General features: G+C 35.2%; 2 protein-coding genes, 1 long non-coding RNA gene and 1 other non-coding gene across 4 annotated transcripts; 2 read left to right on the top strand and 2 right to left on the bottom strand.

Annotated features, from left to right (window-relative positions):
* The first annotated feature begins 37,868 nt into the window (after positions 1 to 37,868).
* Positions 37,869 to 37,940, top strand: Trnaq-uug. The gene has a single exon. It is a non-coding gene; the product is annotated as a tRNA-Gln (tRNA).
* An 11,148-nt stretch (positions 37,941 to 49,088) lies between these two features.
* Positions 49,089 to 49,596, bottom strand: LOC115232113. Its single transcript, XR_003883581.2, has 3 exons — positions 49,422 to 49,596; positions 49,252 to 49,389; positions 49,089 to 49,221 (listed from the first exon to the last, which is right to left on the bottom strand). It is a non-coding gene; the product is annotated as an uncharacterized LOC115232113 (long non-coding RNA).
* Positions 49,597 to 50,363: 767 nt separating this feature from the next.
* LOC115232102 (SCAN domain-containing protein 3-like) lies at positions 50,364 to 50,780 on the top strand. The gene has a single exon (XM_029801967.1). It carries the CDS (start codon positions 50,364 to 50,366, stop codon positions 50,778 to 50,780), a length of 417 nt encoding a protein of 138 aa, XP_029657827.1.
* A 10,072-nt stretch (positions 50,781 to 60,852) lies between these two features.
* LOC115232101 (complement component 1 Q subcomponent-binding protein, mitochondrial-like) lies at positions 60,853 to 63,541 on the bottom strand. Its single transcript, XM_029801966.1, has 3 exons — positions 63,357 to 63,541; positions 61,314 to 61,677; positions 60,853 to 61,270 (listed from the first exon to the last, which is right to left on the bottom strand). The coding sequence occupies exons 1-3, from the start codon at positions 63,539 to 63,541 to the stop codon at positions 60,899 to 60,901; spliced, it is 921 nt and encodes a 306-aa protein (XP_029657826.1). The 3' UTR covers positions 60,853 to 60,898.
* Between the last annotated feature and the right edge of the window lie 8,548 nt (positions 63,542 to 72,089).

Here is a 72,089-nt window from a genome sequence, read left to right as displayed (position 1 = left end):
AAAGTCCCCAAACGAAAATCCCAAACCACAAGAAATGCTGGTGGATGTCTGTCAGATCATAATCGACAAGGATTTTCAAGAAGTACAGACCAGTGTTAAAATCCTGGCTGAGAAATCTCCCATTGCCTTATATTTGACCGTCAAGTCTGATTTTACTGATATTTCTGTGCTCTGGTTGGCCACAGAGTCGGTTGTGTTTGTTTACGACTGTGCCTTTCTCGATATCCATGAGGTTTTAGTCCAATTGGAGCCAATATTTGAGAATCCTGACATTGTTAAGGTTTAATATCAGTTTTTAAAACTCAGATAATCCACGACTCGAGAATGCTGTCCTACTTCCTGTCACTACACAAATTCCCACTTCCAGTGAATTTGTTGGATACTTGTGTTAGTATTAGTAAAGAATTAGTATTAGTTGGGGACAATTGTGTTTGTTAGAAACAAGAATAAGAATAAATGGCCCAACCGGCTGGGGACTTTGACTGACTGTTTGGAGGAATTTGGGGTACGATATCCGTGGAATGTATTGGTGGGTTATATTGGATAGGCTGCCAAGCATTCGAGGTCAGAGGAAGGGATCAGGCCTTTTCCAAAGAGATATTTGGATTCAATTCGGTGGAGGATTTTGTCTTTGTTTGCATTGAGGAATAAACTTGGTGATGATTTGGATGGATATTCGTCAGCTGCGTCGATATTTCAGTCATATTTCCTTGATTGTCGCACATCTCATGAGTTTATCCGCAAAAATGTGTTTTTCTTTTGTTTATTTTTAGGAGGAGAATCCGAATTTTGTTTTGAAGTTGTTAGCAAACAGTACTCTCTAGTTTTTTGATTTATTCATATTTGTACTTATTTCTTTTTACGATTGATTTGGTTTAGAAATTTGATTTTAAGTTGTTTTAGTTTAGTTAAAACGGCAATTTGTTAAATTAGATCAGTCATAGATTCCATGTTGACAAAACTAAAAATGAAAGCAACTAATTTATAAATGTTATATAAGTAGATCCATTTAATCGTATATTAATTCCACATGTGATGCCGTTTATTTTCATAACAAGTTGTTCCAAAACTGTATTATTGCTAGTTCACTAGTAAGCAGATCGTATCTTTTCTACCACCACTTGTTTGATTAATTGGTGACAAGTTATCCCATTATCGATCAGAATTATGCTTCAGTAACAATATATTCGGTTTATTATATAGGACTTTTGTTTCGTATTTCTTAGTATATTTATACGTATTTCGACCATCTTATTGGCATCACCGATTGAACAGAATGGGTTTTGAGGCTCTTTGATTTCTTTATTTTATATTGCTGGGAGAAATCTCACCACGTTAGTATGGCCTGATAATCACTATTCACTATTTGGGCATATTTTGTTGCTAGTGATGAACAATCTTTTTTTGGAGTTGCAATAATTCTATTTTGTTTCACAGTTTTTATAAAAATATTTCGACAAAACATAACATTCTGTCAGTCCCAGGTGAATTGTTTTTTTACATAAGCCAAAGCAGATTCGAATATATCAATTAATGTAATCAGGACAGTTAAGAACTATTGACCTTTCTCGTCTTATAGCGGTTGGTACTTGTGCATTTTATCTATGACGAAAAAAGCCCATAAATAAATTAATGATCTTTTTTGAATATTAGATCCAAAATTGAAAAAATAAACAATGCTGAATTCGTAAATATTATTATTATTTTTTTGAAATCAAATTTTGAATTTTTTACCGGCTTGTAATGGGAAAATATTAAAAACTGAAGGACTAAGAGCTTCCCAGCTCTGAAATCGAGTTTGTTGCCTTTCTTCAGGTGGCTAGAATCTTCCCGAAAGAAATGCTCTAAAAGACATTCGATAGAATACTCCGGGAGAATACAACATAGCTATGCTATGGATAATGGATTTGGACGGTCGTGAGTTCGATTCCGAAGGAGGCCAGTTTTCATCCTGGGGCAAATTCTCGTTATCGTTCCCCTGCCCGTGAGGCAACGAGTACTTCTGGCACGACACAGTTGGAAATGGGGATCTCTTACCTTCCGGGCTTAGCGTGGCGTTACGGGGTCCACCATGTCAGTTGGAAATTCCTTCGGATATGGCAACGCTCAGGAGGCACTTAATGCCTACCGAAAAAGGACTCTTAGCTTCTCAGACCCTGGGACATCGTCGTCTCAGGCCGATCTTGCGGGAAGGATTGAACCTTTCAGAAGGATCTCCCTCGTTTGGATCGGCGATCACGGGAATAACTATAATTAACTGGCTTTGCCCGTGTTTGGTCTTTAAATAATAAATAAAAAAATAATAAATAAAAACATGGATGTGTGATAAAAGCGAGTGTCGAAGTTCTGTTAGAAACGGGATAATAATAGATTAATTCATTTTTATATCCTCCGGCGCGTTTCCGTTTTTTGCCTATGGCATTCTATATTGTCACAGACCTAGGATGTTACCGAGCCTAGGTGATTACACTTTCTCGAGGCAGTCGAACTCTTCTAAGAAGCGTCTATTGCTGTCCGGGGCAAGCTGAGCGGTTACTGGTCTCGATCGATAAACAGGTCGGTCACTTGAAATCTTCTCCGGAAAGACCGGATAGATTTCTCAATGACTTGCCGTATCTCCGGGGACCTGGTCTCCGCCCAGCTTGGGACGGGGCCTCGCGGGTCAAGCCTGTAAGCTAGCTTCAGCGCGTAGCTTCGGATTTTTTCGCATTTCCTATTAATTTTCTTGAGATCTTTCGAGTAGTACCATGCTTCCATCCCGTACAGCAAACTGGGTAGGATGGTTGCGTGGAACACGAAGAGGAAAGTCCTTGGATCCAGATGCATGCTTCTTAAGAGGCGGAGAGCCGCGATGGCTTTCGCTCTCTTTTTCTTGACATGCAGACAATAACCCGAGTTAGCGTCAATTGGTGACTTTTTCGAGTTGATTTGCAAGTATGCGGATTTATCCATTGCTAACGAGAGCTGCTTGCTGGCGCACCACTCCTTTATCACCTCAATGTAGGTGGAAATCCTTTTTTCTGAAATCATTCCGTCCTTTGAAATGTCAAGGATGAGGACGTCATCTGCATATAAAAGCAAATTTGTCTGGGGGTCGGGGGCAAAGGGAAACTGCTCATTACCAAATTGAAGAGATGTGGACTGAGGCAGGACCCTTGCGGACCCCCTGAGGAGTTTGATGTTCCTGGAGCGATAGCCAGATTCGGAAAAGAAAGAGCAACGGTTTGAGAGAAAGCATTGTAGCCAGAGGAAGACTTTTTCCGGTGGCTTAGAGTTGGATCCTTTCCAGCAGATCTCGGTGCCAAACCCTGTCGAAAGCCTTTGAAATGTCTAAGCATACAAGAGATAGAATTTCTTTAAATTTTGTTGCTCTCAAGACTGAGGACTGCACCGTCAGGAAACAGTCGCTGCGTCCCGAGCGGAAACCCCATTGCTTCGTAGGCAGAACGTTCTTCTCTTCGGCCAGGAAATCGAGGCGCTTTGCCATGAGATGGGTGGAATCAGGCTTATTGGACGGTAGCTGCAAGCTCGATTCGTCGGCTTTCCAGGTTTCTTGATCATCCGGACCTCGGAAATTTTCCATGCTTTTGGGACATGACCCCATCTCAAACTCGCTGAGAACAGTCGCCCCAGGAACATGTGTAGCTCCTCGGAACCCTCCTTGAAAAGGCGCATAGGGAGCTTGTCAGAAGTTTGGATTTTTGTGGTTAAGGTTTTTACAGGCCTTCTCTCATTTTCTGGCGGCGTCCAGCTTTGCACAGATATTTATTTTTTACTGATTTCAGAGATCATCTCCTTGAGTGTGGCCCGGTCAAAGAGGTCCATACAGCGTCTGAGTTTATTTCTCAAGCGCTTTCTCTCCAAGACAAGGGTCGTCACTTTTGCACATAGATTGGTCCTCGCCACATATCCAGCACGTAGCTTGATTGCGTAGGAGGTGAGGTAGTTGTGCATAAATTTGATTAATCTATCGCTCGCAGAGTCGATATCAAGGACAGAGTCGTAGCAAACCTTGTTATTGGTGTCCCGTAGGAAGGCATCTAAGGAGTTTCTATAGTGCACCCAGTTGATTTTCGAGAGTGAGTGTCCTTGCCTTTCAATTCCAGCGTGAATTTTGACTTTCATTGGCAGGTGGTCGTTCCCGATATCATCAAGGACTGTGAGCTCGTTCATAAGGTTAGTAACAGTGTGGGTGCAGATACTTAAGCATAAGTTGTCCGGTCCGTTAGGCGAATGGTGGTTCGGAATTCTGCCAATAAGATTTCAAGCATAATTTTTTTCAGGGCTAACATTATTCCCGAGGAGATTACATACTTCTTTATTGCTTTGATCACCTCTCTAGTCCTGGTCACAATGTCAATCATCAACGTCGCGGAGTCTATCGGCTCGAATCATCTCACTTTGATGTGCTATCTTTATTTTACTGGTAGAAATAAGTTTTGTTCGCTATATTTTGTGCTACAAAAGTTTTTGCTGAGTCGCTTTATTACTTTCCTGCTGACCATTACAGAGAGATCAGGTGGAAAGATCTCTGAGGGTGTCCCTACTTAATTGTAAAGACTGGAATACTAAAAATACTTTGATATGGTCACACTCCTAAGGAGATTTCAAAAAACAGAGTCCTCTACTTTCGATCTAACTTTCTAAAGAATATCAAGTTGTGGCTGTTCCTGAGGTCCTATGTGAAGGTTGGGTGTCCAATCGAAATGTCTTGAAGTGTGAACCGGTAGGATCAATCCAGATAATCATAAGTTATTCATTTTACACTTTTTTGAGACTTTTTTGTGCATTAAGCACCATATTTATGGACTTGGAAGGACTAAGGGAGACTTGAGATTCTACTGGAACAGGGCACTGTTATATCTCACTGAGCCTATTTTATTCCATTGGACTAAGCCAGTTTACAATTAAAATTGTAATTTTTAAGGGTTTTTGGAGTAGTGAATTTACAAGATTTTAGTATTTACTATCATTTTTCACGTAGCCTAAGGATTGAGACTTTACTGATACAACATCCTTTAGAAAATATCATTTTTAACTAAAATAACGCTAAACCCTTCTATAATAAATTATTTTCGTTTTTGATTGAATGTCAAAAGATCAAAAAATCATTAACGTGGTAAATAACAAGAATTTTTTTCGTACATCTCAAGCTGAGAAATGAAGGAATCAGACGGACTAAACATAAATCATTAATAACTCACTCAATAGTAGGTCTGGCCTGTTCAACTAATTTATGGGCCTCTAAAAATGTGAGTTTTTTGTATTTCATAATAAAGGCAATGACTACAGTTGCACTTCTGGAAACACCATATTCACTGTGAATGTATATTCGAAAGTACCAATGAACAAGGACGGATTCTCCTCTGAATATTATTCCACTTATAAATTCATAGCAGTTATCAAATTGTTTTAATAGATTGGTGCATTGGTCGCAGATTATGAATTTGTTTTGAATGCCTTCGTGCTGTATTGGTCGGTATGTATTGAGGGTGAGAACTCCTTTTATGCCTTTTTCTTGCAAAAATGATTTGTTGGATGCTTCAAAGACTCCTCCTAAATATAGTCCCGGAATGATCAGACTCATCACCAGAAAAGATATTATCTTATTAATAATTGAGATAATTAAAAATTCAGATATTAATTAATTAAACTTTTCCTTCTGATTGCTACATTCTCTATTCGATAAGTGATTCAGCAAGTCCGCCTTTTTCTCCTCGAGGTAATGACAGGAACTGGCGATGCTGAAGAGACACTTATTTGGTGATAAATCTTTTGTCCAGTTCAATCGTTCTTTCCAAGTTCAACTCTTTTTTTATAAAAAACAATCATGTTTTTAAGTGTTTTCTTTATTATGCTTTCGTTCTCTCATTGATGTTAGGCAAACGTGCATATGGTAGGAATTTTTGAGTGATTGACCTTTTTTGTCATTTGAACAATTACATCCTCACTATTCGAGACAAGTTTCAAATCATCAATGAAGAGAAAGTGATTTTTCAAAAATAAAGTGCCCTGATTTCCTTGCCTTATAGAGACCTTCTGAAGTTATGAAATAATAAACGGCTCAAAAAGCCTAATAAAAGGATAAATAACATGGGGGACAACTATCCCACTGCAAGATTCCTTTCTCGATGCGTACATCTCGAATGTACTTGCAATTTAGCCTTAGCTTGACTCTCCATCTGTGACCATCGACTCAACAAACTTGACAATTCATACAGGTAGATCAGACTTTTCCAAATTCTGTATCCGAAAATCTTAATTTACTGAATGAAACGCTTTTTTAACGTCGATCAATGCAGCATAGAGTTTGTAGCCATTCGCTTTGTTTAACTCTTTGTTCACTAATGGTTGTTCTTTTTCCCCTGGCACAGCTCCCTTGTTACCAGTTGATTTTCATAGAGAAGGCCGGAAGCTTCCACAAAATCGCCAACCTTGGCATTTACACATTTAGTCATCAGTTTATAGAGAACCGGCATACATGCTATAAGCCGTAACTCTTTTGGGGAAACCGGATTTTCACACTTCGGAATAAGATGTAACACCCCTGTCTAGAACCACTCTCCTGGAGTGGTTTCTCCATTTATGACATTAAGCATCTGTTTGAATATTGATTCATGAAGTGATGTGAACTTTTTCAGAAAGAAATTATACACACCATCCCAGCCTGGGATCTTCCAATTTGGGAAATATTTAAAGATATTATGAAATAAACATTTCGAAACTTGGACTGTTACGCCTTCTACTCCAGTCTTCCTCTTCTCAATCTCCACAATTTGACAACTCAACTGTTTTTAACGCCACATATTCTCCCAATATGTTCCACATTCTTCACTATCTACTTGGATAAGGTTTTCACTCTTCCCTCCCTTCAATCCTCTGTAAAAGGCTTTCAGATTAAGCTCAAATTTTTGATTATCTAGTCCAAATCTTTTTCTTGTCTTTTGCGTAGATAACCTCTTTTGAATCATGATACAGTAAAACCTCTCGAATCCGCCGATTTTTTGGTCGGTCCCAAAATCGGCGGATTCGAGAGGCAATTTAAATAAAATTTTATAGTTGAAACATGAACTTACAATATAGATTAAATATTTCTTTTTATATACAAATGACTGAATACACAAATTATTTATATTCAAATTATCAGAAATTTTATAACATTTCCTCAATTCGCATAATATTTTAGAGATCATCTATCTATTGCAAGTCTTATTGGAATGGTGTAGGTAACATATTTTCCAATGTTGAAATTTTTAGAACATCTTGGACTTTTGAATCTTTCTATCATTACAGGCCTTCTTTTATCGGAAACCAGAACAATTTGCGCATAATAGTAAAGAAAATCGATCCTTCGATAACTTTATTCCAGGCCTTGATTTAGTGCACACATGTTTAGAAGAAATCGCCTTGTAAAAAACACCACTTTCATCTGAATTATGGACATTGTCCAATCCATATTGTTCAGTTTTTAAACTGATTGTTTCATTTAAACTGATTGGAAATTTGAGGTGCAGAAACAAATGGGTTGTCAGAAATATAACGTAGTATAGAAATTTTTTCGTTGATAGAAAGTCTAACACAGGGCTGGCCAACCCAAGGCCCGCGGGCCGCATGCGGCCCGCGATGGAGTTTGGTGCGGCCCGCGAGAGAAATTTTGTATGTAGTTAACCTATAAATACATTCAAGATAAATTTTTCTTAAGTTTAATAAATAAAGATAAATTTTATAAGTTTAATAATTTTAAAGTTTATCTATTTTTGTAGCTGTTATCAATATGAAGAAAAGGAAAATTTTTGAAGAAAACAGGCAATTCAGCAATCATTGGGAAAAGATTACTTTTTTATAATGCATAATTCAAGCCAACATGTTTAATTTGCAAGGAGAAAGTATCGGTGGTGAAAGAGTACAATGTAAGAAGACATTATGAAACAAAGCATTCCGAATACGCGAAATTTAGTAAGGAATTGAAAACAAGGAAACTGGATTCGCTTAAATCTGAATTGAGAAATCAGCAAAGACTATTAAATTCATCGATACACTCTTCTTCTGATACTGTTAAAGCAAGCTACTCTGTTGCAATGATAATTTCAAAGAGAATGAAATCATTTCGGATGGAGAATTCGTAAAAGAGTGTTTGGATGCTGTCGTGAAAGACATTTTGCCAGATAAAACTAAAAAGTTTTCAAACATTAGCTTGTCACGTCAAACCATATGTCGCAGGGTTAATGACATTTCAAATGAAATTGTGGTGACTTTGCGTGATCAAATAAAATTTTCAAAAGTTATTCTTTGGCCTTTGACGAATGCACGGATATATCAGACACGTCTCAACTTGTATATATTCGTGGAGTTACCGAATCTTTTCAAGTGAAACAAGAAATGCTTAACCTTGTCAGTTTGAAAGATACTACAAAGGGCGAAGATATTTTCCAAGCTGTTATGAAATGTTTATCCGACAATGGAGCGAATTTAGAGACCCTTGCTGGATTGACAACAGATGGGGCGCCGGCTATGATTGGAAGAAATAAAGGAGTTGTAAAGCTAATAATGGATGAGATGGAGTCAAGAAGCATAAAAAATGATTTATTTGTAATACACTGCTTGATACATCAACACAATTTGTGCGCGCAAGTGTTGTCTATGAACCATGTTATGAGTGTGGTTGTAAGAACTATAAACTTCATTCGTTCTCATGCACTTCAACATCGCCAGTTTAAAGAATTATTGAACGAGTTATATTCTCACTATGGTGATCTTGTGTATTTTTCCAATGTCAGATGGCTGAGTCGCGGAAAATGTTTAAAACGTTTTTTCGACTTGAGAGAAGAAATCAAAAGTTTTATGATGCATAAGAAAATGACATTAACTGAATTAAATGATGAAGAATGGATGCTAGATCTGTGCTTTTTGGTAGATATAACCGAAAAATTAATCAATTAAACAAGGAGTTACAAGGACAGGATAATTTGATTACTAATGCATGCCATCAAGTCAAAGCATTTCGAATGAAATTGTCATTGTTTGAATGTCAAATAAGAAATGGAAATGATCAACATTTTCCAACGCTAAATCAATTTAAAATCAGCCATTGTAAAAATTTCTTCAAGTACGCTGATGAAATAAAAAATCTTGCTGCAGCATTTGACAGTCGATTCTCGGAACTAAAAAAATATGAGAAAATGTTTGAAACATTTTCTTCTCCATTTCATGTTGACGTTTCTATTGTTTCAATACTTTGCAGACGGAAATAATTGACCTACAGTGCAACAGTGAACTAAGGTTTATCCTACTATATCCAAAATTGACTTTTATAACAAATATGTGACTGCAGAAAAATATCCCAACTTAAGAATTTTTGCACAAAGAGTTGTAAGCTCCTTTGGATCTACTTACATATGTGAATCATTCTTTTCGAAATTAAAGTTTAGTAAAAGTAGATATAGATCTTCTTTAACAGATAAAAACTTAGAAAACCAATTAAGATGTGCAACTAGTAATTGTGAAGTTGATTTGAAAAAATTAAGTGAAGATAAAGAAAAACAGATTTCTCATTGATACGTATAATTGGACTGAATGCTATTTTACTAAATAAAATCTTATCTGTGTTGTTTTGATATCTATCCTTAGTATGTACATGTATATGCGGCCCGCGGAAAGGATTCATTTGGACAAAGTGGCCCGCGATGCGATTTGGGTTGGCCAGGCCTGGTCTAACACAACGACGCATCACAAAAATACAATTTAACGTGTAATGAGAATTTTAAAATGTTAATAAAAAATTATTTTTCATAATACTTGAGGAGCGGATTCGAGAAACAAGCGGATTCAAGAATCATTCATAGGAAATTTCAAATTTTTGATTAAAACAAGCGGATTCGAGAAGCGGCGGATTCGAGAAGCAGCGGATTCGAGAGGTTTCACTGTATTTTAATCATTTATTGAGGTGATTATTCTTGCACTTTCTCCAGAGTTTTTCTTTTTATATCCAACAAGGGATAATGCATGGAAAGTAAGTCGCTCTTCTTGTAACCAATTTTTACACAAATAAAAACGGAAATCAAGATGACTAGTTAATTCATTCAACAAAAACGGTCAAAGCCACTCAAAGACTGGTGATCGATCATTTGAAATTTCAAAAAAAAGGCCACTTTCTTAATAAATATCAAATTTAAAGAACCCCATTTTTTTTTGAAACAAACTTTCGAAAAATACTTTTAATAAATGTACTGAGCAAACTATTTTTAATTGGACTATAGTTTTTAAGGCGAGTGACATTTCAGATTACCTCAAACAGTGACCCGAATTTTTAGACATAGTTAAAATTTATTTTAAAATTTTTTTTGACAGAAATCAGATACCTAAAATCGGTGATAATTTTATTAGGACTATTAGATAAATGGCAAAGTCAATGTTTATTAAAATAAAATTTATTAACAATTAATTTAACTTTGCTTAGGAAAAGTCTGTTTTCCGGCTGTATGAAGGTCGATTCGTTCTTTTGCTCGAAAAACCTTTGACTGTAAATAAAGAGAGCCTCCATTTTCTTTAGAATTGGTCTCAAAAAGATGTTTGTAGGCTTGTTCCACTTTTTCAGTGTCATTGATGTCCTTGATGTTAAGAATGTTTTTGGATTCCTCAAGTGTTATTCCAGAATAGGCATTTTCTGATGAGGTTTTGAGTCTAGTCTGCTGGTTGCCTTGAGCTGCCGCTCCAACTCTTCTACTTGTCTGAAATTCGTGTTTGATGGCTTTTTGTAGGGATCTGAAAAGAATTTGGCCTCCGGTTATTATTATTTGTGCGAGATATTTTGACTAAATTATATTTATATGTTTAAATTAGAAATGATAGAATATTTAAAAAAAATCACCATAACAAGAGGTCTGGTTTTAAAAATATTATTTCTAAACTTACTTTAATTTAACAAACAATAACTATTTATAAGTTATATAAATCAATTGTAATTCCGTAAATCTACATTAAAAGAAAGAGTGTTTGTTTGCTCTCTGTCTCTGTCAAATATTTATTAAATTCAAATTGTGATATTTTGAGTTTGAAATCATTTTTAACAAGAAAACAAAGTAACTAATAACTATAAATACAGAATTATTAACGAAATCGTGGTTCGTATTCAAGTTCCAGTCGTTTTTGCGATTTGATCTGTTGATCCCTACTTTTTGTACTGTTTTTTGATTGAAAGACATTTCAGTGGGATGAGTATTAGTAGCACAACTATTTGTTTTAGTGTTTGGTGCATTAGGTGTTGTAATAGGTTTTGTATTCTGTCGAAAAACAAAATTCGACTTTTTACATGGAAAGCTATAAAAAGTAATCAAATTTGAAAACCACCAACCCAAATTGATTTGGTCCCTGTATACAACTGTTGACTAGTTCGTAAACTAACATATAATTAATTTATTTTGAGAAATACAACAATAAATCGACTGTAAAGGAAAAATTTAATTGGATTTCCATTAAATGGATTATACACTATAAAACGTGGAGTTTTGTAGTTTATCAACTCGATTTAATCTAATGCCCACCGGAAAAAAATCTTTAAAACTTTTCCGCAGCCCAGAAAAGTAGAAAAAACTTCACAGCTCTCCAGCTAAACATCAATGGGATCAAATTGGACATCTCAACAATTCTGAATGATCCATCGAGGAACACAAGGACTCCACTCAGAGTGACTGATAAGCCTACATTACCATATGTAATTCTATGCTCTTCAGCCCTCGTATCGACTACGGACTGATCAGTCCTCTATAAAACAAAAAGCGACCACAAATCGATCGTGGTGAAGATCAAAAGGGAAGTATTTACCAGGAAAGTCCGTGTTCCATACAATTATAATACGGTGAACTGGCCATGGTTCCAGGATATCTTGAATTTGAAACTACAGAATTGCAATCTGTACAACTTTAGCTCTCTCGACAAGGCAATCGGTTTCTTCACTAAGATTATTCTGGAAGCAAAACCAATGGCTATACCCAAACGCCAACCTTATGCTGCTTGTAGTCAAAGGAGGTCCGCCCTGGCCAAGGAAAAAAAATCACCTCAAGAAATCCAACCGAATAAATTCCATATAATGATCCGTATAAGATCATTGAAGACTAATGAACGCAGACACACTTGTTTGAAATGGAATCAGATCCTTACAGCCGTGAACCGTAATCGTTTAACGGGAACAGTGTGGAAAGCCATTCGGAACGTGGCCAAGGGCGACGCTACCGAAACTGCTGAAGAATATGATCAAAAAGACGTGAACAACCTCATCAAATCCTATGCGAAAATAGCACACAAGGAGCACAGGAAATCGGAATCCCTCAAACAGAAGCCTAAAAAACCGTAGGAACCTCTCCTCTTCTCAGTAAATGAGATGGTGGATATCTTTCACTCCACAAAAACGTCGTACTCTCACGGCCCGGACAAAATTTAGGTCATTCTATTAAAAAATCTTGGTGTCGAAGGAGTCACGTTTATAACGGCTATCTTCAACTACTCGATCAACCATAATGTGATTCCGTCATTGTGGAAACAGGCATTAATACGGCCGATACTGAAACCTGGAAGACCAAGAGACGACCTGGCATCTTTCAGGTCGGTTTCCCTGTCATGCTTCATGTCAAAAATTCCCGAAAGGATGGTTCTTGGATGAATAAAAAAATTTTTACCTGCAAGGCCTTTTCAACATGGATTCAAGAAAGCGAAGTCCACGTCCTTATACTTACAGTTATTGACGGAATTTCCGCCGAAGCTCAAACAATAGATCACAAACCTCCTAAGTGGACGAAGGGGAAGAGTGTGCTCTGGACGCTTGAATTCCACGTCTCGACTCCTGCCAAACGGAATATCTTGGTCCGTAGAACAATTGTCGGCATATAACTGTCTAACTGTCTTTTAATAATTAAAAAAAAATTTCGGCATATAAAAGCCACTTATCCTCGAACATTCGCCAAGTAGCCATGAGTGATTTCAGAGGGAATGAGCAGGTGCTGCCAGAGTAAATGTCATAAATAAACCACGACTTTCCTTTTCTTTATAACTCAAACAGTTTCAAAAACTAACAGAACACATTTCGTGTTAGTAATAAAATCACTCTTTAAAGTCCAGTTGTAAAAATTACCCCATCTTAATAATAAAATGGTATGGTGTGTGTCTGTCTGTCTTTCTGTCTGTCTGTCTGTGTGTGCACACCAACTTCAAATTGGCAATACGATGTCCTCGACTTACATGATGAGGTCCTTAAAACCTTCCCCCTTAAAAAAATTAAAAAAAATTTTTCTGCATTTTGGTTAAAATGAACAACTACAATGTCCTCGACTTACATGATGAAGTCCTTAAAACCTTCCCCCCAAAAAAAATTAAAAAAAAATTTTCTGCATTTTGGTTAAAATGAACAACTACAATGTCCTCGACTTACATGATGAAGTCCTTAAAACCTTCCCCCCAAAAAAATTAAAAAAAAATTTTCTGCATTTTGGTTAAAATGAACAACTACATGTCCTCGACTTACATGATGAAGTCCTTAAAACCTTCCCCCCAAAAAAAATTAAAAAAAAAATTTCTGCATTTTGGTTAAAATGAACAACTACGATGTCCACGACTTACATGATGAGGTCCTTAAAGCCTTCCCCCCAAAAAAAATTAAAAAAAAAGTTTTCTGCATTTTGGTTAAAATGAACAACTACGATATCCTCGACTTACATGATGAGGTCCTTAAAACCTTCCCCCCAAAAAAAATTAAAAAAAAATTTTCTGCATTTTGGTTAAAATGAACAACTACGATGTCCTCGACTTACATGATGAGGTCCTTAAAACCTTCCCGCCAAAAAATCAAAAAATTATTTTCTGCATTTGATTAAAATGAATAACGTTAATGTCCTCGACATTCATGATGAGGTCCATTAAAACCTTCGAGGCAAAAATCTCACGTATTAAGAATATCCTTGATGAAAACGACAGCGAGAATATTAACAATGATGAACTCCCAATTATTCGCGATAAAGAAATTCAATTCATCCTATGATTTTCTCTTTAAAATTAAATGCATATATCATTATCGACCATGAATCAAAATTAAAGCTATTATCATATTTGACTTTGACAGAATGTGCAATTACAGATTGCACGACTTTGAATAGAGTGTGTGAAAAACACTTTGATAGTTAAAACCACATTAGCACAATCATTAACACAATTTACCACCAATTGACAGCGCAATCAGAAGAATTTGCGTAAAAATATTAACTATTTAGTTAAGTTTTTCGTAAAGATAGAATTTATTTTCGGTATGCCTCTTTTCCTAAACTTTTTTATTATTCAAAAATAATTTTTTAAATAGATAACCGAAGGAGGAAAAACGAAGCTGAAGAAAAAACGGTCAGCTTAAGGTAATTAATTAAATCTTTTTTGTGTGTCGCTTTTTTGGCTGCTGCTACTCTGCCTGCCTCATCTCCGGCTGCCCCATTTCCGCCAGTGGTTTGTCTAATCAAGGTCACTAAGCTAAATCTCCGGACTATAAAGGCTCTTAAGCATTATCTTAATTGGCTGTTAAAAAATTAGACTGGTTGTTGCCGTGGCGGCAGAGATTTTTTTTGTTTATACTATTTTACAAATTTTTAAAGTTTTTTTTTGTTTTTTTTATTTTTTGTTTTTAAATTATTCATTTTTATTTGTTTTTTTTATTTTTTTGTTATTTTCTAAAAATTCAACCGGATTGAATTTTTAAACTCCTTAGATCCCTCTGGAATGCCGAATCATCTTTTAAAGTTAAAGATAGGCGTTCCAGTGGTTTTATTACGAAATCTTGCGCCACCTAAATTATGCAACGGAACGAGGTTAGTTATCAAAAATTTGATGGCTAACGTAATAGAGGCGACGATATTAACAGGTAAGTATAGAGGTGAGGATGTTTATATTCCACGAATTCCGATAATTTCTGATGAATTACCATTTAGATTTAAAAGACTGCAATTTCCTTTGAGGATGAGTTTTGCAATGACAATAAACAAGGCCCAGTGACAGTCATTAAAGGTAGTTGGGTTATTTTTAGAGAGTGAGTGCTTTTCACATGGACATCTGTATGTGGGATGCTCGAGGGTAGGCAGAAGAGAAAATTTATTCATATATGCCAAGGAAGGACGGACGACAAACATCGTTTATCAACAGGCGATAGAATAGGGTTACATTAAACCAGGTAGTTTTATACATCTACATAAACTTATAGTTGTTTGATGAAACAGGCCCTCCGCAGGAGCTAGGTCGCGGTGAGCGAAGCGAGCTGCCGAGCTAGTTTAATATAATTTGATTACTTAATATTTGTCCGGGTAGAAAATGAAAAATTATTTAGGAAAATTATTATTCTTAAATCTACATATACTTAACAATTATGTTTAGAACTCAAATTTTATTAGATTAGCATATTTTTTGCTTCGTTTTTTCCATCATTTTCTTGACAATATTTACGACTACCAAATCGCCATTTTGAACTGCCAGATTCAAGGCTTTTTCAAATTCACTAAAAATAACAACACGCATGACCCGACTAAACACAATACGTGAATGCGGTTAATCAAAGGAAGATAATTTATCATCTTTAAAGCGATGATCTGGTTGGTTGAATATACATTTTCAATAATTCGCTAAAGTCATTAAAAATAGGCAAAACGGGATATTCCTTCAAAATCTTCACATTCATCAACGAAGCCCAATTTTTAGATTCTAGATAGGTTTCCGATTTTAACCAATACCACCTACAATTTTTAACAAACCCTCATGCTTATAGTCAGAGACGCCAAATAATTTTCTGGCAATTTGTGCCTTGTCAGTGTATCCATGGCTGAGTAAAATTCGAATTGTTTTGTTCAGCGATGTCTTATCAAATTCCTGGATGCCAGTCTTTCTCTCTATTTTGATTTGAAAACGAAGTAATTTTAAAACTTCGGATATTTCTTTTCGGAATTTATCATGGGAAAGTCTATAATAGTGCAAATAGAATATTTTGGTGTCAATATTCTTTTTTTACTTTATTTATTAATTGTACCTTGAAAGAGTAGATAAAATGAATCAAATCCTTGTTTAATGATACTTTATCTTCTTTCGATACTAAAGGTGGGAGAATTAAACAATTTCCCCATCGAAGCCAATTTTTCAATAATTTTTTATATATCTTGATCATTTATTGTAAGCAATCGTACTTTATTTTTAACAAGTATATTAAAACTCTTGTGAAAATCTTCCCCTCTACTATACTTGCACTGTAAATAAGCGTAGGTTATGGTTCTCATATCTCGAGACTTAGCTGCCTTCTCCAAAGCCGTCAAACAGTGCCTAAAATTCAGAAATCGACGCTTCACCCTTTGCTCACAAGAATGCTTATTTGTTCTTTTAGGGAGTAAAAACTCAATAGTCTTAACACTAGCGATATTTTATGGATATCAAAGTATTTTTCTATCATAAACTATGGAATATCTCTATCGGTTTAAATATACTAGGAATTTGGCTGGAGATTCTTGATACAATGATTTCAGTTCTTTTTTTGAAGTTGACCGAGTATTCATTAGTTTCTCAATTTTTATATAAGTTAATCTGAATACTGATTGGTATAAAAACTACCTTTTTTGTGAAATTATGTCCAATTGAGTGTTTGCTAGAATATCATCGACTTGATTTCCCGTCACATTTGTAATCAGAATTAACGTTTTGTGCAACGAATCGTTAAATGAAAGTAGAGGAGGTGATTTGGCGGTCTCAATTATTCCACGTTGATAATTCAAAAGACCAATCAGAACCTCTATCTGATGAGAAGAGAACTCATCTCCTTCGGAGCTATACTCTTTCTGAGCGGAGTGTAAGATAGAAATGGCCTCCTCATAATTCTATTTTATAGAGAAACGAGCACCCCTGCAGAATGTGCCTGAATTATCAAATGTTTTGTCATATGCTAGGAATGTATTTTTGTGGCTTATTTATTTTATTTTTTTTTAAATCCATTAACTTTCATTATACAAATAAAATTTAGAATTAAATACTTTTTTCTAATCTCCAAGATTGTAATTAGAATTCTTACTTTGCGTTCATATTTTGCAGATTCGTAATTTCGAATTTTTTTTTCATTTTAAATCATTAAGAATTCTCTAATTCGTTTATTAAAGGATTTACGTGAACGCATGTCTAATGCATAATAGTTGTCGGTCTTCTATAAATTAGCAAGTCTGAACTACTCAATTCATTGTAACAAATGTCGAGTTAAAATAATTTTATTACATTTACGTAGCTTCTTTTCTTCTTCCTCTTCATTTTTAACTGCCTACCGTTGAATAAATGCTACCAGAAGATTGAAATCATCAAACGAGATATTCTCCACAGTTCTATTAAAACAGCTGACCTCATATAAGCATATAGAGACTCATCTAACACTTAACTACTTCTAGTCCCATTGTAGATTTTGCTGAACAGGCGGTTTATGTCATCACATCACTTCTAGCTTTTTCTTTTTCACGTTTTTTATCTGCTTTAACCATTTTTATTGTTTAACTACAATCGAGAAGTAAAATTCATTTTAGCTTCTCCATACAGATTTGACCAATCAATTTCTTCCATTTTTCAATCTTCATTTCCTTAGTTTGGAGACAATCAAAGTCCTTTAAAGTAAACAAGATATTTGCAGTTATTGGAGTAATATGCTTGTATTGCATTCTTTTACGGGGTTTTAGAATCCGGATATATGTCCAATGAGCTGTTAACAGTTTTCAGTCTCGTATAGCATTTTGGTCTGTTAAAAGAAAGTCTGAGTCTTTTTGACAATTAATAGACTGTCCGTATTTGTTTAAAGTGAAATTGTTATTTATGCACTAACAGAAAATAATGAGCTAATTAAGTTTTCCTTGTACCACGGTCAGTATCCTTCCACAAATGCGTTCCCTAGTTATCGGTGATTACACATTAAAGATTGTGACCAGGAAGTTGGATCTGGTTTCCCATTTTATTTGAAACACCGCAATCCTGTGCGAGACGAATCACGCTTGAGATACATGCTTGATTTACTACAAACCGAAGATCGTAGCGACGACAGGTCGTTGAAAAAAATAAGCATGTAATCAGAGAGCCTCCATATTCTGTTAGTTTCGTCTCTTATTTTATTCTCTATCCTCTATTCTGTTATTTGTGTCTTTTATTTTCTTTTTTATTCTGTTATTTTATGTTATTTTTACCTCTTGCAAGCAACAGATGGACACATATTGTTGCTTCAGATCTCATACGAGTTGAAATTTTTTGTACAAAGGATTGAGTCTTCTAACGTTTAGGGTCCCAATTTTAAACGGGCTAAGGAATATCAAGCGTGAGAAAGATATTTGTGCAAAAGAGAAACGTTACTACTTCAACCAAAGAAAGTTAAATGAACAAATTACAAAAATAAACTAGTTTTTTGACTTCCTTCTGGTCTTAAAAAGACTCCAAGAATTGTTCTCAAGAAATCTACTTAAATTTCACGGATTTAAATGGGGCTGAGCTTCTTTAGACCCTTGTCTTACTCAAAAAGTAAATCTCATCAATTTAGTTATTTTATTATTTTGTTTGTTTTATATTTATATTAACTATATAGATTTGGTTAACCTAAATTTAATAAGATTGAATTTTTTTTAAATTAAGTCATATGGTTGGAGTATATTTAACTGGTTGGGAAGGCTCAGTTGGCGCTCCTGGAGCACACCTCAGTATAGTCAAGCCTAAGGGGGACTCGGAATGGAGAGTCATTCTTAAAAAGGATGTTACATCCGTTATTCTTTAACCTTTTTATTTCCTAATAGGCTGATCCAACAGGCCTCAACGAGGTTTTCAACAAAATAATATCCGATGAGACACCATCCAAGTGCGATATTATAGGCAATTCTTACCTCTTTGTAACGAAATGTGACGCTGACTACAGTGGAATTGATTCTGCGACACATTCGTGTTATGTCGGGCGAGACAAAAAAAGACTCGTTATCACTGCCTGTTCTGGCCCTAATGGCGATTGTAACTTCAAATTAGTATCACTTTAGATCTCGTGTACCAAGCATTTGAAGGAGATGAGAACAGGGACATGTGCATGAAAAGCAATGCTTATCTTTTGACTAATTACTTCAAGATCTGAACTTGTTAGTTCACATTTAGTAAGGATTTGATAATTTGGACGTTTGTTTCTAATAAAGGAAATTGTTATAATTTATGAATTTATTTCCATAATTTTATCCCTTTTAGAAAATTAGGCTACTTTAAAATAGAGTTGATAATCGTATTAGCTTTAAGTCCTATTTCAGTTTTTCAGTTAGGGATTATTGTCTAAATCTAGAAGTCGTGGCATGACAAAAGACTCCAATAATTTTACTGGGCAAATCTTTCTAAATTTGACAATCAGGTCCATTTGTTCCTCTAATATGCGGAATTAATTTTTGATTATTCAATAAATTGAATTAAGTAGTTTTAATTAGAACACCAGGAACTTAATGAGAAATAAAAAGAATGGGTGACAGACAACAATCTCTTGACATTGAATTTTAAGATTTATCTAATCTAAAGTTTCCAGTTGCATAGAAAACCTGAATATTTTATTTCTACTTCTTGTTCGATTTTCTATATGATTTTCATTCTTAGTTAATTTGATGATTCATTACAAATTCAAAATATTGCTTTTTAAGAATTAAAATAAAGAATAATAGATTTCGTTTTATCATTGACGAAATTTTCTCTTGTGAAAATAACTTGGTTCTATTTATTAATTATTTAGAATTAGTCAGAAGTATAACTTGATAGAATGAATATCCAGCGTTAAACTGGAAAAATGGAAATTGATTTATATTTATTGATTCTCCAATTTGTTGAATATTATTTAATTTATTTGAACCACAAATTTTATAATTGGATTAGTTGAATTCAGCAGAAATAATCCATTGTAAACGCCTCTTAATAATGAACATCCCAGATTGATTTTTATTTTTCGGTGTAACTATAATTTTTTTAATATATAACCGGAATTTAACCAAAACGTTAGACAAAAAAAGGAAATCACCTAATTAGCCGAGCGAGAGGTTGACGCGATCGAGAAAGAGTTAGAGCGTACTATCGCATATAATATCCACTCAAAAAACCATCTCAATTTGCGGCCGTCGCCTGTAGACATCCGGGACCGACATCCTGAACAGAGCTGATTGCATTTCTTCCACGGAACCGGAAGTCTCAACTGTGAATTGAAGGAATTGATACTTTTCGACAAGCATGGAGTACTTCTGCATTTTTTGCATTCAGCATAAACCTAATTGACAAAATTTATTTCAAGTCAATTTGAGATTATTTGGTGTTGTTGAATTTGCTTGAACTTTTCACAAAAATTACGAAATTGAGCGCATAACTGGAGGGCTTATTTAATGCAATAAAAATATAATATGATTGGAAAAATCACATATTTTTTATTTGTAAAATTAGTATGATTGTACATATTCACCACAGTGGAGTTTACCGTGGTAAATATGATTGGAAAATGTTTGAGGATTAAAGCCAACATATCGTTTTTGCATTCTAAAATAATTGACTATGACAAATCAACAAATTAATACATTCAGTATTTTTACAAAATCAGAATTTAAACTATTTAAAATTGATTGTTGTATTGATTTATTTTTCTTCGTTTTGAATTATTTCTTACCACCAATCTGATCTTCATTCCAGCATTGTTGTCAATGAGCATGATTCTGTCATTTTTAATTTTTCGCAGAGACTTTCGTCGTAGGAAATGAATGACCTCACTAACATTACTCTCTTGAAAGTAATCCCATGTCAATGCTTCACTAACATTCTTTCAAAATTGTAGAATCTACTTATAATTCCTTCTTAGGTCAAAAAATAGGAATAATTTTAACTTCTGTGTTGTATATTTAAGAGAACACTCCAAGGAGGAGGTTGTACAAGGTGTATTTGTAAAGCTTTTCTATCACAACCACCTTCAAAATTTCCTGAGAAGTGATTCAAGCCTCTACTAAAGTAATATCACTTGTCCTTTTATCAAAAAAATGTGTCCGGTCTGTTATGCTGTACTTTGACATCCGTCATTAGCGTGTATCGACTCAGATCTCAACATTCTCAGTTGTTGCTATTGATTGGACTGAATGAGTTCTCAATTTCTTTAAATATGTGATTCCATATTTACTAAACAGATTTAAATGAATACATCTTATCACCTCATTGTGTCGTCTTATGTAGTCACTATTTAACACCCTATTGCGTTTCGTTGCCAAATGATCGACTGTTTTTGACAGATTTACAATGATTGCAATTCTATCTTTTTTCCAAAGAAAAAATTTCGGTTTTGTAATAGCAATAGAAGGCTACGGCCCTTGGAATATTCTAAAGTTGCAACAGTTCTTCGCCGGGTCTCTCAGGGCTCTGTGCTGAGTCCCACACTGTTTAATGTCTTTATGGCTTCTGCCCCCATGCCACTCAATGCTAGTACTGAAATGGTGATATATGCAGACGACATCATCCTCTGGGATTACACGATGAAACCTGAATGTGCGTGTTGTAGGCTATAGGTTGCTATGGATCTTAGGAGTTGGTTGCCGGGAATTTCTTGAAATAGCTTTCACCTTCTGAATTTGCAGATTTAGTTCATCGAGACAAGCTTTGAATTTGGAAATTTCCCTGTTTAAATGTGCTATGTTTTCTTGCTTTTGGCTAATCGTTCTAGCTTTATCGGTCTTCTTTTGAATCACCAGTTACTTTAGTAGAGGAACAGCGTCTTTAAAGTTCAAATGTTTATATGATTCATATACCGGCAACTTTTCTTTTTCCAATAATTTAGTAAGATACTCCAATTTTTTAAGAAAATATTAGTTACATCAACTAGAAGTTAACAAAGCCATCCATTCGAAGTGGATATTAAATTTGTGTCTATTAAAATGGACTTTGAAAATTTTAATAATGCCAAAATTTATTGGCTGAATTATTTCTGTAGCATTTTTAGGAAAAAACATTATTTGAATATTCTCCAAAATCAAAGGTAAGAAATGAGAGGGACAACTATTTATAATAAGCAAAATTTTTTTCTTGTCTGCCCTCGAAAGGTTATCGAAGTTTATCATTTAGTTAGTAAAAATATATCCAGTCATCCAGCTCTTTTAGAACTGTAATGCGAAACAGAACATCGACAATCATATTTTTGGCATTTTTGATTTTCCAATCAATAAAGGCTTCAATTTATGATTTCAAGACATATCTGCGCATAACACAGATACTCTATCCTTGAAGTTTTTGTATGCTCCGAACGAAGTCCTACAGATACTTTAGATAGAATAAGTTTGTAGAATATCCCAGTTTTATTCAGGATATAAATCTGATCGCTGATATATGATGTCACAGGTAAGAGACGGAACCACGCCGGAGGCGGAACCTGGAGGCGAAATTTTTCAAATTTTTTTGTAAAATTAAAATTGTACACTAAAATATTTATTAAAACACTCAAATATACATTTTTTGCTCAACTTTATTTCACTTTTTCCCCAAGTGAACAAACTAACCCTAACCGTAGCCCTAACCCTAAATGATTTTCCAATGAAAATTAAATCAAAAAAATTATTGTTTATTAAAAATAACAACTTGGGTTCCGGCTCCGGCGTGGTTCCGCCTCTTACCTGTCACATATGACATTGAAGGTTTTTAAAATTCTTTGAGAAAAACTTTAATGTCAACACTTTTGTCAGTGCACTTATGTCCATGTAATTTTCTCATCCGAAATCCATACGTTTTCTTATATTTGGATAAAAATTCATAAAAGTTTTTGAAATTTTCAAGAAAAAGCTCCTTAGCAAATAATTCTGCCTTAGTAGATATTAATGAATCGTTCAGTAATAAATCCAAAATTTCAAAAGACTAAGATATACCTTTAGGTTCAACGTTTTTCATCAAGTTGTGGGAACTTTAACTTGTTGACGCGGCGACGGGAAACGTCTTGACGGGATGACCCTTTTCCCCTTCGAAGGCGGAAAAGGCCTCGTTTGGGACGCAACCTGCTGCGACACCTTTTCTGCTTCTCACTTAACTTCGTGTGCCCTGGAGGCCAAATCTGCAGCTAAGAAGGCTGAAGATTTAAAGCTTTTAAAATATTCTGCCCTCTCGGAGAAGTTTTCCGTGGTGCCGATTGCGGCTGAGACGTCGGGTGCTCTCGGTCCAAAAACTGAAAAGTTCCTTCGCAAGCTCGGAGCCAAAATCTCAATGCGCACCCATGATCCTCGGGAGGCGAACTGGCTAATGCAACGGCTCTCGATTGCCATTATCCGGGGAAACAGTTTGGCAATCCGCCAGGCTACATATCCACCATAAACATAATTCTATCTTTTCACTCGAATATATTAATAACTTGTTGACTATTTTTATAGATGAATTTTTAGTTTTGACTTGTTTCAGAATTGATTCACGACTCTTTAAATTCCTCCTGTCCTCCTGCAAATGTTTAATTTAAAAAAAAGGAAAATTTATCGGCAATTCTTTAACATGATAATAAATTTTGTCACCCTCATAACGCAAAAATATTCATTTTTGATAATTCTACCTACAAATGACTAAAAACAAAGAAAACCGATTTTAAGCTTTAGAGTAAATTTTTTTTATAAAATAAGCCTCTTTTTCTAATTTAAAAAGACAACTGGCACTGCAATTACACTGTCAGGATGTCTCTGTGTTTGAACACTACGAGTACGAGATTAGCAAGATGAAGGAAGTATTTAGTAGGCATATCTATGTGAATCGTGTTGTCTTTTTTAAATAACCCAAAACATACACCGATGACAACTCAGGACAAACGTTCTTAGTTGCATTAAACGTTATACAGTAAAACCTCTGGTGCTCGCCACCTCTGTTACTCGCCACCTCTATTGCTCGCCACATATTTTCCAAAAAATTAAAAATTTCTAGTAAATTTTGATAAATATTCTTTTGCTCGCCATTTTCTAAATCTCGCCATTAATTTTTAAAAATATTTTTTGGTTAAACTATTTTTTATATAAAATATTTCAACCATGCTAAATTCAACATGCGTAAGAGCACAAGATTGTCTTTTAATAAAAACGTCGCATTATTGCGTACATGGAGGAGAACAAAAATCTCACGATGGACCGTATAGCTTACATTTTTTCTTCTGTTTTGAAGAAACGATTTTAGACTTGGAAAAGAGAAAATACTGTCTACTGATCCTATTTTCTCCAATAAGAAGAGATTATCTAACTTAACTTATTCTGTTATTGACACCGAACTATTAACTTGGATGGAATACATGAGCTGCAGTTGATCAGAAACAAGAAATTGATCTCTGCAAAGATTCAACATATAATGCTGAAAACATTTATAACGCTGATGAAACTGGGATTTTTTACAAATCTATCCCTTCAAAAAGTGTTTGTCAGAAGGTTCGATATGGACATAAAATCCTTAAAAAACGGTTTAATTTTTATTTATTTTTTTAGATTTTCTTTGTTGCTATGCTCAAATATGGCTGGGACAAACAAAAAAATTTCACTTATGATTGGAAAGTTCCAGAAACCTCGCTGCTTTAAAAATTTTAAAGTCGAAAATTTTGTCGATTACTGTCATTCACCAAAAGCATGGATGACAAGTAAAATTTTTAACGAATGGCTTTTAACATGGGATAGGCATCTAAAAAAACAAAAAATTCTTTTAGTTGTGGATCGATGCCCATCCCATAAACTTTACGCTGATTTAGAGTCAATTGAAGTTCTTTACCTACCTTCGAAGACTACAACAATTCTACAACCAATGGATCAAGGAATCATTAGATCCTTCAAAGGACATTTTAATAAACTTAAATTTGAGTTTATGTTAGAAAAAATTGAAAATGGAGAAAATCCACTGGAAGCTCATACAAAATTAACTTTAAAAGACGGTCTTCTTTTTGCATATTTTGCCTGGAAAAAAGTAACGACCAAAACAAGTACAAATTGTTTCGGACATTCAAAATGGATCGAATGTGAAAATCAACTCGAAAGACCAACTGTTGAAATTGATAATTTTTAGTTAATTATTTCTTTTTAATTTCTTTTGATTCTCTTTGTTTCTTTGCTTTAATATGACTTGGAAGGTTCACTTAGGAAAGTATCAAAAACCGAGATGTTTTCAAAATTTCAAAGTCGAAAAATTTATTGATTATTTCCATTGCTCGCCAAATTCTATTGCTCGCCATTTTTTCTTCGGTCCCGAAAATGGCGAGCACCAGAGGTTTTACTGTATATCTTAAATATTGATTTTATGGTTTCAGAGGATTGATCTTATGACGATCTTCGGCTATTTTAACTAAACACATACAATCTATGGAGATTTCACCCAGAAGCATATGCCAAAAAACCATAAGGAAACTAGAAAAAAGTCTGGAAAAATTCCTATAAAAATGTCAATTGACTAAAAATTGGTCAATAAAAACTAGGTTTTTAGAATCCATAAATTAGGTTATAATAAAAAATTTTAGAAGGGGTAAGTCATCTCTTGAGTCTCTTGAGTCTTCACAATATGTTACTTAAGTCTGTCCTTGACCTCAATACAAGTCTGGCAAAACGGATTAGTTTGGCAACAATTCCTGGATATTACATTTGAGAGGTCCTTCAAATTTTTTGAACGGCCTAAAATCAATGAAAACAACACGCGAAACAATGTTGAGAACAAATATGAGTTTTGACGCCAGCGAGAAAAAAGAAACAGTCACTTTTGTCGATGTGTTCCAAAATAGAAGACGCCGATAAAGTCAACTCGTCTGATTAGTGTTAAATTATTGCAATTTAGCTTTGTTTTTTCGACTATCTTCCCTTCAATTTAATGGCCCCCTGAAGTGTCATTCAGCTAAAATTAATCCACTTTGTTATATAAAGATTATTTTTTTAAACAATTAGATGGTTTTGAGTGTGATGTTTTTATTAATAATATTATCAGCAGGACGTATTTGATCAACTTTTTAGCTAAGTGGTTGAATTTTAGGCGACTGTGATGCTGATTTATAAAGATTTTAATTTTATAATTTTTTTCACCAAGACTGCAACTAAGGACTATTATTTGCAGCAACTATTAACGCTGTCAAATATAGTAATTAAGATCGAACGTTACTGTTTTGACAAGCGTTTGGTCGACATAAAAAATTCAAATTGGATAATTGCATACTCGTAGCCAAAAAAGTAAAATTTGTATCCTGATCATTTCCACGTTTTTTTTCTGACGTATTGCTTCAAAAATTTTAGTAATATCACAGATACAAACAATAAAAATAAAAACTGAACAAACATTTTTCTTTAATTTGATTTTTCTTTAATAAAGGCCCAAACATTCTCTATGGGGTTTAAATCTGGGTTTTGTGCTGGTCATGGTATCAATTATTTCCATAAAAACGATTTGCTTCTGCCGAAGTATGATTCGGATCATTGTCGTGTCTGTAAATAGGATCTTTAAGTTCGATTTTGTTCAGAAATAAGATAAGATTGTTCGTTAGTATGTTAACATACAAAGCTCCACCCATCTTCTCTTTTATCCAAACCAAATTACTGAATCCAATAATGCTTATGGAACCCTATAACATGGTTTCTCTACCGAATTTTACTGTTTTTTCACATTGTTTGTTAAATATACTGCTTGCGATTTCTCCATACAAAAGTTCTTCCATCACTATTGTACATGTTAAATTTACTTTCATCACTTAAAATAACTTGCTCTCAAAAATATTCTGAGAGCATATTCCATGTTTGGCATAGCGTCAATCGTCGAAGTTTATGTTTTTGGTAAGAAGTGGCCTTTTTGTGGGTTGATAAGCATTCGGACCAATTTTTCTATTGTATTTCTTATTGTTTGAGCTGTTACTAATTTCCCTGCTTTTCCTGTGAAAGTTTTTTTCAAATTCAACAAAGCTGAAATGGACACCAACTTTTTGAGTCTCATTAATTTTAAATATTTCTTGACGATTAAGCAACGATAGTCGACCAAACCCGGCTTTTCTGTCTGTCAAGCAGTTATTTAAGTAGCTTCTGACAATTTACGATATCGTGCCGAGGGATCTTTTGATGATATCTTGTATTCCTCTGTATGTTTTTCCAGATTTATGCATGCCAATTATAATGCCTTTTTCTTTAAATGTTGTATAGCTAGCCATGTAGCGAGATTACAAATGATTGAATGTGAACGAATTTTTTTAAAAAAACGTTTTCTTTGATATATTTAAGTAATTTAAATTTGTTCAGTTTTTTTTGGTTTTGAATTTTTGATTTCATAAAAAAGCGCATGAATATAAATATATGTTTCTAAAAAAACTAATAAATGTAAAATACTTAAATCCATGTTAAGAATAAATTTGAGACATATTCGTAATATTGTCCCTTTGTAAATTTATAACAAAAAGCGTGTTCAGTTTTTATTTTTGTTCACTGTATGTACGCTGTATGTACGAAGTACAAAATATAATAAATTTTCATGCCTGTATCAAACAAATAGGTTTTATGCAAACTGCAAAACTCATTTATGTGTTTTCGAAACATAATTTTATTAGCCAAAACTAATTATTTAAGAATTCAAAAAATAAAAAAAAACTAGGGAGGATTTGTTTGAAGACGGTATCGAAAGCCCTGAGACTCAAAAGGCAGAATGTTTTCTACTTTCAAAAACGGTTTATAAACTTTGCAAAAACATTTTTATGGATCCCTCTGCCCACAATTATCTGATTTTTATTGATAAATTTTTTGAATTTTTTAAGCAGCACATATTTAATTAATCAATAGTCTATTAAAAAATTTATAAACATAATCGCTCTGCTAGTTAGGAAAATTAAACTAATTCGTTAATGTTTAATGTTTCATTATCTGATTTTATTTTATAAATTCAATTCATGAGAAAAAAATAAATATAGAGTGTCACAGACTTAAGGGTCAGTCCGACGACGCGCTGCGAATTGAGAAGCAGTTCCCGCGAAGAATCGAGACCGAGACGCGTTAGAAGAGCCAACTCGTCCCCTCCGGTCATTAGTTATCAATGCGATTTTTTCGCTTGCCAACGGTAAAAACTTCTTAGCCTCCTTACCAACTACGCCAGTGGTCTCAAATGCGAAGGCCACAAACTCATCTCAGAAAGCTGCGCGTATTTCAATATTTTCTTTTCCCCCGTAAGCGCGCAAGCATAGCCTGCGAACATGCCGTCCTAGACACAATATCTCTGACAGAGAATCCACACATGTTACGTTTATCACCCCAAAGAGACCAACCGGTTCCAGGATAGACAAGAATCCCGTGGAATCAAATGCCATCTTAATCAATTCATTGAGTAGAGCATAGCGAGGAAATCGGCCAGCACTCCTCTTACAAGACAAGGCGTGTAATCCGTTTGAGGAGATTATGAAATCATATTGGAAACGGCGCGGTTGGCATATATCAAGTCCAAATCGAATACACACTTCGATGCGAACAGCCTAATTAAAATTAATCAAGATAATTAATTAACACCAACCAAATGTCAAGATAGTCCCGAAATTACAGTTGAAGGCTTTACTAACGTTCAGCTTTGCAATGAATTTCCAGTCTTTGCCTTTGACTGGGCAAGTCGGCAAGTACCGTGCGCAAGTATTTCGCAGGAACGTTGGACGCCGACACCCTACTGGAAGAGAAAGAACTTAAACTCAGAGAGGAAACGACCTTGTGGGAAATTATTTTGGTAAAGAGTCTCCCGAAGACGTTACCGACCGTAATGCCACCCTCGACCTTCGACAGGGCAATGAGCCCAGCAGAGAAAAAAAGCTATCTTGCAACGGTTAGAATCGCATCCGTAACAATATGTGAACAAAGAAGAATGACGGAAATAGCAAGTGATCGAAATAGACAGAACCGGATCTAGCTTCAGTATTGCACGAATTTAGCAGGGGCATGGGGGTGTTTGCTGCGGAGTCAATTTAGGACACCATCACATTGCGGATCCATCGAGGAATTGACGAAATCACGCGCACAAGTCCAGAGATATAAAATGAATGCTCTCCGTTCACTGACAGGAACCGACTTTGTACAAAACAAAGAATCCCTAACATTCCTATAAAAACAATATATTCTTCCAACATTAAACTATTCTAGTCTATCTTGGGCGCCCATATTGACAAAAAACTTCTTCAGAAATTACATCAATTCAAAACCAAGCACTCAAAATCATTACGGCTTTATAAAGTCTACACGACTAACTATATGCACCAGGAACCCAATTTCCGCCTCAGTGAGTATTATCAAAAACCATCTCACGACAACATCAACCCCTGAAAGGAACATCAAAAACACGCCAGGACATCCTACAGTAGTATTCTAAACTCATTCACTGACAAAAAATTATCAAACATAAAAGAACTATTAACAAAGTCCTCCCCGAACGCACTAAATGCAAGCAAGGCTGAGATTAGTCATAAAGAGTAGGCCAATTTTATGATTCTAACAGGAAAATATAAATATTTCAAGCCAGATGAAATATTTGAATATGTGATGTCAGAATCAAAGTGTATATAAATCAGTGAATCAAAAAATAATATTCATCATAATCACCATATATAATTAGTTATTGCACTAAATATTTACAACTCGTCAGACAAATGCCTCATTATAATCAGGCTTCATATTTTGATGTGTCATCATTCGAGGTTAGGTCTTGATGTAGAGTAATCCGAAGAGTAATCCGTACCCTATTGCTTGAGATGTGCTTTGGCCAGATCAATTGAGAAAACTAATTTTATATTGGAACACAACAACAAGTAACAAAAGTTAAAGCATGTCATTATTATTATTTCATTTACAACAAACATGTAACAAGAAAAACAATCACGTGAAAGTAGCTAGTTAAAAATCCAGATCTTCAGTGATTTCTCTTCTTCGCTTGGAAGAAGAGTTTTCCATAAACTTTCTTTCATTCTCTATTTCCTCGTCAATGAATTTATTCAATTGAGTGTCCTCACGACATGCCAGCTCCGCAAATTGATTGGCGGCAGAGGCGTATTCCTTGTTGTCTACCTTCATCCCATGTCTGTGCTCGATAAGCATACTCTCTAGCGTCCTCTTCAGCACAACGGACTGGATGTTCTTCAACGGATAACTTGTTCATATGACTTTTTAAGAACTTTGAGACAACTCCATCCCATGTCAAGAAAATTGGAATAATCTTCACTTTTGCTTCATAGAGAACCTACAGTTCGTTTGCAAGGAGGTCGTATTTGTGAAATTTCTCCACTTCAACTTGCTTTAAACGGTCTTGCGAGGTAACTCCCACTTCGATTAAATGAATTTCTCTTTTCCTCTTGTCATAAACAAAAATATCAGGTTTATTGAATTGAACTTACGTTTCAGTCATAGAAAACACAGAAGATATTGGGTGTAACGTTTGATACTTTCCTCTGTTTTTCACCTCATGTTGAATCGATCGTGTCAACTTGTATAAAGAAAATTAATTTTGTGAAAGCCTTTCTTTGGAACTGTGGAAGAACTTGTCCGCCAGGGGTAGAGACCCTTTACAAGCAGTATATCGAGCCAACAATAGGCTATGCATGTGCTGCTTGGGGCTGTAACCTGGCGGCAACGAACCAACTAAAAATCGAGAAAATCCAAGAAAAATCCATAAACCTACTGAAGGACCATACCGACAGGAAAATTGTCCATCGAACACTGGAGTCTCTTGTAGAGGCAAGTGGGAGGGATCGTGGAGATGGACCACAAGCATTTCACCGTACATACAGAAAGTGTGTGGGGTCACGGTCTGAACATCGTGAAAAGATGGCTCGACTGTTGAGAAGTGTCGGAATCACCTGAACACGTTAGTAAATGGTTAAGACGGTGATTCTGTTTTTTGGCTTAAATAATAATAAATAATAATAATAATTGACGTGTCAACTCTGATTTCGACATTTTGAGTCGACATTATTGACACAACTGAATGTCCTTTCATTTTCCTGCTTCGTTTAATTCCATACATTCGACACAAGTGGAGATGGATACACTTTACCACTTCGTTGTGTCTTTGGAGATAATCACTGTTTAGAATCCTACCACACTGCGTGGCTAGGTGGTCAACAGTCTGCCTGCTTTTTTGCAGTGGACGCATAGTGATCCCGTGTATGCAAAGAACAAATTCCTATCTTGCAAAAGACAGTACAATGCTTCGCTTCGTGGACCATTGTTCTCTTTTGATAGCCATTGCAAAGAAGTAGATATGTAGACATCTGATTCCTCCATACATTTGAACATCACCGAGTATAGTGATTTACAGTTGATTCGGTTAAGCAAGAGTTTCCTTTGTGCGTCCTTCAGTAACTCAATGGTCAGATTTTCCCTGCCAAGAAATTCTGCGATTGTGGCTAAGTGCCATTTTTTTCTTTTTATTACTCGCAAAATACCCGATCTCCGCAAACAGGTAGTCGACTGTTTTTCCAAACTTTTAAGAAACTGGAAGAGTATTAATTCGCTTTTGGCGAAATTGAGGCAAGTCCTCTTCCAAGCGTCTTGCGGTCCAAATACAACCTCTCCTTATTTGCAGGCTGGAGGTGTAACTTAAAATCGTAAGTAATCGGCGTATTTGTTGGTCAATTTCATCAAATTCGTAAGGTTCGATATTGATTAGCCTGATATAATAATTATATAGGGATAATGCATTATCCTCTTCTTGACATTCTCTAGTATGGATTCCATAACTTTATTCTTGTAGAACATTACTTCCGCCGTCTTCAAGTACACCCAAGTACTGATATCCGTTGATTCCATCCACAGTCTCACAGCATGATAAAGATTCCACATTAGATGCTGATTTTTCGGAATTCATCTCTAGGCCAACACTTTTAAAAAATCCATTAACAGCCTCCATCATTTTAACTAGCACATCTTCTATGAGGGCAACTATTTTCAGATCGTCAATAAAGAAGAAATGATTTGTGAAGTATGTCAACATATTGGGATCTTCCCGACTAATTTTGAGTTTGGGAAACATGGAGTTAAGCATCCTGCTTAGGGGATCCATCGCCATAACGAATAGCAACGGGGAAATGAATCTCCTTGGAGTATTCCCCGGCCTAACTTTACTTTCCCAATTCTTTTCCCATCGATATGTAAGTTTACTGTCCACTTCTTGACTATGTTCTTTACAAAGTTTACAATCTAATGTGGTATTCCAAAGCAATCGAAAACGTGGAACAAGTACTCGTAATCAACTGAGTCAAATGCCTTCTTCACATCGACCCAAGCAGAATAGAGGCCATTTCCATACTTCTTATTTAAGCATTGGTTAATGAGGGCTTGCTCTTTGGCGCCTTGACATTGCTTCCTCATCCCGAGCTGATTATCTGAGATTAAGCCAAATGCCTTGATGAAATCGGGCAGTTTGGCATTAACACATTTGGTGACAAGTTTATACAAAGTTGGCATACACGTTATAGAGCGTAAGTCCTTCGGGGTCTCACAACCACTTTTTTTAGGGATCAAGTAAGTTATGCCAGTGTAAACCAGCTATTAGGCGTGTACTCTCCGTTAATTATTCGGACTAACTCTTTACACAGAAACCCATGCAAAGAATCCATTTTCTTTAAGAAAAAGTTATACGTTCCGTCATGCCTTCCAGTCAGATGCGTATTTGAGCATATCCATAATAAAATCACTTGTGAATTGAGGTCGCATAGTTTCACCGCCAGTACACCTCAAACCCACAAAATCATTAACTACGGCCCCATATTTTTCTTGCTCCAGACATCTTCCCAAAATGACAAGCAATCACCATCACCAAACCCATATAGGGTGGCTTCATTGCTCGAAGATAAATTTCGATAAAATCTTCTGCGATTTAATTCAAAACACGCATTGTCTTTCCGGAAATCCTTCCTCGAGGAATGGATAGATATCTGTTTCTTTTTTATTCTAATTAGATCATTCAATAGAGTCTCAATTCTGGTTAGCTCCCCCTTCTTAGACTTCTTATATCCGTAGCGGCAGAGAACATTCATTGCCTTTTGCTTTTCTGCCTGAGGCAAGGTTTGTCTGGAGAAGAAACGAACTGTGTCAATTTCATCTGCTAATTTAGAGATTTTTCTTTCCGTGTTTTCCAACCATGTGCTCTGTGATCTGGCTCTCGTAGTTAAGGCCAAATAAGCAAACTATGCAGCATATAGAATATCGGTAATTTGATTAATATCTTGGGGCGGATCATCTTTTGTCAAGGACAATCTGAGACACCCATTCGCCTTCAGAGACACCATTGACATTTCCGATGATTGCAGAAAGAGAATGCAAGTTAGTTTTGGCAACATCACCAACAAGATCTTCTTTAACACCATTAGCTCTTATGGCATTATGAAGTCCCACAGGCGACGGTCCTGTCTTTTTTAAACTATTTTGATTTGCAGGAAGGCCCATAGGTTTCGTTTTCCTTGACTTCTTGAAAACGTACATGCACACATCATTGGAAAAATAACAAATGCTTTCTTGATTTTTCTCTTTGCTAAGTCTTTTATTAAGTCAATCACACACAAAAACCCCAAGATGCACTGAAAAAGACTTCATGAATGTCAAAAAATTTGTCAAACGGAAATTTGTAATCAGTCGTCAGAAATTTTACGAAACGTTCAGAACTTAAGGGAGAATTTGCATAAATATGAAATCTTCCTTCCGTATCTTGAAAAGCAGTTCAAAATGGTGTCCAAAATCTGGTTTGATTTAAATGGTGACAAAATGCAATTCGTTTTTTGTATTTATTTTACTCACTAAACAAAATAACTTGATTGATTAAGTCATAAAAATTATTTATAAATTATTTAATTTGAATCACTTAATTATAGTAATTGATCCAGTTAAAATTACTTTAAACAAAAAAATTCTTCAAATTTCTCCGATAAAAGAGAAGATTCGTTAATTTTATACAAAAAAAACACATAAACATAAAATATCAAAATTACTTTAAATAAAAAAATTCTCACATTTACATCGGAATACAATACCTCCCCGTAACGATTTTACAATTAATTCATAAATCAAATGTCTCCGGTAAAATAGAAGATTCATTAATTTTATACAAAAAAAACATAAAATATCAAAATTACTTTAAATACAAAAATTCTCACATTATACATCGGCAATACAATACCTCCCCGTAACGATTTTAGAATTAATTCAGGGATCAAAATTATGGAAAAAATCAACTCCTTTTTCCGTTAGAAGAGAAGATTCGTTAATTTTATACACATACCACAACAACAGAATAGGAAATATTTACATCAAATAAAAAATTAAAAGTAATGATTATTAGTTTAAAATTTATTCTCTTGTTCATTTATGTTAGATGTCATCAGAATGTTAGAACTGGTATAATTTGAGTATGTTTTTTAAATATCTGTACATTTTTGTTGATGCTGTTTATAAAAAAAATATTTGTAAACATTCTATTGCATAAATCATTCTATTGTAGCACGAAATTTGTTATAAAATAACTCAGACCATATTTAAATACTTTCTGTGACATAATATTACTTGTAATTTGATTACTTAATATTCAATATAAAAACAAATATATAATATTTATTACCAAGAAAAATAATAATAACTTGATGAATTTCTAAAATTTTTAACATTAACAAAATACAATTTTCAAAATCTAATAATTAAATCGAAAAATCATTAAAAACAACAATTTGATGTCAATTTCATTCAACATGAATTCTAAATTTTATCAATTTACAAAATAATATTACATACTTTAAAGGAAAATACACACAGCCAAAAAATGCAGCTTTGCACTTGCATTCAATCTATAAATTAAAAAGTTCAATTTACTTGACAGTCTATAGAAGAATATTTTTTACATGTTTGCCAATATTTTTTGTAGTAGAACAAGCCTCTGTAATTTTATTATTTTTATCCAAAACAGAGCCCGTCTACGACAGTCGAAAATGAACTATCATTCAACAGTCGGTAATTCTCTCCGTGTAAATAATGCATACTTGATAGTCAGAAATGCTCTTACTGTTTGTTTTTGAAACAGAAACATCACACCAGTGCCTGGAAGAAATAAAATGGTATGTGATAGATGTAATCTGTCGTAGTCAATGCTTATTTTCCTCAGAGAGAATTTACTTTTTCATTTTATTTTCTCTTCTTTTTTCTGTAATAAAGTTTTTCAAAAAATAATAAATGTACAATTTTAAAAATCATGGAAAACCCTAAATTTAATAAATTGTCAAACATCCATACGTTAGCGCAAATTTGTACGTAATTGTCTAATGCATCCATTCTCTTCTATCTGCTTCGGACAATTTTAACAATTCACAAACCATAGAGGATGACTGGGAACACAATCGCGTTGAAAAGTCCTTTTCCTGAGACAGACATCCTCGTTACTCCAGACATTCTTGCTATTCAGTTTTATCATTGTACTTCTGGATAATATCATCTGTCTATTGATTTCCAAAACATAACCACCATCTCTAGTTATCAGACTACCCAGAAATATATTGCTTTCAGCACATTGTATTTCTTCGGTATTGACAACAACTCTCATTTTTCTAGATAGTGAAGTTGCCATTATTTTGTTTTTTCCACATTTAGAAAAAAACCAAATGTGGCTCTTTTCTCCTTTACTCTCAATAGTCTCAAATCATCTTCTGTTTCCGAAGGCAACGTGGTATCATCTTCATAACAAAGATTATTTATTCTTAGTCCACTTAATTTTTTTCCAATATTATTTTCACAATTTAACTCCTCCATAATTTTCTCAGTGTAAATATTAGACAGAAGGGGAGATCAAATACAGCTTTGTCTAGCACCCTTCCCAATAATGAAACAATTTGTGTCCCCATAAGGAGTCCACAAAAGCTTATTTTGCTTTGTATAAAGATATTTAATTATTCATATGAAATGACGAGGAATTCCAAATTCTTCCAGCACAGATCAGTTTATTGTGAAGTACGCAATCAAAAGCATTGAGATAGTAAGTGAAACATATGTAAAGATACTTCTGAGATTCACGCGATTTTTCCATAATCCATCGGAGGCTGGAGATGTGGTTTCGCGTTCCACGACCACGTCTAAAACCAGTTTGATAAATAGATAAAATCCTTTCTGAAATTGGAGATAAACGTTGTTTTATTATCTTCAGGAGTATTTTGCTAACAAAGGTATGAGAGAAATTAAACGGTAATTTGTACTTTGCTGTCACCCTTTTTGGGCAACAAAACAAATATTTATTTTTTGCATTTTGAAGGCTAAATGTTAGTTTTCTAAATTTTCTTAAAGAACGTTCTACGACGAGGAAACAAAATTTATAATTCTAGTACAATTAATTCACGAAACGTTCAAAAATTATGGGCCTAACGATTCGATGGATTGGAATTAAATAAAATAAATCTGAAGATATGCAACAAAATCACTTTCAAGGAATCCGACGTTTACCATTTATGGTGCCGACGTACTGCTGTGGCTTCAGTAATATTTAAATGTGTTCTAATCAAAACGATTGCTTACGACTAAATCAGTAATTGCGTTTATTAAATGACAGGGGAAATAAACTGTTTGTAATTTACTTTCGAGAAATCTTTAAATTTTAATCATCGATTATTTTCAAACAAGAATTTATTATTCAAAATTTATAAAATACATTTCATTAATTATTATAAAATTATCACCCTTTTTTACACGTCTATATTGATTTCCAACTTGCCTAGAAAAAACTTTCCGAAATTTATTTTTAAAGCATCTTCTAGAATTCGATACTCTGAAAACTAAAAATAGCCCTTCAAGACAGGATTAAGTGAATCGTCAACTGTGTGGCCACTCTCTTCATGCAACACCATATTTTCACTGTCCTTGGCAATATAAATGCATTCAACAAACTACATGCCTACAACAGAATGGACAGGACACAAATACTCAAATCCCTCGCCCAAAGAAAGACGTGGTTGACATTCTCTTCTATTTATCGTTGGTCATTAAAAATAGAAAAAAGACACGAACCTGATAATTTAGTGAAGGGTCAGACCTACAAAAACAGTACATACGAGTTGAACAGTATCATCTACATCAATCAAATATCCTTACAATTATCCCCCACATTACTTGAACTATGACTATTAAAACGTCATTGCCTTAGCATATGAGATTGGACACACTCTCTGACTGCCTCACCATCTTTATAACTGTATCATGGACTATCAAATCAAGTCACTTTCCTTACAACTTACCAAGGTCCACTTTGTCGCATGGTCAGCCAAGCACCTCCGCAATCTCCCGTTTAAACGGAGAGAGTGTCTTGTCAATCTTCCAAAGATCACCTTGTGTGGCAATTATGTGGTCGATAAGGAGAAGACTGCGACTGCTGACTGGCCGAACACTCTGAAAATGTTTGTTGTAATCCTCTGACCCAATGCCATATGCAGCACTGCCGAGTGCGATGACCTTCCTACATGGCCGGTCTTGTTCCACTCGATCAAACAGAGACGAAATCTGTCGCCCCACCCAGAACGAGTGCGACCTCCCAGAACACTGCACTAGCACAAACCTATTCTGGCTTCCCAACCAAAATCGTCTCCCCGGCACTCAGTGTGGCAATAGAATATGAACAGTTTTCATATCAGATGTGGTTTTACAGAGTACACTGTGTCATAAGAAATGATCAATGCACCACACTTTTAGACAACCAAGCAAAGGCAGTCGACTTCCACTATGCTTTGTTCTTTGACCGAAAAGGGAACACGTGCGAAAATTGTGGGCATTCCAACGACGCTCGAATGCTCATTTGTCATATGTTTAGAAAACAATGTGTAAATAACAGGTGTGTCACGTCCTATAAAATGGAGAACTAGTTAGGGAAAAGGTTCCATAGTGTAGCGGTTATCACTCCGGACTTTGAATCCGGCAACCCGAGTTCGAATCTCGGTGGAACCTTTTTTATTATATTTTTTTAATTCTGACTTTAAATTATTAATATACCATAACTGAAGGACTGTAACAAAAGACCAAGAAATCCGTTGATCATCTGGCCACACGAGGAACCGAATGCTAACCAGTGATTACATGAGAAGACATAACAAAGTTGTTAGATGCATAAATCTTTATTTATTTAGAATGTATGATATAAAAAAGTTCAAACTCTCAAGATGGAGATCGTGATTATATAAGTTTGGATCACGTCATAGGAAGCACTCATACAGACTGAGGTAGAAAAACAATACAAGTATGACTTGCTAGATAGTGAATTGGAAATTTTATGCAATGTTCCTGAAAAAATTGTTCGATTTGGTTTGACATGGAGTGGAATTGTTTCGAAATGCTTCAAAAACCATGTGAATGCATTATCGATTGATGTGCCAAATGAGGAATATATTCAATGATTAGTACTAAAGAAGACAATTGAAAGTATTACCGTCAAACATTAACATAGGATCAGAACTCGAATTGAGAAAATAATATTTTCCACAGATTGATTGGAAAAGCGCGAAACTAAATATGTTCACAAAATTGCGAGTCCGGCTGTCGAAAAGAAGATAGTAATTGGGTGGATCCTCATGAATACACTCATAAAAGAAAAAGAGTCTTTTTATTAAATTATACTCTTAAACTTTAGTGTAATTAAATTGTTTGTTTATTGATTCAATTGTATCATCTATATCAGTTTAATCAATTTGGAAAAAAATAGTAATCTATGAAAGGGTTTTCAATTGTATCAACGTTTCATGAGTATCAACGTTTCATGAGTTTTTTAAACCATTCATTTCAATTTTGAGAGATGTTAAAAAGTAATACATACTGGGTTTTGAACCTGTCCAGTCAAGAGGAAACTAACAAACTTCTCCGCAATCAACTCGAAACTGTTCTGGACCAGATTCATTTGCCTCTTTACCGGAGCCACCTTCAGCAAACTACACAAGCATATTGAGACGTTGCCCGATTACTGATTCTGAGACTCGGCCCTTTGGTTTCTTTATCTATCAACTGAATTCCATAGTATCCAAGGCACGGGATTCTGTATTATCTGTTTGGATGTCTCGAAAGCTTTTGACAGTGTCTGTCACTCCGTCTTCCTGAAAAATCTTATAAATTATGAAATTGAATGGCTAATGAGTTTTTTGAGTCAGAGGATCTCTTTTTTCAACTATCTTGGCCCAGATTCGAGAGCCTTTTTTTAAAGAAGAGGATTACCACCCGGGCTCAGTCCTCAGCCCATTATTGTTTAACGTGTATATAGCTGACTTCCTAAAACCTGTGTGTATCTCAACGAACGTGCTTATTTATGCCAATTACACTCTTATTAGGGACGAGGCAGCCCTCCCCACGAGGTCGGAAATGAAACTAAATTACTTGACTCTGTCAATATAGAAGTGCATGCTCACTAGAGTAGAAAGAAAGGCAAAAACCTTACCATATTTCTGTACCTGTGAGTCCAATTTTCAGAAAATAAGCAGGAAATTATCCCCAACGGTGTACACAAATGATCATGTGCCTAATCAAATTTCGCTTACCCCCGGAAACTATGCTATTTATTTTCCGAGCAAGAGCTATTTTTCCAGTGCTGATGTATGGGTTGGAATAGTGAATCTTGTCCCCCTCAAAAGCAAGAATCATAAAATTACTGAAGAAAATGAACAGAATACCATTTAAGATAACCTTTGGCGTGAATCTGAGAGACAAAATACCACGTGTCACGAAAAATGTGTACTACTGGTGCTTAAATTTGTATCCACTATCTTTTGTAACAATAAACCTCTTGTTAATAACTTTGTTTTTGTGTTTGATCAAATTAAGTATATTAATTTGAAAAAAATAAACTTTCAAGTATTTTTTTGATTTTTTCAAAGTCCATTCGAGTAATTCGTAGTGCTCGGTAATGCTTAGCGCCTGAGACATATTAAAACGCACTTTTTGTCGTAAATCCGGTACCTGGATTTCAAATTATCAGCTCGACATTTTTGAGAAAAGGAAGAACAGTTATCTTTTCAAGTCTTTTACTTGGACTAGAAGCCTGATAGTAATTTAAGCAATATCAGAATATCGTCTTAAAATCTGAACAGAGTCACTGTCACGCTTAAACTAGCTTTTAAGCTTAGTCTGAATGATCATATCCTTGACTGTTTGATCATGAAATTTCTACAGAAAAAGAGAAAATCTACAAATACATTCAGTCTTATCTGAAATGGACTAGTCGAAGGAACTAGATATATAAGGAGAATTTGGGAGACAAAGCAAATCAAAAAAATAATGGATGCTAGATACGTGCTGAATCTCAGATAGTAATTTTTCATACTCAAAAGCCATTTCTATGTTGTCGACATTAAAAGAATAAAAATTGGTGAGATTTGCAAACATGTTTATCTTGATGATATTGAGAGCAATCATTTGACTTTTTACGAGCTTAATGTGCAAATATCTCAAAAGGGTTTAAAATATTTTGACATAAAATCAGATTTCTGGAACCCCCTTTCACTACCCTGAAATGCTGAACTTCAGAAAGTATCTATTCAATTCCAAAAAAACCAAAGATTTTTTTGCTCTTAAAAAGTAGTTTACATTTGATAGTTGAAGAAAATATTATTCTAAGACTAAAAGGCACTTAGGTGATGAAGGTCTCCACTTTTGTATATAATGAAATTAGTATTCTTTGTTCATTTACCAGCTATACAGAAAACAATTTAGCACAATATGTGACATGGGCAGCTTGCTTTTTACGATTGGCTGAAGGATCTCCCATTTTTGCCAAAAAGGATAAGTATTAATCTTTTTTAATCTAAAGGCTTTATTTGAAAATTAAAATTAAAAATTAGTAATTCCCTTGGTCTGTCTGTCAAAAATGGAAAGACCTATGCTTTTTCTTTCCCTCTAATATCTCATGAAGGGGTCAAATAAATTAAAATCTTTTATCCTCGGCATTGCGATGTCTGCAAGTTTTTACTTCTACTTCAAGTTAAGTTTTTTAATGGCTTAAAACGTAGATAAAACCAATCATGTTTTTCGCTTTGGTCCAAATGAGCGATTTTAAATTGACCTTATTGATCTGAAAAGATTTGAAAGAGTTAACGGAGAATAAAAATTGATTTTATTTGTTATTGACGTCTATAATCGGTTTTATGATCATAATTATCTTAGTTTTGCTTTTGCTAGGTCACTAATAAATAAATTTGAGGTTTCTAAAAATCTCGAGCCCCTTTTTTTTGGTACTTTTGCATTTCATCCTGCACGAAAATAGCCACTAAATGAATTAATGTTCTATTAGAAACGGTACAAGAGAGTACTTTATTTTTAGGTACGTGGCTCGAAGGCACGAAAGTGACCTTACAGTCATGTATTCGCTTTATGTACATGTGGAGTTTCGACAGACACAGTATTTTATGGTGTCGGAGTCAACTGGAATGGAGCGGCCATACATGCGTACTACCAGCTGACCTTTTTTGTGTAATAAAGATTTTTTCACTGAGGGGATGATGTTAAGCATCTTTATTAACGAACAACTGTGTCTTTTTAGACAGGTGGTCGTAAATAGCTCAGATTTAATTTTGTCGGTATTGTTTTGACACCACTTTTTTAAAAAAAATTAGAATAAAATTTACAAAATCGGCATAGTTCAATTTTTAAATTTTCTATATAATATTTATAAAAATTTTCCTTAATTCATTTAGTGGCTATTTTCGTGCAGGATGAAATGCAAAAGTACCTTTTTTTATCTCAATAGTCCTTCTGAGATTCTACAGAATTAAAAAATACAGACATCCTGATTTTCGAAAAGTCCATAATTTAACAATTCTGCTACAGATCTAATAATCTTAAATCACAGGTTATTTTAAGGAATAAAAATATTTTAGGGGAAATAATTGAGCACTTTAATCAAATGTTATGAGATCACTATCGAAGTTGAAGTAACCTAAAAAATAAATTGTCCAAATTCTTGAATATTCAGTTTATTGCTATAATACATAAATTGACCCAATTTCGCAATGTCAAAAATTAAAAGAAAAAAATTTTTGTTGATGCTCGAATGCATAAAAAGTCTCAAATTTTAACTAATCTTAAGAACTGTTATTAAAAGTATCTTTTACTTTTAAAATACAACCGATTAGCGATAATAATCAATACTACAAGAAGATGAATAATTAACTGATAATCGATATTTTTCTAAAGCTTGAATGACAAAAAAAATAATTTATTCAAAATATTATTGAATATCACGATAATAACGAGAAAACTCCTCCGACATAAAACCATTCCACTTTGCCTAGAAAATGTACCATGAAATTAAAACTCGAGATACTGGAAAAGGTTTCTCCACACCCCTCATCATCAATTCACAATCCTCGTCCAAACCAGCAGATTTGACAACAGTGTTATTTCTGAAATTCGCAGGATGCACTTTTCCATCAATCAAAGATAAAATTCCATCAACTCCATCACAGACATCAACTGCAAAATGTTTCTAAACTCATTCAAACCCAGTCTACTTTCAAAAAAGAGAACTGCCAGAGAACCCCTTCGAGTGAGCAATCATTTGTATAACTATAAACAGCCTCTCCCATTAGTCTTCTCATAACTCCCCTTCCCCCTCTCTACAATAATCCACAGACAACTCAAACCATTATAAATTTTTTCGCAATGTCAAAATAAGTCAAAACTACAGAAGGAGAAGAGTACATGCAGGTGGATATTAATCTCCCCAATATCCCCTCAATATGAGTACTATTTAACTGTCCGCAACAACGAGAGACAACGACTTGAAGACAGTCAATCAAACATTTTACATCCTCGTTAGATCCTGCGAATATTGCCAAACAAACAACCCAAAACGGACTGGATAGATTCGTTAAGCCCACGGAGGAATGTATTTTGTTCTATACTGAGTGAAACCTCCCCGCCAGCTGTGATCACAAAGGCAGTCCGCACTATATTTATTTTGTCTAAATCACTCAATTCATTCTGAGATCATCATCTCAATCAACCTCATTTAACATTTTTTTAAAATGCTGCAGCAAATCATGGACCATCTCAATATTTATGTAACCAGCAAATCTAAGCTTTCAATGCTTTAGAAAAACCTGGAAAGACCTGATAGCACGGCAGAGAGTAAATCAGCCTCAACCCGCTCTTTTCGGACAATTCTAAAAAGAACGTAGAAAATCTGTTGCAATATTTTTGCTTGCTTTGACTGATTTAACAATAAATACTAATTCGGAAATTCTTTCTCGGTTCTCTTTTATTTCCGTATGACGCATTTCCTTTTCCAAAATACGAAATTCTCGATTTTCCTAAATATGAATTGAAACCGACAACTTTCCGCTCTTTTCTAGACATACTTCTTCTATCAACACACTCATCGGCTCCTTTCAGAGTATCCAAAGCACGAAGACTGAGTTCTTCATCAATCTTGACATGGAATAAAATAGTCACCATCTCCACCAATAAAACAGCATCAAACCTCCTTGCAAAAAACTCCCGCGTTTTTTGAAATCGCGGAGACGACGGAAACGACTTTAAGACTAATTTCTCCTAACTGATCTTCCATCAGCAGTTTAGCCAACGCATTATATGCAATGTGATTTTTCTGGTAGTAAAAATATAAAAATCAAGTACCTCGTCTTTAAAAGAAAGAACTCGAACAAAAAACTCAACGACGGTCTCAAAAAAGTTGAAATGTCCATTTGAAAGCATCAATTCAGACAATTTTGTTAAACAAAAAACCGACGATTTGTCATCTGTTGTGAGACTTGACATTTTTATGAGAAAATCCACAAATCTTTTGTAAATCGACAAAAAATCAGATTCGTATCGACACTGTGATAGTGTCTCTTTTTTAAGCTGACTAAATACGAGAAATTATAAGACCCGAGTCTGATTCTTGTGGATGGTGGGCTTATACTGGTACCCCGGAGTGAGATCAACCAAGACTTCATAAAGTGAGTTGACAGTGGCTTCCATTTTTTCACCGTCGAGTGGATAAGAGTTCAGAAAATCCAAAAATTGTGAAAATTTTAAAATCTATTTTGAATTTAAATGAATTTAACATTTTCTATTGGAAATGAGATGACGAGAGTTTCCACGTGGGTTAAATATGACTTAAATTCTTCAAAACTGAAATCTTGGAGTTTGGAAATGTTTTGAGTGTTTTTATTCTCTTTTGTATGGATTTTTGATTTGGGTTTCTTTTCTTCAGGAATCTCCACTTGGATAAATCGTTGAAAAAGTTTTGTGCCAACTTTTGTTGGTAACAGTGGCCTGGTCTCATTTTTACCGTAGAGTGACTTGTCGGAATAAATTTTTTCCCAATCTTTATTCGTACGAAGGGGGCTGAAATGTTAAATCTGAAATACATGTGTTTTTGGAATAATTTTCCAATCTTTTTTCTCTTAGATCTTGACACGCCTTTATTTTTAGGATTTTTGACTTTGATTTGTTTCATCAACAAAACATTAAATTTCACGTGGTTTTTAAATTCCTTTTATTTAATCAATTATATATAATTATTTTTAATAAAAGTGTAAACAAATAATGTATATATTATTTTAAATTTTTTCTGTTTGTATGTTGGAAAAAAATGGGATGATGAATCATAAATATAGTGATTTGACTTATAATGTGATTTTCTTACGAAACGGAGATCCTTTGGGGTAGGAAGGTGACTGATTTTTGCATAATGGCGAATTAAGATGTTGGCTTGATCCTGGAAAGATAGGACAGATTTTTGGTCGAGATACCGGTGGCATGTGAGAGGGGACATGTTTGCCCGTGTGAATTTTCTTGAGGGTTCTCCAGAAAGCACGGGATCCAGTATTTGGGGTTATTGAAGTGATAAAATCATTCCATTCGTCAGTTTTATGTTTCTTGATTATTCGTCAATTTTTGTTGTATTTCTGCTAGAGATTCTCCATTTCCATTGATAGAAGTCGTCGATTTGATCCTCCTTCGTTTTTTGAATAGTTCAATGATAGGTGGGGGAAGTGGAGGCCGTGATTTCGGATGAAGCCGCGGGGAATAAATTTTTTGTCCGCAGAAAGAAGTGTACTAGTAAGAAAGCAACGGCAGCGTCAAATGATTGAGTGGAGAGCAAGAAAAATTACTGAATATACGTTCAGTTTCACTCCTGAACGAGTCCCATTTCCGTTTGTAGTTAATGTAGGTCTTCGTAATTCTCTTCTTTACAGGGTGATGGTTTATTTTGATTAGAATAGGATTGTGGCGTTGGTAGTCGTACACATTATAAGTCAAATGACAATTCTACTGACTATATTAACATCCCAGAATCATTTACCAGGCAACTTGTTGTTAACTCGCGGAATTCTAACGCCAGAGGTCCTGATGGCCTTGCCATCCACCACCTAAAAAATCTGGGTCCTAATGGCTTTCTGGCTCTGACCAATTTAATCGAATACTCGATCAACCATGGTCTGGTTCCTATGCTTTGGAAGAAATCTACCATCATCCCTATCCCAAAGCCAAATCGTGATACCTCTGACCCCTCCTCTTTTCGACCTATCTCTTTGATCTCAGTGGTTTCAAAAATAACAGAGCGAGTTGTATTGAGCATCATAAAACCTTTCCTCCCATTTGCTGAATCTCAACATGGCTTTCGTTCTTTGCATTCCACTTCCACCCATCTTTCAAAACTGACACAATTCATTGCGGATGGGTTTAACAATCATAAGCCACCTCAAAGAACAATTATTGCATCCATCGACATTGAAAAGGCATTTGACAGAACGTCAAGACACGTTCTGTGTAGGAAAATAACCGATACGGAATTCCCCCACCAAATAAAGTCATGGCTACTCTCTTTTCTCTCTGGGCGTCTTGGTCGCACCACAATCATGTCTTCTTACTCACGCTACAAATACTTGCCTAACGGAGTTCCCCAAGGCTCGGTCCTTTCACCTGCCTTATTTAACTTACATCTGTCAAATATCCCGACGAACAATAATACTCTACTTCTCTCCTACGCTGATGACTTAATTTTTGCCTCCCGCCACCAAAACATAATCACCGCTTCTGGATTTCTGCAGGAACACATGAACACTCTTTCGTCCTGGCTGAAATGCAATCTTCTTCAACCTTCTCCTTCCAAATCATCTGTTACGCTATTCACAACTGACCGCCGTCAGTTCAACTTAGAGCCTAAACTATTCCTAGACAACACTCCACTCCCAGTTGAAAAATCCCCCAAAATCTTGGGTCTGATATTTGATTGCTGTTTGTCCTTCTCGAAACATGTTTCATATATCTGTGGAAAATCCCAGAAAAAACTCAATGTGCTCCGAGCTATTGCGGGGACTTCATTTGGGCAGGATAAGGAAAGTCTAACAACTGTATACAAGCAGTTTATTAGAACAACTATGAACTACGCCATCCCTGCTTGGGGTTCCTGCTTATCTAATACAAACCTTGAAAAACTTCAGAGAACTCAAAACTCAGCATTACGAATTATTACCGGCTGTCTAAAAACGACACCTACCGACCACCTACATTGGGAATCGAAAATCCTTCCAATCAGTGACCATTTTGAAATGCTCGGGCTGCAATTTCTTGACAAATGCCGAACCCTAAATCACCCTGGCTACTTCCTCTGGCACTCCACTAACAACAGGAGAATAGTTCCGACCCTCGCGGACAAAGTCCGCAAGCTTATACGATCCCCTCCGGACATTAACCAGAAGGGGATTCACGACCTGGTGGCTACGAGGGCAATCAGATGTCTTGGAATAAACAAGCTTCTGGGACGCCTTCCGCCGCCAATTAATAAGATCGAATCCTCCCTCTCAAGAGAAGCCCGAGTGAACTTGGCTCGTCTCCGCTGTGGCCACCATACTGGCCTACACGATTATCGCATAAAAATCGGTCTTGGTGAAATAACCCCTTCCTATTCCCTCAACGACCTTTTCTCCTGTCCAGGCCCGCCTTCTACTTCCTCGGAACACCGGATCACGATCGGGGATCTTTGGGAGCGTCCGACATTGGCCCTAACGTTCTTGTTAGCCACCGGCTTCCTTCAATTGAAGGGGCCGGGGGTAAATAAATAAATAAATAAATAAAATATAGTGATAAAAATCAATGTTGTTTGTATGTTGGAAAAAGAATGGATGGTGGCGTCCCAGATATGATAAAATAATAATTAGAATTAGGATCAATGGGGTTGATTTCGAACTGAAATCTTTTTGGACTTGTAAACGAATAATTACAATCATCTACATATAGAAATTCAAATTACATGAATTTTCAATTGGACTCGGACAATTGTTTGCATCATCGACTTGATCAGGACTCAACAAATCATTACTTGAATTATCTAAGGAATAATTTTATAATTACAACCATAAAATATTGTATTTATTCCACTTATTCCCCGGTATCTTTCAAAAGGGCTCTCATTAGAAGATGAGTGGACACAAATGTTATAACTGTACACTGCATTTTCTAATTTTTCCAGCCACTTTTTATTATCATTGTCGATCATTTTTGCCATTTTTCTTGTAATTGACTGGTTGAAGCTTTCGACAATCCCTTGTGAGCGGGGATTGTTTGGCCTTCCGTGAATTCGTTTGATATTGAATTCCTCAAATAGATTGGTCATTTCACGATTCTTGAATTCAGTCCCATTATCGGACTGAAGAAATTGACACGGACCATTTAAGAAAAATAATGATCTGAGGTTTTCACAAACTTCATTTGAGGACTCAGTGTAGCGCGGCCTCGCAAATGCAAATCTATAAAAATTGTTAAAAAAAACTAACCTGCTATATACGTCAATGACCGTTAAAATCCATTTAAAATTTTTATTTATAGTAGAAAAACTTTTCAGATCTATAAGATCTATCTGAAATCTTTCATTTGGGCAAGATGCAAAGACATGGTTATTTATATTCCCAATCTAGGATTTAGAAAAATTAAAACTTTTAAGGGTCGCGCAAATTTACAAATTTCACAGTTTCGAATGACTTTTCGAATAATCTCATTTTAACTGGGAAATATCGTTGTCGACATTCATATTCAATTTTGTTAACTCCTCCATGCGAGAAGTCATGCAAACTTTTAGCAACGATCTCCATTTCGGGTTCATTGTCTAGACTCTAGAGGGGTGCGCAAGCTTTTCGGGTTTGCGGCCGCATAGCATTTTTTTTCCTTCTCTTCCACAACCGCACATTTTCTGCATTACCCGAATTTGCTAAAATCTAGGGACCTTCTCTTATCTGGGACGCCACCTGCTCCGACACTTTCTCCGCCAAGAATCTAATTGCCTCCGCTGCGGAACCGGGCTCAGTTGCAAAGCAGGCGGAACTAACAAAACAGAAGAAGTACCGGGTCCTGGCAAAGAATCACCAATTCACTGCAGTCGCGGTGGAAACCTCTGGAGTCATCGGCCCGCAGACGCTATCGTTTCTCCGCCGCCTTGGATCTAAGCTCGTGGTTGCCACGAAAGATCCCAACGAGTCGATCAGACTCTTTCAAAGGATCTCATTGGCCATCATGCGCGGGAATTGCCAGTCGATCCGCTGCGCATTTTAACTCTTTTCGTTTGTAAAATAAAAAAAAAAGTCTAGGAAATTAAAACTCTGATTATTTTATTTTTTTATTCAGACAAACTCATTGGCCGCAAGAGTTTGGACTAAATTAATTTTGAGCTTTTTGGCCTTTCCGATTCCAAATTATTCCACAGCTGCAAATACAAGCATTTAGCTACTCCTTTATGTTTCCTTCACTTTTTTAGATGTCAATTTTCCCTTCGCAAAATAAATCGCAATCTTTCAGTAAACATAGCATTCAGTTAATATAAAAATTCCATTATCAAAATATCGAATAAATTTTTCAAATAATTAATATTCTATCAAAAACCTCTAATCATTGGGGGAATATTTCTTTGAAATTCTTATTATTAATACCACTTTTACAGGACCAAAAAACGTTATTCGGATTAAGATCCCTTTTGTGCCAGCCACACAGTTTTTTAACAAGAAAAAAAGAAAAAGCAACTATTTATTCTAATTAATCTAAAATGAGTTTAATCTCTTTTTTTTTCTTTTTATTGGGTGGAGCTGAAGCCCAAAACTCTTAGTTCAAGTTTAAACGAAAATTATAGCAAAAAGCTAAATGTTTTAAAGTATTAACTAATTGTATTCTTCTTCGTCTTCAAAAATAGTAGACATTACTTTGAAATCCCTAGAAGATTCCTCATCAGTATCTTCGACTTTCCAATTTGTTGCTGTGAATTTTTCTTATTTTCAATGTTTACCGAAATTTTCCAAAGCAATAAACTCATCGAGATTGTCGAGTTGGCACAGACTGTGTGGCAAGTTACTTTTGGCATTATATTGAGAAGAATCAACATTTTCTGACAAATCCTCAATTGTCTGAGAGATCGTTTTATTGACTATTTAGGAATATTAAATCAGTTGGACTCACAATGGAGGACGTAACTTCCAGAAGAACATAATGAAGTAGAGGCTGAAATATTTTAATCAAAGTTACTTGATGTTTCTGTTGGCATATCATGTGTTGATATATCCAAGTTAAGGTATTGAGATTCGAAATATTTGCCTGAAATAAATGTATAATAATTCCCCATAATATTATCGACTACGTGCGACAGTCTTTATTATACAAATAGCTACTATTCAGTATATATAAGACACATACGAAGTGATATTGATATAAAAATATTTAAAGCCGCAAATATAATTTTGTGGTCAAGTAAATTAAGAATTTTCTGAATTTCAACTTTTCTTGGAATATAAAACAAATTATTTATAATTTTTATTTTAAAAAACCTAAAAAAATTTTAAAAAGGAAAGTAATCCTATAAACCAGTGTTTCTCAACGTTGGGCCCCAGGCCCACTTGTGGGCCTGAGAAATTTTGAAATGGGCCTGAAGATTTAATTGGGCCTGGAGTGGGCCTCAAAGAAAATATGTTAATACTAATACTAATAAATCTTTATTCGTTATTATTTTCAAATTGATTTGATTTGTTTTTAATTTAATGATATTGTCATATTTAAATTTAAATATTATAGGCCTGATTGTATAGTTCATGTCAAAAGTACACAAGGAAAAAAGGAAGACTACACGCAAATACCAGACTGATTTTTTATTACTAGGCTTCATCCCATCAAGTGCTGATTCTAAGAGGCCTGAATGTGTGGACTGTGGCTTAGTAATGACAAATGTTTCCATGAAGAAATCAAAATTGTTCGCCCATCAACAGTTGAAGCATCCTGCTTCTGTTGGAAAGGAGCGCAGCTATTTCAAAAAAATGAATTTGCTTATTTTTGTAATGTTGCCAAAACTGCTCCGAGCTCAGAAGTAATCGCAAGCTGCACTGACCACTTGAATGCTTGAAAGAAGATATGACTAGAAGATTTAAAGATATCATCGAAATGAATCCGCCTAGTTGGATTATAGATATAGCACATTTTGACGTATTAAGTGAAAAAGACATTGATCCTATTATTGCTGGAGAACTTCTTGAACTGAAGGAGAACAAAGTATTAATGAAAAATATTGAAAGGGATGGCTTATATGGATGGATGAAAGTAGAATCGATTCATCCATTACTCTTTGAAAAAGTTGTTCCGTTTGTACTTGGCTTTCCCACCACTTGGTTGGTTGAGACAGGATTTTCTGCAACAAACGATTTACTCACAAAAAAACGCAATCAATTGCAGATTGAGAAGAGAGGAGACTTACGTTTGAGGTTGAACCAAGATCTGGAAATTCAACTTGACAAATTGATAGATAGACATCAAGAGCAGTGTAGTCATTGACATTTTAATAAGATTTTTTATGTTAATAAAAATACTTTTTTGTTAATCAAAGTTTTATTAAAGGCAATGGGCCTGAGATTTTATATGACCCTGAAAATGGGCCTCAGGGAAAAAAAGGTTGAGAAACACTGCTATAAACGGGAACCAACTGCTTCAAAAAGAAAAAAATATGAAAGTATTATATTTAGTAATAATTTTATCAAATTAGTAATCAACGTAAGGTTTTTTGATATGTGTGTTAAGAGAGTGATTCCTGTACATCCCACATTCTCCCAGATGCTTTAAATTATTCTGAGTTATACTTTTGTGAATTTCTGAGACTTAACGTGGAAAACAACTGGCATTGTGTGGACATTGGGTGGACGTGAACCATAGTCGTTGTTAGTCGTTCGATACATCGGATTTTGTTTATTTTCGCCATAGTGGGCAAACATGCCGTAAGTGTAATTTTAATTAAAAATACTTGGCTCGTTGAATCGCTTTGGTATGCCCGATGTCCGATAGTACATATCTGTCTTTTCGGTCGGACGAGGCGAGTCACCTTGAATGGACATTTGTTGCTATAGCTATAATTTATTCATTTTTTCAAACTTTCAATTTGACAGTAGTGTATCCTTTGAAAATACTTTCAAATAATTCCCTAAAAAATCGGACGTTTTTATGCTGTCTCAAAACGGATTCAAAGTTTAAATGAAAATCATTTCAGTTCAAAAATTAAGTTGTTCCGAATACTAGAACTAACAGCCAAATTATAAAGTTAAAATCAGGAGACTAAGATATTAGAAAATCACTTATTTTAAATTTTCCGTCAAAACGGACAACCCCTAAATAATGGAGTGATTTGACGTATCAACAAAACATTTTTAAAAGCAAAAAAGTAAAAATTTAAGCTTTAGTTAAATAATCAATTAGCTGTTGACCAGTTTTAATTTCGGATGTTTCATCCTTCTTAACATTAACGGGGAATTTAGTCCTCATAATTTGATGGAATTGACTCACCTAAAAATGGACAGAACCAACTACCGAGGATATCCCTGTAAGGTGGGAGACAGCAAATGCACTCACAGCAAAAGTGCAGACCACTCCTACAGTGGAGTAGCAGAGTGCCTTAAGTGCAAATCTGGTCGCATCGGGTTTCTAAACAATGGTTAAAAGATTGTACGGGAATTATATCTGAGTGTTGGGCACGACGGATGGTGGCATAAAAGCCGATTCCAATTGAGACAAGACCAGCTCCTATTAAACCGAGTCCTTAAATAAATCATCGCAACCACACCAGAATTGATGTATTCACTCATATATGTTTTAATAAATATATACAATTATCACATAAAATTTAAAAATTTAACAGTCAATAAAATGAATATTCTTCTGACCATCAGACGAGCTGCTGTAAAAACATTCTTTTTTCTTATTAACTAATGACGCCCCTAGTTAGGATGTGACTTGTTTTTTGACTTTTTAAACCAAAAACCTAATCCGACCAGTTCAAGAAATGTGACTTCTAATAAAATAGACTTTTTGTATTTCTCAAATAAAAGAGTATTTACGCAGTAACTTGAAAACAAGGCCGTATTCATTACGTAGAAAAAATAAACAAATTAAAATAATATCCTTAGCTAGTTCATCGTGTTTTATTCCTGTTTATGGCCCAAACTTATAAAAAAGAAGTAACAAACGGGAAATGAAAGATCAACATTTAAAAGAAACAGTTAAATACTTTCATAGAAATAAATATATCCCAATTCAGGACGAGGAGACACGGACTGACATACCTTTGCATCGTCGAATATAACCCACTGTTCATTCTTCAAAATATGACTCAAATAGTGACCACGTTCCGTAGAACTACCCACGTGACTTACAAATGACAGCATTCGATAAACTAATACACCTAACCCCACAAAACAACCCCCAGTGCATTTATCTCCCGACCTGGGTGGCGAAGTCTCGACCTTCTGCACAAATTGGTGATAGTCGTCCAAATGCTCCAAAATCCAGTCGAGAGAAATGTTAATGTCATTGCCACAATTGAGCAATGCTGTCTTCGCCACATCCAACTCGTAGCCCATCGAAATGAGTTGGACAAGTTTTTCATCATCCACCTCAACCTTACCCGCCACTTCAATATCCCCAGTAGAAGGCACGTGGGTTATAAATGATGACAAATCAATATATTCCGGCATTATTATCGGCGTTTCTTTCATTAAAAACAAATAAAACCAATTTTGAAGGGCTGCCAATCCGAATTGACTGTAAATCGACACAACCGAATGACAAGTATTTGAGGAAGTGAAATAAACATAGTTTTACTGCAATATTAGAGACCCCCACCTATTAGCCACCACATTCCTGTCCACAAAGGGGGAATAGTAGTTATCAATATTGTCACCCTCCATTAACCTGGCAATACATTGATCGAAATTGCTGAATATTTCTCCGTCCTTTTCTACAAGGAATAAGACAGATAAACACCTCCATTCGTAAGAAAGAGAGACAAGGAAGTCATTGGTGTTCGAATGTGTCTCAGAGGGTCAGTCGGATGGTCAGACTCAGCACACGTGATTGTCGTAAGTGTCTCAAAAACAAACAAACCTCCAAAAATATTATCAGATTGCTTAGTCTATAATAACACAAATAATCCTCACCAACAAATCATCCACCAAACATTCAAAAAACTCATAGGCGTCCTGTTGAGTGCCATTCCCGAATTGACTGTACGACATATTGAGAGCATTGACATAGCCCACAGGATATATCCCCTCAATATCACTATTTCCCACTTTGGAATAATCACCCGAATTCAGACCAGTCACAACCTTATTCCTACAAAGTCAACCCTCCTCCACTACAGTTGGAATAACATATCTTTCTCAATATCAACAGGAATGACTTGTGTAATGCCAGTCCACCTTTCCTCCACACTAGTCATGTCAGAAATTAAACAAACCAAAGTGCCAAACGTTTGATTGAGGCCAATACTTGTAGTATACAAGCTATATAACACGTATTCCCAATGTTGTGTATTCCTGTGAGTCCTGGGCCGTAGAGAGGAGGACACAGTTGGTTGACTTCCCTCATACTGGCCCACTGGTGGTTGGAATTGAGCTCAATCTCCAACTCGGCCATGGACTTGTCCGACTTGATCATACAAGCCAAATCAATCCCCCAATGCCTCAAATGCTGATCCAAACAAGAATCAATCACCATATTGTCCTCAATGTACGAATAAACATCTTAAATCAACCACAACACACAACCTGGCTGATTATCAGGTGACAATGTCCCCAGTTTAACCACCAGGGGATATCCAGTCCTCTCAAAATGATTCAAACTGTGATTCCTTCCACCTGTACCGTCAAAATAGCCCCTTCCACACCGCACTGAACCATCACTCAGGTTGAGCCACAAATTCTTCTCCAAATCACAGTCAGCACACCTCGACAGACTCAAAGGACCACAAAACTCCACTTGGAATAAATCACGTGCAACTCTGAAACTCAAAAATGACTGTTACATGGACTCTTTGAGCTGTTCTCCCTCCCATTTTCCCGCGTTTTTCTTATTTTGGTATAATTGATATGCTGATTCCATTTTTTGGAGGGTTTCCAGTATTTCTTTCATTTCTTGGGGGATTTCTGGGGACTGTAAGTCAACAACGACGAATCCAGGCATCACACAGAGAGTGTTGGTGTCGATTTGAGTTTGGGTTGTATTTATGTTGAATCCTCCTTCTACTCCTATGGCCAATTTGGTTGGTTTTGAGTCATCTGAGCTTGAAATGGTTTTCGTAGATCGAAGGTTGAGGAAGAATTGAGAGTTTTGGTTTGCCGAGTATTCTTCGAGATATTTTTTACCGACAGCTATGTGATGTTTTAGGCAGAGAAATATTCCATTTTCAGAAAACTAAAATGGTTTTAGATTAAATACTTTATTATCGAACGAAAATAAGCACTCATCTTTGTATATTTTGCTATATTTTGTTGGAATTGTGACACTTTCTTGGTAATTAGCAAACATCAACAACAAAGTACAGAAACAATTTATTACTTTATTTTAAATTAATGATTAATGTTAAATAAAAAAACTTTAATTAACTATTTTGATAATTTTCCATATAAGTTTTTTTTCTCGAATCTTTTCAAGAGTTTTATTGTGTTTCGATCCTACTTTTAGGCATTTTACAAGACACAAAGAAAAATATTTTATATAATTTATTTTTTATTAATTTAATAAAACATTTAATCCACGTGTAAAATTTTACTTTAACTTGTTGTGATGGACGTGGTTCAAACATCTAACTCTAAAATAGTTTGTAGTTTTAATTGGCATTTTAGTCCAAACAGAGAAGGCGAAGGAATCCAAATGTTGCCCAACTTCCTAAAAAGACCAACAAAAAGGCATATTCCCAGCACACTCGTAAACTTCGCAGTTCAATAACTCCGGGAACAATTTTAATTCTGCTGACAGGCTGCCATCGAGGAAAAGTAAATCAAAAAACATAATTGTCAAGAGAGTTGTGTTTATTAGTCAACTGGCCTCTGGATTCCTGTGTGTGACAGGTCCATTCTCAGTCAACGGAGTGCCCATAAGGAGAGTAAATGCCACACACGTGATTGCTACATCTACCAAGGTCGATTTGTGTTGTCTGTCTCTCCCCGAGAAAGTGAATGACTCGTTTTTTAGATCAGTCAGAAAAGTATTTGAGGATGAGTATTTGTAGATGACTGACGAGGTTGAGAAAGAAGGGTGGAAGAATGAGTGGATGGCCATTCAGAAACAAGTGGATGCCTCCGTTGTCAGTGCCATCAAGAAGGGAGATGACCCCAAGTCGTTGATGGGATATTTGAAGGCGGAGTTTTTCCTTCAGAGGGGCGACCGTCCTCACGCGATGCGTTTTTAGATCGCCTTTGTTTCACTTTCAATAATTAATTTCTTTTTGTCTTATTATATAACTTTTTTAGCTTTCTTAGCCCAGGTAGGACCAAATGTGCATTTTTGACACGTTTTGAATTAACAACGTTTCTGCTGGATTTTCAATAGTCGATTTATTTGAATTTACTTATAAAGTTATTTAGGCTGGTTATTTACATGATAAATGTTTAAATTAATTCGACATATTTGCTTTTTCTTTTCGTGTTTTTGCTTTTTCAATTCGAAAAAGCCGCGAGTTTCGTGTTTTTTGTATTTAATTTGTCATTTATGTTTAATGCTATGAGAATTTCCGTTTCATTTAGAAAATTAGATTTCTTTCTTATTATGAAGGACAAATAGTTCTAGCTAGTTTTGTTTGACTCAATGATTTCATCAGAATCATCCGCCGATACATATTATATAAATTTACGACACAATTGAGTTAGTAAACATCGAACGATATTTTTACATCACCTCACATAATTTCCATTTTGTTTTCTAAAAAATAGATTTCCGTTTTGCAAAGAACAAAAAAGCTTTCAAACAAGAAGAATCACGTTCCTGGACTATTTAGTGACTGTATTTATTTACATAGTCTTCATTTCTACTTTCATAGAATATGTAGATTGAAGACTATTTAAGGGAACCTGGATAAATTAATTATCTTTTTAAGCTTCAACAGATGCATTAGATCAACTGTGTGTTCAAATGAGTATTTAACAATAGAAAATCAAAAATAGAAAAATTTATTTAGCAAGTTTATTCCAAGACAATAATAGTCTGCTATGCAGAGATATCAAATTTAGGGCACGTGCTACAATAGTGGAGCGTGGGGCCTGTGTTTCTGACCTTCAACACAAAAGAATATGTGAAAAATAACCAATTGAATGATTAAGGGAACAAATTACGGCCATTAAGCATGGAAAAAGCTTCTCTAACAAACAAAAGGGGAATTTAATGAAGTTGATAACGCTCATGCAAGAAGGCAGCTATTTTACCAGAATTGACGAGAAACTGGAACTTTAATCTTCTACATGAATAACTTAGTGACGAGAAACTGTAGAATTGTTGAAGAAAACCCTTTTAAACTAAAATTTCAAATTAAAAATAGAAATTGGATGGATCGCTATTGAGGCCATGTATTGAAAAAAATTTGGAACATACCCGCAAATATTTCAAAATTTCCTTTTATTAAATAACCTTGGGATAATGTTTGACGATTATAACTCTAAGCACATTGATTATGGCTGCAAAAGCACGAACCGAGATGGCCAGATTCTGCTAAAACTTTCTGAAGATTACGGTCTTCACTTTCTAACGTCGCCAGATCCGAACCACTATTAACCTCATGGAGGTGATTGCTTAGAGTTATTTTTTGTTTCTGCTTTGCTAATTCAAAATTGTTGAATTTCCAATCTTAAGGACAAATGGGGTAGATATGCATAAACATAGAGCTTGATATGAAGAAAATTGAACCAATTAAATCAATAGGACGATTGGAAAAAATTAATTCTGACCTCAGGAAACTAATTTTAATTTTCCTTGAAACATATTCTCAAAAAGTTATCCTTAAAAAAGGACCAAAAAAGAAATTCTCACAATGAAGAGATTTGCAAATAAAGAAAAGAAAAACCAAGATTAGACAGGAATTTACAAAATGTGTCGATAACTTGATCGTCAAGAACTCATAAAAATTCAACTGGAAGACTGCTTGAAATACTTTTCAAATAAATATAATGGGATCACTATGGAGAAAACAATTGATAATAACGTCAAAAACAACATACCCGGTATACAATGAATGCACCAGATGGATTGTTTCTTTTAGTGATTAAGATTCTCAATAAAGTTGGTTTTGTGGTTGTTTACCATCTGACTGGAGACGGTCAGAAGTAGGGATAATATCAAAATTGGGGAAAAAACAGATCGTTTTGTCGATTTCAGACCTATAAGTCTTATCACCTCATTGTCGAGAATAATGGAGAAAATCGTGTTCAGAAAACTATCTTTCCACGTTGAGAGCACCAAATTTTTAATGATCAGCAATCGGGTTTCCAGCCTTTTTGTCTTTTCCAATTCCACAAAAAATTGAAAAAATTCAATCAAATGACATGACTCGGAAATGTTTTGGAGATTGATGGATTCACAACGGAGGTTTCTCAATTTAGTTTTGAGAATCAAAAACTGGTGCAAAAAAGTTTCTTCTTATAATCAGAAAAATTTACAGTTACACACATATTGAAGAAAAAAAGTGAGACAGCCTAATAATTTAAATATCGTAATTTCTTCAGACTCGGAGTCTCCGTAATCTTGACAATAAAAAAAGAGAATCAATGGATTATTATTGAAAAAAAGAAAGCAACAAAAATCCTAAAGAGTTTGATTTGCCTCTATTTGAATACCAATACACTTGTTTACATATACAAAATTGTGATCGAACCAGGACTTTCAAATAGATAGGAAAGTGGAATTCTTTTCGATGTAAAAAAACAAAATCTTTACATTTCTGACAAAACAACAAAATTAGCCTTCAAGCGTAAAATGGATACTCCGCTTAGCGACTTGATAGAAAACTCGACTGAAACAATCGGCGCATTAATAAAGTCCTTCAACAATTACAGATAATTCACGATTTTTTTAGAAACAGTCAAAAATGCGAAGAGTCTATGTTAGGTTTCACAACACAACCATTCCTTAACTACATAACTTTTTTATTACTCTCTCGACTTCGGGTTAAATATAAACATTCATTATTTAATAAGTTTAGTTTATTTCAACAAATATTCCCCAACAAGTATAGTCTGCTACACAAGCCACTAATAAAAACCAGATATACATGCATTATAAAAACAAAATAACAAAACTATGCAGAATTTGGCAACATATAAGTACAGACGAATCTTACACATTGCAGAATCTGATCTCTCTCACAATCCATCTCATCAGCCAATAACTTAAAATCCAAAACAACACTAACTTTCTCCAACAATGTCTCAGAATCACCACCAAAAGACCTCTTTCTCCAATTTTCTCTCCTTCCTGATCTTCCATTTTTAATACTACAAAATTAGACTAATTAACTCACCGCCTGTTTGCATTTCCTTCTCTTTCATGCCCCAATTTCTTACTTTCCAAGATCTTGGTAGCAGTCGGGTAATTTCTAAGTGATTTAAAGAGAGAGAAATACTTCATGCGTTCTTCCCTCCACTTTTGGATATCCTCACTACTGTCCTTCCATATCTTAGTGGCCAATCCAGAACGATGGTGCTATAAAACATAAAAACATGTAAAAAAAACATTATTTATATGTTTTTCTATTAGTTTTTCGACAGCAACGTATTTACAATCTTCATAGGGACACTGAAATGTAATTTTTGGCAAGTACTGAGCGGTGTTGGGATAGATGGACTGAGTAAAGCTCAGCAGATTCAAATCCACGGTCACAAGTGTCGCAAAAATGGTTGAATCTGTGCTTTACTATTTTTTGAAAGGTTTTTTTGTTGGGTCGAATATTTGGTCCATAATAAAAATGTTGCTGGAAATGAACAAATAGGAATTACCATTGGAGGCAATCGAGGGGGGTAAAATGATGGAGGGAAATATGGCATTGGATAGGGAGGGGGTGGACGACCATATATTCCATATTGTGGATAATTTGGAGGCATTCGATTAGGTGGGTGATTGAAATACCTGTTGGGCGGCCATTGTGTCGGACTAATTTTATTAAATAGTTTTATTAAACTTATAATGACCATAGGGAGGAAAATTTCGATATGAATGAGGTGGTCTCCGGCTCATAACTTAGTCACTACAAAGAAAAGCGTTTTTATTAATTATATTACATTTAAAAATTAACAACAATTTTAATATTAAAATAAAACTTTTTTAATTTCATCTTTTAGTTAAATAAGTAAGTGATAGGGAAGGATAGTATTTCTATCAGATAGGTTAACTGCGCCGTAGAGATCAGCCTCTGGTTAATGAGGTGGACCTACAAGGCATTAAGGACAAGATTATTTCAAAATTTTAAAAATATCATTAATTTAATTATATATAAATTTTTAATATATTATTTATTGTTTCTATAGTTTTAAATAACTTTCCTATATTAGCTGATGAATAAAACAAAAAAGCAAAATCGCACGTTAAAACAAGACCAAAAAGACGAAATAGAACAAGTTTTTGCAATCTTTGACTCAGATAAAGACGGTGAAATTGATTACTACGAGTTTAAAGTATTTCCCTTTCCTCTGCAATGTAGTCTGCTCTTCGGTCCCTCGGATTTGACATGAAAAAGCAGGAGGCCATCAAATACATGGCAGATTGTGCAAAGGACCCGAACGAACGAATCACTCTCAGCGAGTTTCTCCGAGTTGGTTTACAAAAAATGTCATTTCAAGCCACCGAATTGACCTTAAAGCGAGATCCAATGGAAGACCTGAAGAGATCTTTTGACTTGTTCGACGATGACGGATCTGGCTTTATTTCAGTCGGAAAACTCAGAAGAATTACTCGGTTTGTTTTTTAAAATAATTTTCTAGTGAAATTGGGGAAAACGTGGACGACGAAGTTCTTCGAGCAATGATCAGTGAGTTCGATGTCGATGGCGACGGACAGAGTTTGTTATTTGTTTATATTTTCCAGTCAACTTTGAGGAATTTGTAGCTCTAATGACTGGAGATATCTAAGTTTGTCATTTCCAATATTTCTTGTTCTATTTTAATTTATTTTTCGTACTTAAATTAGAATAAATTTAACACTACTGACGCTTGGTGTTTCGAAAACAAAGGTTCTCCAAAAATAAACGTTGTTTTACAAAATTTTATAAAAATTTGCTATTATTTTGTACATTACTATTCTTTGTTGATTATAAACCTTAGAATTTAGCGGAAAACTAACATTGTTAAAAATAATCAGTAATTTTTTGTCAATAACTGTAAATTTTAAATTGCGCCTGAATTTATTGTTAAAATCATAAAAATGTTGTATTAAAGATCTTTCTAATTATGTTATTGAAGATAGCAATGTTTGTTAATATCAAAAAGTGTTTTTCTGTTTTAATATATCCTCCTCTGTTATTCTAACTAGATGACACCACTGAGATAACCCCGACTAATATTTTAATAAATCTAGTTATACTCATAACCACTGTTAGACCAAATAGATAAAGTAATAGTCAAACAAAGACAGCCACAAAGTATCAATCAAGGACGTTCACAATCGTCCATAAAGCCATACATATCCCCCAAGAACTTGGTGTATAAACCATGTTCATATTTTGTCGAAAAGTCACACAACAAACTAGCAAAATCAGATCCAATTCCCCGAGCTTCAAGAAAATCCATCAAATAATCGTATATATCACTATCAAGTTGATTAGAACAGTCAAAAAATTGATAGTCCATGTCTGTGAGATCTCCGCTCTTGTTAAAAGCCACTGACTCGATCACAAATCCGACTAAGCATGAATTGAAACCCACAACCATTTGGTTGTTCACTTTCTTCGATATTGTCATCAAAATTGCATTGCAATAACATTTTTCTGTTAGCTTTATTTGTAACTTGAATTGTGAATTCTGGCCTGGACATAATCTAAAAAGTCATATTAAACGATACTACCTCGGTCTCGTCTTCTTGTGTATCGTAATCTGACTCAATGCTGTCATTCACGTGAAAACTGACTGTAATTTGCTCCGATTCGTGGTTTTTTGACAGTTCCACGTAGGATCCTTTAAGAGTCACTTCAAATCCGGGAAAGGAAATGGGTTCATTATCCATACTGTCTTTCTCATATCTTATTTTCTCTTTTATTAAAGATAAAAATTGGTTTGAGTTGGTTGGATTTTTTGTGGTTGACATTAAACGGACAGATTGAGTTAAATTGGACAATTTTGGAATTATCTGAGGCCTTAATTTGGGCAGTCGGCGTACAATAGAGGAAAACATTAACAATGTGGCGTGCTTAATAATTTTAAAAATAAATCTTTAAATAAAGTTATAATATTTAATTTTAAAAAATAAAATGATTACCCTTCAAAAAGTCACAAAAAGACCGAAAAACCGGAAAACTTGTCAAGATTTAAAACCATTTAGTTCGAAGTAAAAAAATTGTCAAGAAAGGAAAAATTTTTTCAGAGGAGTCCACTGTAAATATAAAAGTCATTCGATAAAATTACTAATCACTTTGTTGTATTAAGGATGATAAGTAAAATTGGTTGCAAATGATTTTATTTATTTGAATTGATTATTGGAAAATGTTTCAAAGGATCATTTCTTTCGCAAACAGTCTAAATTTGGTGGAAGACCAAGAGCGACACTTCCAACCATCTTGAATAGAAACCTATTGGCGGTTGATCTTCGACTAAAGATACCGGACAATCTGTACAACCTTAGAGAAATTACGCGCAACAGAAAATCCTTGTTGAGATAACGGAAAAAATTTCAAGAAACACATTACTGGGAGTCTTAATTAACTTTATTATTTTTCGGGAATGCCCTTGATAATAAATATTTGAAAATGATATTTAGGCTATTTTGGAAGATAACGTATTAGTTTAGTATAAGATGTCAAAATAGTTATTTAACACTCCTTTGTCCTTTTTCTCCAAATCATTTTCGACTGTTTTTGTCTCACTTTCCAAATTGTCTTCATACAAATGATCTCAATTAGAAAGCTACTGGCAAAATTTACTCCTTCTTTAGTGATGCTAATTCTGTACTTGTGTTCAATCGTCATTCTCTTCACTATTTTCTTAAAGACGAATGACTGTGTGTAGGATTGAGTTCCTTCTTTAATAGATAACTTGTTAACACAATTATTATTAAACTAGAAAACGACCCAGTCACAAGTCATAGCAAGAGCAATATATTAAAAATATATAAATATAAAATTTTCAACAACTCTGACTATTATTTGATTGTTGTTGTATTGCATAAGTAAACTTCTAGAATTATCAAAGAATTTCCTAATGAATTTTCATTTACTTTCGGTGGAACTTTATATTTAATTTATGCGATATTTGTATAACATTCTATAAAAATACTTTTTGGAAAAAAATGATTTACCCCAAAAAATATTTCAATTATGGAAAAATTTAAATTATCCTGTAGTGGACAAATTAATTTCTCCATACTTTAAAAACCTATTGGGGAAGCTGGCTCCGATAAAAAAAACACTTGCTAATAATTTAATAAAGATATAGAATCCACATTTTTTACCTGTTGATACTCTTAGTAATATTGAGTCCAGCAACTTTTCTATGTAGAAAACATAAAGTTTGTAAGAACACTTGATCGAGAGAAAGATACTTGTAAAATAAATGAATACAGTAAAACCTCTGGTGCTCGCCATTTTCGGGACCAAAGAAAAAATGGCGAGCAATAGAATTTGGCGAGCAATGTAAATAATCAATAAATTTTTTGACTTTGAAATTTTGAAAACATCTCGGTTTTCGATACTTTCCGATCATAAGTAAGCCTTCTAAGTCATATTTGAGTAAAGAAACAAAGAGAATCGAAAGAAATTAGAAGGAAAAAATTAACTAAAAAATCCTTAATAGTTTTTTTAATTTAGCCATATTTCTAATGACGGTGTCGATTAGTTCCAACGAATTTATATCAAAATTTTCATTTTGATAAAAGAATGACTTTATTCTTTTCAACATTTTCAAAGCCTCTTCTGAATTCACATGAGATTCGTCATTATAAGTATCTTCATCGTCATAATTTTGTGGGAAAGAATCTCCAGCAATATTAAGGTAATCTTCAATTTCATCTATTTCGGTAAATTCATGATTACTAAAATCATCTTTATCCACCGGGTTCAATATTTTCAAGATATTTATCATTTGATCATAATTATCAATTTCAACAGTTTGTCTTTCGAGTTGATTTTCACATTCGATCCATTTTGAATGTCCGAAACAATTTTTAATTGTTTTGGTCGTTACTTTTTTTCAGGCAAAATATGTAAAAAGAAGACTGTCTTTTAAGGTTTCCAGTTTCATCAGCGTTATAAATGTTTTCAGCATTATATTATTGAATCTTTGCAGAGATCAAAGAAATAAATGCATCAATTTCTTGTTTCTGATCAACTTTTATATAAAAAATAGTTTACCTAAAAAAAATATTTTTAAAAATTAATGGCGAGATTTAGAAAATGGCGAGCAATAGAATATTTATCAAAATTTACTAGAAATTTTTAATTTTTTAAAAAAAATGTGGCGAGCAGTAGAGGTGGCGAGTAACAGAGGTGGCGAGCACCAGAGGTTTTACTGTATATCGAAAAAAGAATGAACTATACCATTTTCAAGTCAATTTGACAATTACAAACTTCAAATGTCATCTGGATAATTCAATTTGTCAATTATAAATTTCAAATGTCATCTGGATAATGATTAATTATAAAAAAAAACATAATTAGAAAGAAAAAAGTAAGCAATTGGGTGGCTAAGGGAATTGTCGAGGGCCTGAGGGTCAGCTCAACGATGCCGCGCTGCGTATTGAGTGGCAGTTTCCGCGGAGCACAGCAACCGAGATTCGCTGGAACAGCCAGCTCGTCTCCCTCCGGTCGTTTGTTTTTGTGGAGATTTTTCTACCAATGGCGGTGAGGAGTTGAGTCGCAGCCTTTCCGACGATTCCAGAGGTTTCGAAGGCGAGGGGGGCAAACTCAAAAGCGTCCGAAATACACCGGTATTTCGTCATCTTTGTCTCTTCAGCCAGCGCACTGGCGGAACCCGGGTTTGCGACAGTCCTGGGAAGCATTGTCGCCGAAAAAGAGTCGACACACGTGGCATCCCAAACCAGGGACTTGCCTTCCCTAAAAGGAAAGGTCGTCATCCCGTCGGGACGCTTGCCGTCGCTCCGGGAAAGGCCGACTGGCTCTAGGGTGGAAGGGAAACCAGCCGACTCTAGAGCCCTCCTCCACAACGTCATTCAGATGAGTGTGACGGGGAATTCTCCCGGCACTCTTCTTACACGACAAGGCGTGCAAGCCGTTTGACGAAATTGAGGACCCGCACCGGCAAGGGTGGGGCTGGCAGATGTCCAAACCCAATCGTAAGCTGATCCCAATCCGCAAGGATTCGTCGTCCAGTAGTAACCCCGTACTAGGAGTGGGGAGAGCTTTGAGCCAGTCACCCGTGTGCGGCTGACAGGCGCAGTTAAGGGTGGCCAGCTGGAGTTGGTCCGACTTGGAGCGAAGTTTTCGTAATGTGTTCGAGCAGAGAATTTCGTCCCAGCCCCTTTGAACTGAAGGGATCGTGGGAAAATCAAGGTCGAGTGAGCACCACGTACGGCATGCAGATGAGAATTCCGAGAGCTCATTAAGTTCGAGAGAGGGAAGTAGAACTGAGCAAACGGAATTCCTGAAAGCCGACATGGATGAGAGATAGCAGGGTAGGGCCAGGTCCGCACAAGAGCGGATCCCGATCCCCCCGAAGCGAGTTGGTAAACTGGCACGGGTAAAACCGTCACCAGTGAACCTCAAATTGAGGTGGAATGTTAGCGATTGGTGGACAAGATTATCGATTCTGGATAATGAGTCTGTGGCAGCGAAACACGGGGAGGAACGGAGAATATAGGTCAGTCTGGGGACGAAAAGAAAGTTCTTCAACAAGAAAAACGCAAGATGCGAGCCAAGCCCACGGATCCGATCAGTGAGTAGTTTAATTTCGTCCCATTTAGACGATAAGGCATTTTCTATGCCTTCAGCGGAAATTGGAGAGCCCAAGATAACTAGATCGCTGGTGGGCGTTAGCCTTAACCCAACGATCAGGCTGCTGAGAGAGGAGAATGTGTTGCGGAGAGCGGCGGGGGCAAGAGAAATGTTTACGAGTTCGCATTTTTCGCCGTTAAGAGATAGTCCGATCTTGGAGAAACCGGAAGTGATTCTCTTAACGTCTTCCATAACGACCTCTGTAGGTCCACCGATCGTCACGTCGTCCAGGTACCAGAAGTTAACAGTGGAAGAAAGGTTCCGTGCAATGTGGTCAACGGAGAGGGCAAACAGCAATGGGCCCAGTGGGTCACCCTGCTGAATGCCGCATTCTGACATGATGATCTGATCATGGATCAGAAGGCAGCTTGGGGCAGAGTATGCCAGCTTTACAATTGGGAAGAGAACGGGGCAACGTGCCGAGACCACTTCGAGCAGATGGTCCCGGCGGACGCAGTTGAATGCGTTGCTGACGTCCAGCTTCACGATGAACTTGCAGTCTTCTGGCTTTGACTGGACAAGTTGGCGAGTGCCGTGCGCGAGAATTTCGCAGGCACCTTGGACGCCGACACCGTACTGGAAAGGAGAAACTCCAGACTCAGGGGGGGAACCACCCTGCGGGACATTATCTTGGCCGAGAGTCTCCTGAAAACGTTACCGACCGCAATGGGCCTCACGCCGCCATCGGCTTTCGACAGGGCAATGAGGCCAGCAGAGAAAAGAAGATCTCTGGCGACGGTTGGAATCTCGCCCGAGACAATGTGCGAACAAAGACGAGTGACAGAAGATAGCAGGTCTTTTCCGGATTCGTGGGTCAATGGGCTCAGGAGATCGCGTAGGTGGATGGGCTTTACACCGTCTATCCCGCCGCTGCTACTGGGCGCAAAAGACCCGAGAGCGGCCGAAACCTCAGACGAGGTTATCGGGTTGGACGGAGCCGAAACTAACGTCGGTGTTGCACGGAGGTCGGTGGGAGCTTGGGGGTGTTTGCTGCGGAGTTGATTCAGGACAGCATCACACCGAGGAGCCACAGAGGAGTTGGATGAAATTGCGCGCACTGCTCCAGAGATATCGCCCTGGAGGAGTTTGCTTCGGACTGCCCGGGAAAAGCGCAATTCTGCGAGACCGGGCCGTTTTGAAGGTGCCTCCTTACAAGGGGGCGTAAGAGAGACAGACAGCCAATCAGAGTTGAACTCTGAGTGGACGTAAGATGTACAACGGTCCTTAATCCGCTGGGCAGAAGAAACGTGATTAGCAGCGCATGAGCGCATAGGAGAAGAATTGAGGCAAACGGGAAAGAAAGAGAACAGCTTGAACCAAGGGTCAGGAGCGCTGGAAGCCAGCGCCTGGTCGATCAAGGCTGCGAGGGACTTGGCCACAGTGGGTCTGGCCGATTTTGGAATCCTTACTGGGATGAATGATTCGCTTCGGAAAGCAGATAAGGATTTGAGGAATTGAGAGAGGGGTAAAATGGCTCCCGGGAATTGGGGATATGCGTTTGGGTAGACCAAGGCAACTCGGGCACTTCCAGCATTGGATAACGGCCGAGCTGGCCCTGGAGAGCCCGACGCAGGATAGATGGAAGTACAGATCGCAAGAGGAGCACAAGCGGCCCTTCTTGCGGGAATTGGATGATTTACAAGAGGAACAAGTTGCCATGTAAAGAATGATGCAATAAAGCGAAAGAAAAAGGAAAAGGAACGATTAATAGAATGATAACGACAGGATAGATTAATAGATGATAGAATAATGATTCAATTTCTGGATAATTCAATTTGTCAATTATAAATTTCAAATGTCATCTGGATAATTCAATTTGTCAATAACAAACTTCAAATGTCATCTGCATAATTCAACTTGTCAATAACAAACTTAAATGTCATCTGAAAAAATCAATTGTCAATGTCATCTGAAATACTTGAAACATATGAAAATTTTGGCGATTGACAGTCTCTATGTTCCTCTCTTGAGTTAATTTGAGAACAGCTTATCATTGGATGAAATAAAGATAAAGAAAGACATCCAAGAGAAGGTAAAAGACATTCAAAAAAAATCAAATAAATATAAATGAATTAATCAGTTGGATTGAAGCTGATCCTCAGATCACTTTGAAAGAATGTGCGGAGAAAATACGAAATAATTATTCAATGTCTGTGTCGGTTATAACAGTAAAAAATTGGCTTGACGGGGATTAATTTCTCTCAAAACCTGTCGACCAATAGCTGCAAATGTAAATTCACCTGAAAATAAAGAAAAAAGAATATATTATTTGGATTGCTTGTTTAAAGCAAGGTCTGCTGGAAGAACTTTAATTTGGATCAATGAATCTAATTTTAATTTATATTGTAAGAGAAAAGAAGGACGATCAAAAATAGGATCTCGTTCTTTTGTCATTACTCCAAATTTGAGAGGCTCTAACTTACATTGTATAAATGCAATGTCTGCTTCAACATTGTTTAATTTTCAATGCAAAAGAGGTTCTTACAGAGGAGAAGATTGTAAAAAATGGATGAAAGAGTTAATTAATGAATGCAGGCCTTCAGGCGTACAAGATCCCACTTTTATAATTGACAATGCACCTGTTCACAATCAATTGGAATCAGTTGTTGATCAAGAAGAAAATATTGAACTTTTACGATTGGCTCCATATTCCTACTTATTAAACCCAATTGAATTAGCCTGGAATACTTTCAAAGCAGAAGTAAAAAAATGCTAAGAGAAAAGTAGCCAATAATTCTCAAATATAAGAAAACTTCGGATGGTTCTTCAATTTCTGAATATAGGCTAAAAATGTTGGAAGAAATCGCAGGAGAGGCAAAAAAGGTTCTAACACCACAAAAATTAATGGGATTTGTTAACCGGGTTGAAAGGTATTATTCCCGAGTTACTCGTGGTGAAGACCTTTTTGATTTTTAATTTACCAAATTTATTTACCAAATAAAATTTGTTCTGTTTCCCATAATATGATTACAATTAGTTTATAGTTGATTAGTATATACAATATTTTGATAAAATGCAAACTTGAATTTCAAAATTGTAAATTTGAGTTTTGCAGATGATTGAATTATCCAGTTGACATTTGAAATTTATAATTGACAAATTGATTTTTTCAGATGACATTTGAAATTTATAGTTGACAAATTGATTTTTTCAGATGACATTTGAAATTTACAATTGACAAATTGATTTTTTCAGATGACATTTGAAATTTATAATTGACAAATTGATTTTTTCAGATGACATTTGAAATTTATAATTGACAAATTGATTTTTTCAGATGACATTTGAAATTTACAATTGACAAATTGATTTTTTCAGATGACATTTGAAATTTTAATTGACAAATTGATTTTTCAGATGACATTTGAAATTTATAATTGACAAATTGATTTTTCAGATGACATTTGAAATTTATAATCGACAAATTGAATTATCCAGATGACATTTGAAATTTGTAATTGTAAATTTGGGGTTCATAAGTGCCAAATTGACATGAAAATGGTATAGAATAAAATTTTGTAAAAAACTAACGGAAATGGAATGTTTTGTTTTAGGGAAAGTTTTAACTAATTGCCACTATGTGTTCGGTGGAACGTTTGTATTCAGCTCTCCATCAATTACTGATGACGGCGACACATTTTTTCACGGATGAAATAAATTTGAAGAGATTAATAAAAATGAATTATTGATTTTCTAACTTTTATTTTTTAATTTTAACATTAATAATAAATAGTTTTAATATGGATTGCACGTTTTACAGACTAGAGTTTTCTTGTGGTTGTCATCAAATTCCGATGATTGAATATTAACACAAATAAATAAGTTTAATTTCTAGTCATTGATGTCTGGAATTGCCGTATGATTGTATGATTACGATTATTTTCCCTGAGACTGATATCTCTTAAAATACGATTAGTTATAACTATATTCTAACAAGTCAGTGATGTCTGGAATTGCCGTATGATTGTATGATTACGATTATTTTTCCTGAGACTGATATCTCTTAAAATACGATTAGTTATAACTATATTCTAACAAGTCAGTGATGTCTGGAATTGCCGTATGATTGTATGATTACGATTATTTTTCCTGAGACTGATATCTCTTAAAATACGATTAGTCTTAACTATATTCTAACAAGTCAGTGATGTCTGGAATTGCCGTATGATTGTATGATTACGATTATTTTCCCTGAGACTAATATCTCTTAAAATACGATTAGTCCTAACTATTTTTTACAAGTCAGTGATGTCTGGAATTGCCGTATGATTGTATGATTACGATTATTTTCCCTGAGACTAATATCTCTTAAAATACGATTAGTCCTAACTATTTTTTACAAGTCAGTGATGTCTGGAATTGCCGTATGATTACGATTATTTCCCCTGAGACTAATATCTCTTAAAATACGATTAGTCCTAACTATTTTTTACAAGTCAGTGATGTCTGGAATTGCCGCATGATTGAAGGATTACGATTATTTGCCCTGAGACTAATATCTCTTAAAATACGATTAGTCCTAAATTTTTTACAAGTCAGTGATGTCTGGAATTGCCGTATGATTGTATGATTACGATTATTTGCCCTGAGACTAAATCTCTTAAAATACGATTAGTCCTAACTATTTTTACAAGTCAGTGATGTCTGGAATTGTCGTATGATTGAAGGATTACGATTATTTGCCCTGAGACTAATATCTCTTAAAATACGATTAGTCCTAACTATTTTTACAAGTCAGTGATGTCTGGAATTGCCGTATGATTACGATTATTTGCCCTGAGACTAATATCTCTTAAAATACGATTAGTCCACTATTTTTTACAAGTCAGTGATGTCTGGAATTGCCGTATGATTGTATGATTACGATTATTTGCCTGAGACTAATATCTCTTAAAATACGATTAGTCCTAACTATTTTTACAAGTCAGTGATGTCTGGAATTGCCGTAGTATGATTACGATTATTTGCCTGAGACTAATATCTCTTAAAATACGATTAGTCCTAACTATTTTTTACAAGTCAGTGATGTCTGGAATTGCCGTATGATTGTATGATTACGATTATTTGCCCTGAGACTAATATCTCTTAAAATACGATTAGTCCTAACTATTTTTTACAAGTCAGTGATGTCTGGAATTGCCGTATGATTGTATGATTACGATGATTTGTCCTGAGACTAATATCTCTTAAAATACGATTAGTCCTAACTATTTTTTACAAGTCAGTGATGTCTGGAATTGCCGTATGATTACGATTATTTGCCCTGAGACTAATATCTCTTAAAATACGATTAGTCCTAACTATTTTTACAAGTCAGTGATGTCTGGAATTGCCGTATGATTGATGATTACGATTATTTCCCCTGAGACTAATATCTCTTAAAATACGATTAGTCCTAACTATTTTTTACAAGTCAGTGATGTCTGGAATTGCCGTATGATTGTATGATTACGATGATTTGTCCTGAGACTAATATCTCTTAAAATACGATTAGTCCTAACTTTTTTTACAAGTCAGTGATGTCTGGAATTGCCGTATGATTGTATGATTACGATTATTTGCCCTGAGACTAATATCTCTAAAATACGATTAGTCCTAACTATTTTTACAAGTCAGTGATGTCTGGAATTGCCGTATGATTGTATGATTACGATGATTTGTCCTGAGACTAATATCTCTTAAAATACGATTAGTCCTAACTATTTTTACAAGTCAGTGATGTGGAATTGCCGTATGATTGTATGATTACGATGATTTGTCCTGAGACTAATATCTCTTAAAATACGATTAGTCCTAACTATTTTTTACAAGTCAGTGATGTCTGGAATTGCCGTATGATTGTATGATTACGATGATTTGTCCTGAGACTAATATCTCTTAAAATACGATTAGTCCTAACTATTTTTTACAAGTCAGTGATGTCTGGAATTGCCGTATGATTGTATGATTACGATTATTTGCCCTGAGACTAATATCTCTTAAAATACGATTAGTCCTAACTATTTTTTACAAGTCAGTGATGTCTGGAATTGCCGTATGATTGAAGGATTACGATTATTTGCCCTGAGACTAATATCTCTCAAAATACGATTAGTCCTAACTATTTTCTAACAAGTCAGTGATGTATAAAACTCATCTTGCTTTTTTAATAACTTAGTTCGGCTGTATTTGATGTTTTGTCATTATTTATTCATTCTCACTTAAACATAAGTTTATTGATTGATCGACTTTGATTCTTGCATTAGTAACTACTTTCATTTATAGATTTGGATTCATCATTTAAGCAACTTTAAAGTCATTGTGCAACATGTTCTTTTATTTGTCAGACTAAATTTTGTTCTGTTTGTTTTAATTGGGATATTCTATGCTTTTTCCTATTCATGTCTTAAACCTGTATAGTATATAGTCCTCCGGGATCTTCGGTCCCAAGACACTCCGCTTCCTTCGCTCGCTCGGTCGACGGATTTCAAGGACTAGTCACGATCCAAGAGAGTTTTCTTGGCTCCTGGAACGTCTGTCGATTGCTGTGATCCGAGGGAACGGCTTCGCCATTCGCGAGGCTGGTCGGGTGTCTCATGAGGCCTTTAATTAACTTAGCTATCTTTAATTTCTTTCTTGCAAATAAAAACAGGTTTAAAAAAAAAAAGTATATAGTTATCCCGGAAAATTTTTTTTAAAGA

The sequence above is a fragment of the Octopus sinensis genome, unplaced genomic scaffold (genome assembly GCF_006345805.1).
Source record: "Octopus sinensis unplaced genomic scaffold, ASM634580v1 Contig19321, whole genome shotgun sequence".
Classification (NCBI taxonomy): Eukaryota; Metazoa; Mollusca; class Cephalopoda; order Octopoda; family Octopodidae; genus Octopus; species Octopus sinensis.
Note: the sequence above shows the minus strand (reverse complement) of the source record. Positions and strands in the feature narration are given on the sequence as shown.

Bases quoted from the DNA above. Each gene is read 5' to 3' on its own strand.
- LOC115232102 (XM_029801967.1), top strand. From the start codon at position 50,364: ATGACTAGAAGATTTAAAGATATCATCGAAATGAATCCGCCTAGTTGG.
- LOC115232101 (XM_029801966.1), bottom strand. From the start codon at position 63,541: ATGATAAATATCTTGAAAATATTGAACCCGGTGGATAAAGATGATTTT. The intron at 61,678-63,356 runs GTTGAAAAGAAT...CTTTATTTAAAG, and splicing joins TCAGAAGAGGCTTTGAAAAT to ATTTATTTTTAAAATTATTA. The intron at 61,271-61,313 runs GTAGTATCGTTT...TGTCCAGGCCAG, and splicing joins CACAAGAAGACGAGACCGAG to AATTCACAATTCAAGTTACA.